Raw genomic sequence first — 72,089 nt, 5'->3', positions numbered from 1 at the left:
GAGTGTGAAGTGGCTAACACCCCCAAACTGGTGGCAAAACTTAAGAAATATCGGCAGTGCTTGCACGTTGCTCATGAGGTGGACATCTTCGCAGATGAAGGTGTCGACCTACTAATGTTCCAGAAGTAAAGGAATAATTTAGAACAAATTTTTTGAATCAGATAGCTTCCTTAAGACTTCCACCGGAGCTCTAACCAGTTGGTTGGCCAAGTGGAGGTCTACTGTTGAGGAAGAATATTTCACTGTAGTCCGTGCTTATTTCTTTAAATGAATAAAAGGTTTATCTAGTTTATCTTTGTCTTTAATCTTCCTGCAAGAGTTAATCTCAAGAGTTGATAAGTAAATCACGAACTGAAAATAATAGCTGACAAATAACAAACTGACAAACTGACATCAGTTAAAAATTAAGAAGTGATAGATGACACAAATTAATTAACCACTGATATATTAGTAGTAAAACTGATGAGGATAAATCAATTTATCCAAGTATATTGCGAAAGTGAGAAAACTTAGTCTCAGGCAATGGTTTGGTGAAGATGTCAGCTGCTTGTTATTTAGTTGAGACATATTCCAGTCTTATGTCCTTCTTCAAAACATGATCTCTGATAAAGTGATGCCTGACATCTATGTCCTTGGTCCTTGAGTGAAGAAATGGGTTGTAGTTAATAGCAATCGTGCTTGTATTGTCACAAAATATGGGTAACTCTTTGGCAATAACTCCATAGTCTTTCAGTTGTTGCTGAATCTAGAGCAGTTGAGCACAGCAACTCCCAGCAGCAAGATATTCTGCTTCAGTTGTGGAAGTAGCAATGGATGTCTGTTACTTGCTGAACCAAGAGATCAGTCTGTCTCCTAGAAACGTACATGATCCACTTGTACTTTTACGATCAAGCTTACATCCTGCATAATCTGCATCTGAATATCCAACTAGATTGACAGAGGAGTCTTTAGAATACCATAACCCAACATTTTGAGTGCCTTTCAGATATTTTAAAATACATTTGACAGTTGAAAAATTTGATTGCTTAGGGTTTTCTTGAAATCTAGCACACATACAGACAACAAATACAATATCAGGACGACTAGCAATTAGGTACAATAATGAACCTATTAAACCTCTGTAAAGTGTCGCCTCAACTGATATTCCCCCTTGATCAGTGTATAGTTTAACTGATGAACTCATGGGAGTACTTGCAGCTGAACACGATTCCATGCCAAATTTCTTCAGCAACTCCTTCGTGTATTTTGTCTAACTAATAAAAATGCCTGTCTCCAGTTGCTTCACTTGTAGTCCAAGAAAAAATGTCAGTTCACCTATCATACTCATTTCAAATTTCTTAGCAAATTTCTCACATAATTTGGGGTTAGTTGACCGAAATATAATTTCATCAACATAAATTTGAACGAGTAAAATGTGATCATTCTTTGAAAATTTGAACAATGTCTTATCAACTGATCCAACAGAAAAATTGTAATCAGTTAGAAATTTTGAAAGAGTTTCATACCAAGCTCTTGGAGCTTGTTTAAGACCATATAAGGCTTTGATCAAATGGTAGACATGATAAGGAGAGTGATGATTGATGAAACCTGGAGGTTGTTCAACATAAACTTCTTCTTGCAACTGACCATTCAGGAATGTACTCTTTACATCCATCTGGTAGACTTTGAAATTCTTGAATGATGCATAGGCAAGGAATATTCTGATAGCTTTCAGTCTTGCAACTGGTGCATATATTTCATCATAGTCAATTCCTTCTTCTTGCATGTATCCTTCTGCTAACAGTCTCGCCTTGTTGCTCACAACTGAACCATCGTCGTTAAATTTATTCATGTACACTCATTTTGTACCTATAACAATGTTTGAAAATGGTCTTGGAACTAGATTCCAGACATTGTTATGGGTAAATTGATTCAGCTCCTCTTGCATTGCATTTGTCCAGTTTGGATCAGCATCAGCTTCATCAGTTTCCTTCGGTTCCAATTGCGATACAAAAGCTTAATGAATAAATAAATTGAGCATTTGATTTCTTGTTCTTACCGGGTCAGATGGATTAACTATCACCAATTCTGGAGGATGTGATTTCTTCCATATGAGTTTAGCGTTTGTTGCTTCTGTATCAGCAACTACTTCTGTAGGCAACTGAATGTTTTCAGTTTCAGTTGGAGCTGTTTCAGTTGGTAACTGAATATCATTTCTTTGCCCTACCAACTGACTTTCAGGAACTACTTCATGTTCAACTGATTGATCCACAATTTCAGGTTCAGGTGTTTGAAGGATGTTTCGATTGATATGATTTTATTCTTCATGATCATCCTCCAAACTGATAGCTGTAAATCGATCAACTAGCTCAACTAGATCAGTTGGCTTATCAGTTAGTACAGTTTCATCAAAAACAACATGTATAGACTCTTCAATATTTAGTGTGCTCTTGTTAAAAACTCTATAAGCTTTGCTGACTGAATAATATCCCAGAAATATTCCCTCTGCAGATTAGCATCAAAGACTTTTAAACGATTTTTGCCATTGTCAAGAATAAAACATCTGCAGCCGAATATTTTGAAGTAAGAAACCACACTTTTTCGTCCATGCCAGATCTCATATGGAGTTTTCAAATGATTTTTATTAATCATCGATCTGTTCTGAGTATAACACGCAGTGTTTACTGCCTCTGCCCAAAAATTTTGAGAAATACCAGAATCAGAAAGCATGGTTCTAGCAGCTTCTTTAAGGGTCCGATTTCTCCTCTCAGCTACACCATTTTACTGAGGAGTTCTAGCTGCTGAGAGCTCATGCTTAATTCCAGAATTTTCAAAAAATTTGAAAGAATTTGATTGATGAATTCAGTTCCTCGATCGGATCTGATTCTATCAATTCCAACTGATTTTTCATTTAATAGTCTTTTGAAAATCTTGATCAGTTGTGCAGCAGTTTGGTCTTTGGATTTGAGAAAAATAACTCAAGTAAATCTTGAAAAATCATCCACAACCACCAAGGTGTATTTCTTTCCTACTATGCTCCTGGCTGGTATTGGAGCAAATAGATCCATATGTAACAGATCTAAGCATCGGGAAGAAGATTTACGGCCCTTGTTTTTAAAAGAAGAATTTACTTGTTTACCAAACTGACATGCTGAACAAACTTTATCTTTAGTAAAATCCATTTTGGGCAAACCAGTGACAAGATCGTGATTACTCAGATATGCAATAGATTTAAAGTTGAGGTGGTTTAATCTCTTATGCCACAACCAGTTTTTAGAAGATTTTGAAGCAATAAAACATACTGATGCATAAGGTTGATCATTCCAACTGACTTTGTAAGTGTTTCCACACTGTTTTCCAGTTAGGATGACCTCATTGGTTGAGTCTCTAACTGAGCAAGAATATTTGTCAAACTGAACTGAGAATCCATTATTGCATAACTGACTAATGCTAATTAAATTATACTTGAGATTCTCAACTAATAAAACATCATTAATGATAAAGTTACCATTGATAAGCTTACTCTTACTCATAGTTTTACCTTTGGAATTATCTCCAAAACTGATGTTTGGTCCAGTGTACTTGATCAGTTGAGATAACAAGTTTTCATCTCCCGTCATGTGTCGTGAGCTTCCACTATCCAAGTACCAGATTGATTCCTTGCTTGTACCTGTTACCTGCAATCACACACAAGATATAATTTTGGCACCCATTTCTATTTGGGTCCAAAACTGATTAGTCCTTTAGGAATCCAAACTTGGATTATTCTGACTGACTGTCTAGTTGCTGTATTCCAGATGGTCTTTCTCGATTTGTGTGTGCTTGGTGTGTAGTGTGCAGAAGAGACAACATGTGATTTAGCTTTGTTCAACTAATTGTTCAGCTGATATCTTTTCTGAACTGGCTTGTTGTTGTAGATATTGGAGTAGCCATTTGAATATTCCTACTAAATCTTTTTTACGACTGATTGTGTGAGTCAGTTAAAACTTTTGGGCTATAACCAATACCATATCTTCTAGCTTTGTTCGTACTTTCAGTGGGCTGTTCAACCAGTTTACTTAGCTCAGTTTGTTCTTGTACCACAACTGATTTGACAAAGTGAATGTATTTCTCTTTATCCGTATTCAGTTTTGGTCGAGTATCATTGGAAGACATTTCATCTTGGTTACTGAACCCTAAACCCATTTTATCAGTAACTGATTTCTGTGAGTTCTGTATTTCAGTTAATGCAGCAGATGATTTGTTCCAAGCCTGAATAAGCTCAGTTTGCTTTGAATTTTCAAGCATCAACTTCTGAATCATTGATTGATTCCTGCTTCTTTCATCATTGAGCTCAGCAATCTCCCTTTTTAGACTCGACACATCAACTGATTCATCAGTTTTAGTTTTATTGTCTATGGGATCAGTTTTCTTTGCTTTGGTCTTTTCAAAAGATAAGGCAAGCTTGTGGTACTCGTTAACCATGTCATGAAGAGTTGAAATGAGTTCTTCTCTAGTGAAATCAGTTGAGCTGAAGTCAAATACCTGTTGACTACTTGACTCCACTTCTGTATTACCAGCCATTAGACACTTCACTTCCTCTTCACCATCACTGGAACTGCATGAGGTTTTTGGCTCTGACTCTTCGCTGTCAGTTTCTGCCCTTTTAGATTTACTTTCTTCAGCTAAGAGCGCCTCATGCTTCTTCCTGAAAGACTTCTTATCATCCTTGGATCTCCTTTTTTGTTCATAAGACTTCTTCCTTCTTTCAGTCGAGCCTTGACTGTCCTTCTTAGGTTTGGGACAGTCAGCAATGAAGTGACCAGGTTTGCCACAGTTGTAGCAAGCATTTGAATCCTCTTTAAAATTGTTTCTCTGATAATGCTTCTGGAAGTTCCCTTGATTTTTCCTCATAAACCTTCCAAATTTTTTGATGAACAATGACATAGCATCATTGCTCAGTTGATCAGCAACCTTCTCGACTGAACCAGTTGGTTTTGTTCTGACAGCAGCTAAGGCAGTTGTGGCTACTAGAGTAGAAGGTTCTCCTTCTCGAGTTTGCAGCTCAAACTCATAGGCCTTCAGATCAGCAAATAGGTCATGAAGCTCAACCTTGTTTAGATCCTTGGACTCCCTTACTGTCATGGTCTTAACGTCCCACTCCCTGGGAAGACCTCTGATCACTTTTAATACAACTTCTTTGTTGGTATACTCTTTTCCAAGTGCATTTAACTCATTGATGATACTGACTCTTTCATCATATTCATGCATTGATTCTCCAGCTCTCATCTTGATGTTGTCAAACTTCTGAACAGCAACAAAAAGTTTATTCTCTTTGGTTTGTCCATTTCCTTCACAAAGCTGGATTAGTTTTTCCCAAATCTCTTTAGCTGTCAAACACATTTTAATTTTGTTGAAAGTTACTTTATCCAGCGTTTTGTACAGTATATCCTTTGCCACATTGTCAAAATTTGCTTTTCTTTTATCCTCAGCAGTCCGTTCATCTCTGGGCTTTTCAATTCTGTGAGGTGCCCCATCAGTGATTGCAACTGCTGTGTTGGCTTTCAATATTTTCATCGGACCTTCAGTAATGACATACCACATGTCATCATCTTGTGCAGCTAAGTCAGCCCGCTTCCTGATTTTCCAATCATCGAAGTCTTCTCTAGAGCACATAGGGATTTTATTGAAAGATGCCATGATAATCAGTTTGAGTAGAAATATTCTGAGACGAGATACAACTGCTCTGATACCACTTGAAAGGATCGGTTAGAAGGTGATAAGTGTTTAGAAGAGGGGGTTGAATAAACAATCACGTATTATATCTATTTTTGAAGATTGGGTTCAGTTTAGTGACAAACTGACACTCGGTATCTCGTCAGTCGATAACAATCAGTTTAACTGAAAAACAGTTGCGGAAGTAAACTGACTGAGAGATAGAATAACTGAAATAAAATGCACACGGTTTGTTTCTGGATGTTCGGAAAATAGAATAACTCTTATGTCACCCTTTCTATCACGAAGATAGGATTTTCACTAAAATACTTTGATCGAATACAAAAGTTGTACTGACCCACTTCAGTTTGGACTTAACACAGTCAAAACTGAAACTCTTAGTTCACAAAAACTTTTACAGTGCGTGACTGAATTTAACACGACTGGATGAATCTAACAATGATTTCAAAGTGCTAACAAGCTCGTAAATATAGCCTTGATTGGCACTGATATATCTGATAAGAGTGAGCTTTTGATATTTGAATACGAGTAGTGATTTTAGCAGCGTAACAGCAAGCTTGAATAGAATAGTTGTTCGTGTTGTCCATTCTCAGCTGCCCTCTTCACCTATTTATAGGATTCCCTCTCAACGGTAAATATTAAATAATATTTGAATTCATATATCTGTTGATTGCCACGTCAATATTCTTTGACATTCGTATAATGTAGATTCTGAAATGCGGCGTTCCACTCCGAGTTGCAGTATGCTTTGAACTATTGTCGGTTGAATTTCCGTTTCAACTTATGACGTGTTGCAATAGCTTGTGTGCTCTCGACTGAATATATCGACTGATTGGTTCACGACTGATCAGTCGGTTGACTTGAAGAACAGATAATGACGATTTATACCGGAACAATAATTCAGTTTCTCTCAACTGATCAGTTTCCAACTGATCAGTCAGTTGTAAATTAGTTTAGCTTGTATCAGTTCCCATCTTCAGTTAGGAAATTGATAGTTGATTTGCGAAGCCTGGTTACTTGATCAGTTAGCCCAATAAATTTGATGCTTAGTTTGTCAAATCACTGAAATTTAGTTTCCAACAATGCAGAAGGAATGAGTCTAACTGAGTCCTTCCAAGTTGCTTGTAATAGCCAAGCCTGGTGAACGGTAAGGTCTAAGATTTCATATGATTATTGACTATTTGGTTAAGTTTAAGTATGATTTAGAGGTTAAGAGTTGCGATATATGGTTTATGGTATCGTTGTTATTAGTTGATGTGTAGTGTCATTGTAGCGTTGTTGCGATTTAATTCTTGGTAATTCGTATGTCGAGCCAATTGGTATGAGTCCAATTGGGGTGGTTAGATAAATTATAGATATGCAACTTTCTTTTTGAGTGTGTGGCCGAAATATGAAGAGAAGCGACGTTACGATTCGATTTTAGTTGCAAAGAATATTGTTGGTTCAGAGGAGAGTGCACCCGCACTCTATTTTTCAGTGCACCCGTGGTCACCAGAGTGCGCCCACACTCCATTTTTCAGTGCACCCGCGGTGATTAGAGTGCACCCGCGCTCCAAAATGCAGTGCACCCGCGGTCGACAGTTTCAAATTTTTGGATGAGGTGTCGAAGGCATAGCGCACCCGCGGTGCAAGGGCTAGCGCTCCTACGGTCCGTGAACAGTAAAGTCGTGTTTTCGGTTTTAAGTGATTAAATACAAGAGATTGCTCACTTTTCTCTCATTCTTTCCTTGGACTTCTCGATTCTTCAGCCTTGGGGGGAGCTAGGGTTCCATTTCCTTTCTCTCATTTCTTTGATTCAAGCATCTTGTTGGGTATTTGAATTGGGATCAATATTATTTTGGGTTCAAAGGAGCTAAGGTAAGCTTATGGGTTTGTTTATTTCTTGGTTTTGGTGTTGGGAGAAGTATTGGGTTTGTGATGGTGTTGATTTTATGGATCTAATGGTATGGGTTTATGATTATTAAGTTATTAATGGTGCAATACATGGTTTATTGATGTAGGAAATCAACCAAGAGTATAGAATCAAGGTTTCTATTGGTTGTAAGTGGAATTTCATTCCTTGTGCTCACATGATATTATATGTATGGTGTTTCAATGGTTTTAATGTGCTATTCCCTTCATTTGATTCATGTTATGTATTGATACACTTTGTTGTATATTATGGAGGCATTTTATGTCTCAATTGTGAAAAAGAGAATACAAGATAAAAGAGTCTTCAAAGTGTTTGATTTAATGCCAAAGAAAGAGTTTAAATGATTTATTGGATTGATAGATACGTAGTCATAGATTGCATGCAATTAGTTGATCAAAAACCATAGGCTTATATCCCTCAGAGTTATCGATGTATATCGATGGGATATAGGTACAGAGACAGAGATACTATATAGATATCAATCCAACGGAGAAAAGAGAAATACCATCTTACTGTTATATTATGCTATGTTATTCATGTTTCAAGAGTTGATGGTATTTAATGATTTCACAGCCATGTTTTATAGATTATGATATATATCCATTGTTATGTAAGAGTTCCACTTGCTGAGTTTTATACTCATTTCAGTTATTTCATGTGATGCAGATAAGAGCGACGAGCAGGGACGTTGATTGTGGGCCAGAGTCATATGCATATAGAGAAGGAAGGAAGGAAGAAGACTATTTTGGTAGCATTTTTAGACATGATCACAAAAATGATATTTTGTATTTTGTTGTATCATTTTATTGATCATGTATATACTTTGGATATATATTGAAATATATTTTGAATCATCCTTCTATTTTGAAGAAAATTTTAAATTCCGCTGTTATTTTATTAAAACCGGTCAGAGGCGTTACATTTAGTGGTATCAGAGCAACATTCTTCGGACCAATGCATATGACTTCGTCTACTTTCAACTGTCTGGGTATGTCTTTTCTACATCTATTCATTGTTATTGGTTGATATGTATTGTGTGAGCACATTGTAGGAGTTATGCCTCCTAAGAGGAAAGCTGCAGAGGGTGAGGATAGTTCTTCATCTAGTGTTGTCGACGAGTTCGGCAAGTTATTGAAAGAGCTAGCCAAGGTCCATAGTGAGAAGATCCAAGAGTTGCTCCGTTTGCAAGGTACGGGTCAAGGTAGAGGTCAAGTGAGAGGCCAAGTGGCACAAGCAGTTGGTACTGATGGGATCTTTACTGCTTTCAAGAGAATGGATCCGCCTGAATTTGCAGGAAGCACCGATCCATTGGCGGCCGTGGAGTGGATCAAAGCTCTTGAGGCGATTTTCGATCATCTCAACTATGAAGACAAGGACAGAATCAGTTGTGCAGTGTTCATGTTAGTCAAAGCTGCACGCATTTGTTGGAATGCTACCAAAGTTAGTGTGGATGTTCCGGCATTGAAGTGGCAAGAGTTCACTGATCTTTTCTATGAGAAGTACTTCCAGATGCACTTCGAGCTCGGAAGGTGACTGAGTTTTTGGAACTTCGTCAAGAAGGTATGAATGTCGATGAGTATATTCTGAAGTTCGAGGAAGGCTGTCTGTTTGCCCCATATATTGCTTCCAATGACAAAGACAAGGGTGCTCATTTCATTAGAGGCCTTAGAGGATAAATCAGAAGGGACATTAATATGTCGAAGGCGGTGGCATATAAAGAGATTGTGGCTAAAGCATTGTTGGCCGAGCAAGATGAGAAAGACATTGCTAGAGAGAGACAGGCGAGGCAGCAGGGCATTGCTCAAAGGTGTCAAGGTTCAAACAAAAGAGGAAAAGGCAATTTCAAGGGGAAAGGCAAGTTAGAGCCGAGTCCTAAACCACCGGCAGTTCCATTTGATCCTGAGAAGCCATTGTGTCCCAAGTGCAGTAGACATCATCGGGGAGAGTGCAGATTTGGTACTCATACTTGTTATCGATGTGGCACTGCAGGCCATATTGCCAAAGACTGTCCAAGAGGAGCGAGTAAAGAGAAGGTGCAGGGTCGCATCTTTACCATGACGAAGGAAGGTATAAACAATTATTCTTCTGTGATCTCTAGCACTATTTTAATTTCAGGTAGAGTAGCTACGACATTAATTGATACAGGTGCTACTCATTCTTTTATGTCTGAACTATTTTTGAGATCTTTGGGTACAGTTCCTTCTGTTCTTCTCCTCCAGTTTAATGTTGTTTTGCCTTCTGGGGATGTGTTGTGCCCGACATCTATTGTGTATGCGTGCTCTGTTCAAATTGATGAGCGAGTGTTTTATGCCGATTTGATTGTTATTCCGATGGTTGCGTTTGATATTATAATTGTCATGGATTGGCTATCAACCTATCGTGCAGTGAATGATTGCATTGCTAAGACGGTGAAATTTGCAGATGGTGGCAATAAGGAAGGTTTGCTCGCCAGTGCAGGTACTTCGCTGGTCCTTCCTTTTATTTCATGTATTGAGGCTAAGAAGTTGTTATTTAGAGGTTGTGATGGGTTTTTGGCTTCGATTGTAGATGTGGATAGAATTGTGAAGTTGAATATTGATGTTGTGAGAGAGTTTCCTGATGTATTTGAGGATGATGTGCCGGTTTACTGCCGGACAGAGATGTAGAGTTTGTGATTGAGCTAGTTCCGGGTACGGTTCCTATTTCTAAGGCTCCGTATAGAATGGCCCCTACAGAGATGAAAGAGTTGAAGACGCAGTTGCAAGATCTTTTGGATAAAGGTTTCATTCGGCCGAGTTCTTCGCCTTGAGGAGCTCCGGTTCTTTTTGTCAAGAAGAAAGATGGGTATTTGCGGCTTTGCATTGATTATAGAGAGATCAACAAAGTGACTATCAAGAATAAATATCCGTTGCCACGGATAGACGATATTTTTGACCAACTGCAGGGGGCTACAGTGTTCTCGAAGATTGATCTGCGGTCTGGCTATTACCAGTTGAAGGTTAGGGAGTCTGATATCCCTAAGACGGCGTTTCGGACCAGGTATGGTCATTAAGAATTTCTTGTGATGTCTTTTGGTCTGACTAATGCTCCTTCAGTCTTCATGGATCTTATGAACCGAGTGTTCAAGCCGTATTTGGATAGCTTTGTCATTGTTTTCATCGACGACATACTGATTTATTCCAAGACTAGAGAGCTTAATTTAGAGCACCTTAGAGTTGTTCTTCAGTTGTTGAGAGAGAAGAGGTTGTATGTTAAATTGAAGAAATGTGATTTCTGGTTGGAGCAGATTTCTTTCTTAGGCCATGTTGACTCGAAGGATGGTTTAGCTGTTGATCCTGTGAAGGTAGAGGCGATTCAGAAATGGCCTATTTCTACCATTGTTTCAGAGGTACGCAGTTTTCTTGGTTTGGCGGGTTATTATCTTCGTTTTATTTCAGATTTTTCCAAGATTGCCCTGCCGTTAACCAACTTGACGAGGAAGGCGGTGAAGTTTGAGTGGTCCAATGATTGCCAAAGTGGATTTCAAGAGTTGAAGGAGAAATTGACGACAGCTCCGGTACTTGCATTGCCCAGTGGTTCAGAGAACTTTGTTGTTTATACCGATGCGTCGAAGAAGGGTCTTGGTGCAGTGCTGATGCAACGTGGAAAGGTCATAGCTTATGCTTCTCGCCAGTTGAAAGACGAGAAAAATTATCCTACGCACGATCTGGAGCTGGCAGCTGTGGTTTTCGCCCTGAAAATATGGAGACATTACTTATATGGCGAAAAGTGTGAAATTTTCACGGACCACAAGAGTTTGAAGTATTTGTTTTCTCAGAAAGAACTCAATATGCGACAGAGACGGTGGTTAGAGCTTGTCAAAGACTAAGATGTGACGATTAGTTACCAACCAGGGAAAGCAAATGTTGTAGCTGATGGTGCAATACATGGTTTATTGTGGTAGGAATTCAACCAAGAGTATAGAATCAAGGTTTCTATTGGTTGTAAGTGGAATTTCATTCCTTGTGCTCACATGATATTATATGTATGGTGTTTCAATGGTTTTAATGTGCTATTCCCTTCATTTGATTCATGTTATGTATTGATACACTTTGTTGTATATTATGGAGGCATTTTATGTCTCAATTGTGAAAAAAGGAATACAAGAGAAAAGAGTCTTCAAAGTGTCTGATTTAATGCCAAAGAAAGAGTTTAAATGATTTATTGGATTGATAGATACATAGTCAGAGATTGCATGCAATTAGTTGATCAACGACCATAGGCTTATATCCCTCAGAGTTATCGATGTATATTGATGGGATATAGGTACAGAGACAGAGATACTATATAGATATCAATCCAACAGAGAAAAGAGAAAAATATCATTTTATTGTTATATTATGCTATGTTATTCATGTTTCAAGAGTTGATGGTATTTAATGATTTCAAAGACATGTTTTACAGATTATGATATATATCCATTGTTATGTAAGAGTTCCACTTGCTGAGTTTTATACTCATTTCAGTTATTTCATGTGATGCAGATAAGAGCGACGAGCCGGGACGTTGATTGTGGGCCGGAGTCATATGCATATAGAGAAGGAAGGAAGGAAGAAGACTATTTTGGTAGAATTTTTGGACATGATCACAAAAATGATATATTGTATTTTGTTGTATCATTTTATTGATCATGTATATACTTTGGATATATATTGAAATGTATTTTGAATCCTCCTTCCATTTTGAAGAAAATTTTAAATTCCGCTGTTATTTTATTAAAACCGATCAGAGGCGTTACATTGCTGCTATGATCGAGAAACTCCTTTCATTGTGGAAGGATTTCAAGAATTATTTGAAGCATAAAAGGAAGGAGATTGGATTGGAGGATCTCATTGTGAGATTAGGATAGAAGAAGACCTCTAGAGCACCGAGGCCAAGGCAAGTAAAATGGCAGCAAGGGTGAACATTGTTGAATCATGTTTTCATGGGAAGAAGAGAAAGTTTGAGAAGCAACCGCAACAAGGCCAACAACCACCAAATAAAAAGAAGTTCATAGGAACTTGTTATAACTGCGGAAAACCAAATCACATGGCCAAGGATTGTAGGAAGCCAAAGAAGGGAAATCCTCAAGCCAATGTAGTTCAAGAAAGATCGGCACCATTTGTTTTTTCTCAACTTGATTTGTCTGCAGTTATTTTGGAAGCAAACTTGGTTGAAAACTCCAATGAGTGGTGGGTTGATATTGGAGCAACTCGACACATATACTCCAACAAGGGGATGTTCTCCACATACACTCCATCGACCGGGAGAAAACTTTACATGGGGAACTCCGCTACATCTGAGGTGGTGGGCACCGGAAATGTGGTACTGAAGATGACATCGGGTTTGAAAGTAACCCTTGTTGATGCACTTCATATACCGGACATAAGAAAGAATTTTGTGTCGGGATCTCTGTTGGTCAAACATGGGATTAGACTAGTATTTGAGTCTAACAAGTTTGTATTGATCAAGAATAGTCATTTTATTGGAAAATGATATCTCGATGAGAACCTTTTCAAGTTGAATGTAATGGCTATACGCCAAAATGTTGTTGAAAGTAATAAAAACAAAAGTTCTATTTACTTGCTTTAGTGTTCTCATTTATGGCATGTTCGTTTAGGACACGTAAATTTTAATGCCTTGCAAAGTTTAATGAAACTTGAATTATTGCCTAAACACAACGTCGATCCAACACAAAAATGCGAGATATGTGTTGAAGCTAAATTGACCAAAGCGCCTTACCACTCGATTGAAAGATGTACAATTCCTCTAGAACTAATACACACCGATCTTGGTGATTTAAAGTTTATACAAACTAGAGGAGGAAAAAGATACTGCGTGACATTCATTGATGATAATACAAGGTATTGTTACGTATATCTTTTGAGGTCAAAAGATGAAGCTCTTGAAGCATTCAAATGTTATAAGACCGAAGTTGAGAATCAACTAGGCAAACAAATAAAGAGGGTTCGAAGCGATAGAGGGGTCGAATACAGAGCACAGTTTGATGAATTCTGCACATCTGTTGTAGAACCCGTAAATTGGACTGCGTATAAGCCATGCATAATTCTAGTTTAAAATTAAAATGATTTTTATTGTATGAGTATTTAAATTCTTTTCTTTAAATTTATTTATTTTACGCAGTAGTTTAATTGTTATCTTTTCGGTTAAATAAGTGAGGCCGGTCTGGAGATGGAGTATTGAGATAAGTTAATAAAGACTTATTTAAGAAGTGGTAATTTGGCATGTTAGTAAATATATTTTAAAAAAAAGTTGACATGCATGCAAGTTATTAAACTTCTTTGGTATTTTATTAAATTGTTTTAAAGCATTAAATGCATGTTTATTTCAATAATTTATGTTTAATTATTTTTATGCATTTTAGGCATAATTCATGCATGTTAGAATTTATTTCATGAAATTTTATAAGTTCATGCATTAGGGTTTCTAGGTGCATTTCACGCTCGAACGAGGAACGGAGACCGAACAATTTTCAAGAAATTATTTTAAGTATACGATTTACTTTATAAATTAAGTTGAGGTGTTTTTAAGGGTTTTTTTTTTAAAAAAATGGGAATTTTTGCGTATTTTTAACCGCAAGATTTTAATTTTTAACGGTACACAAATTTTATCGAATCGATGGACTTTTAAGTGTTCGCCTATTATTTTCAAAATCTTTTTAACACGAAATATTTTTTTCGAGAATGTGATTGCGTTTAATGGGCTTAATTTTAAGTCCGTTGGGCTTAATATCATTTTTACCTTTAATTATTAAATTTAGACCCATTAATTGATTATTAACTATTTAAATATTATATATTACGCCCCTAACCCTAATCATTTCACAACCATCCGACACCCTCTTACAGCACATCTTGCCCTCGGTTTCAGAAAAACAGTAGCTGAAGGCCTCGGCTTCTATTGTTGTGCAAAGGAGAAACTCCATCCGGGTTTTCTCGCATCGTTCTTGATCTTCGAACTCGCAAGGCATGCTTTGTATCATCCTTTCTCGGATCATACACATTTATATGTTGTTGTTTTGTTTCATGTACACAAACTTTCGATCCAGGCTTCCCATGAAATATTTTCGGATCCCATGTGTTTCTCGCATATGCCAACTGTATCCACGTTTTTTTTCTAAAATTTCTGTGCAAGGGGCGTGGTGTTGCTAATGCTAGGGAGTTGTGTCACTGCACGGTTTATGGTCCAGGTGGTAGGGTCGAGCATGAGCGCAAGGGCTGTCTGATTTCAGGGCTAAGCCTCGGCTGCAGCACGTTGGGGAATAGATTGGGTGTTTGGGGAAGCCTCGACTGTGCAAGTGTATCCTGAGACCTGGAACAGATCAGGAGGGGTCTGAAACATGGTCAAGGGGGTTCGAACACAGCTGGGACTAGGCGGAGAGTCGCTTGAGCGTTGGGCAGTGGTTAGAATTCGGGTGCACTGGGTGAGGAGGCTAGGGGCTTGTGCATCGGCTTTACCTCTTGTGTTGGTGGTTTAGAAGGTTAATTAGGGTCACTATATTAAGACTTAAAGGATGGACAGGTGGGGAGTAGAGAGTGGACCGAGATGTTTATGAGTTGGGGGCCATGTGTTAAGTTTTGATTGTAGGAAAAAAGGGTTGGCCGAGAGTAGGTGACCTTCTGAAATTTACAGCCGTGTGGTTATGGGATATTGACACTGTTTTAGGAGCATGTTAGTGTTTATAAGATATGATAAAAAGTTGGGAAAGTTTTGATTGAGTTTCGGTTCAATTCGGGTTAAAACCGGGACCTCGGTCCAAGTTTTAAAACGAATAGGTAAGTTATGAAATGGGCTAGGGTTTACGTCTAAGAATGGTTTTAAATATGTTTTGGAACATTTAAGGAGTTTGGTAAGCTTCGGGTCAATTTTAGAGGTCCAGGGGTAAAACGGTAATTTTTGGATTTCTAGGGGCAAAATGGTCATTTTGCACCCGAGGTGAGATTTTGGTCGTGGCAGCGCCCTGAGCACAAATCATGATATTTTAAATGTTCATGCATCACGTTTACGATTTTTACGCTATTATAATAATTATGGTGCATGCTTGGTTTAAATGGATTAAGAGAGAAAAAGTGAGAACGTGAAGAGCACTCCGTCTCCGCCGCGCCGCATCGTTATTTCGTTTGTTTTCTGTCAAAACAAACCAAGGCATGTTTATATCTTCTTTCACTCTTCAATCAAGCCATATAGGTATTTTTAAATATCGCAAGTACATGATTTTAATGCAAGAAGATCGAAATTGTTCATATTTAATTATGTTGATTAATTATATTACGTGCAAACATTCATTTTGAGATTTATGCGATATTTCTTGTGGCCATCTCACTATCATGGGAGCATTGTATTATCCGGTCGCCAGTTACCGGTCAGTTCAGTTCAGTGCAGGGGCCACTTGTGTAGACCATAATCTCAACAGAAAATTATTGCATGCTATTTCAGTACAGGGCTCCAAGGAGCAAACATTTTCACTATGATTTTTAGTTCAGTTATGCACGTATTATAATTTCTCATGACAAGTTATTTTCACATTATGCTTGATGACATGATATTTTTACCCCATGCAAGTTTTACTATATTATTTACTCGTTATTTACGATATATGCATGCTGAGTCTTTAGGCTCACTAGACTTGATTGTTGTAGGTACTGATGATGTCGGGGCCGAGGGCGGGGACCAGTGAGGTAGCTTGGGTCGGCAGTAGTGGAACCCGAGGACCTCATTTACAGCACTTGCCATTTTTATGCTCAAACATTTTTTATCAGTTGTTGGATATTTTAACTTGTTATTTTGGCGAGTAATAATTTCTTCCGCTGCTATTTTTAAACATTAAACTTGATTTATCAGTTTATTTTTTGAATGAGGCACCTTAATTATTTTAAAAAGAAAATTTTTAATTTTTCCGCAAATTTTCAAACATGAATTTTCGGGCCGTTATAGCTGGTATCAGAGCAATGATTCTGTAAAGGGTTGTACTACTACTTACCACGAGAAGCTCATGAAGTCACGTCTTCGGTCTGTAAGTTTTACTTTTACGCATTTCGTGTACAACATGAAATATTTTGACAGCATGTTTCCATGAAATTTTTTATGTCAAAATTATGATTATGCAGTATTTATTTAAATTTAAAAAAAATTATGGAATTATGCATGTTGGGTACGTTTGTAATTGGACATGTCTAAGAATTCGAATATTGGGCTTTAGGAGAGGTTGAAAATTATTTGACTATATTAATTTTTAGGTTAGTAGTGTTGATGTCCTCCTTATGGGTTATAAGTTAATATTGAAAATTCTGAATGCTTTGAGACTTATAGAATTTCTAAGAAATTAATGATGGTTCGTGGTTGCTAGTTGAATTAAATTTTTGAGGATTACATGCAAAGATTAATGATTCGAAGAATACGACGATATTTAGAAGTATAAAACTTAGAATTTATTTAGGATACATGCTCTACCTAGTTAGATTTAAGGATGGAATTGCATGAATTGAGAATTTTAGGGAACTAATTGTAATAACTAATAATTTGAGGACCTAAGTGCAAAACAAAGATTCTAAGGGACTATTTTTGAATTTACCAAATTTTGGGATTTATTTTTAAGTTCGAGAATTTAAAAGTTTAATGAGGTAAAGATGGAAAATTTTATGGGGACAATGATGCAAATTTCGAAGAGTTGTAGGGCCAAAATGTAAATTTGGAGAACTTTAAGGGCTAGATTGCAAGTTTCAAAATTTTAAGGACGTAATTGCGAACTTTTGAGGAACACTTGGGATTTTAAGTATTTATAGAAATATAAGACGTGCTATGGGAATTAATTTTGGGTTTAATAAACTTAAGACTGTTGAACCTTATGATACGGGAAATGTATAAAATGAAATTGAGAATACTGAGGACTCATGGGTAAATGTGGAACTTTCGAGATTTAGGAAAAAAAATTGGATGATATTCGAGGAAAGTAAGAATTAATTCTACAATTTTAAGAATCCTGAGAACTTATTTAGTAGTAAGTGAGAATTGAACGGTTTAAATTATAGGAATTTTCGGTTATTTAGGCTCGAAGGAAATGTAGAATATTTAGATATTTGGGTTATAATGTTATAATGAATGGTAACCAAGGAAATCGTAGGATGAATCAATCTTAGGCGTGAAAATTTAAGCATTAGTGAAATAATGTTGTGGCAAATTAAGAATTTAAAGTGACGACAATTTAAAGAAAATTTGATCTGTTAGTTAAGTTATAAGGATAAACATTGAGTTAGTAAATTTTTGGGAACATAAGTTTAATGCGTCACAAGTTTTAGTCATGATCTTAACAGTTAAGATTATACCTTGTGAGAATTTAAAATTTTTAGGAAAGTTGGGTACTATGATTGTTAGTTTGATTGGTAGACGCACGTAAGAGGTGAGGCAGACACCTTGTCTTGAGAAATTTTGGAAGTCATTAACAAACTTGGGACTAAACGGATATGTGTATTGGAATTATTTTATTCAAAGCTATTTGGATTAGGTAAGTTTAAATTTCAAATTTATGGGATATTTGTTCATACGGAAATTTTGGGTGAAATAAAAACAACAAGGAATTAATTGTGTTCAATATAAGTTATCAATTGATGGATATTAAGATTTTTTCCAAGTAAGAAATCTAAAAGCTTGATATGGGGATTATAGAATTCTATGGGTTATAAGTGAAATTGATTTAGTAAAGTTAGTCTAATGCTACCATGGGCTAACTTATTAAGTTTATATGCTAGAATTAAGTAAGCATTAAGGACACATAAGAATGCGACACTTGTTCCAATGATGAAGTTCAGAGTCCTAGGCCTCAACTAGATTGTAATTGGGAAGATGATAGTTTGAGCAGGTAATTGATGCTAGAAGTGTTATTATTAAGGTAGAAGGTCAAAGTTGTATAATTGAGTTTTATGGATTAACTTTATTCGAGGTTAAAGATTTGCAACGATTTCAGACCCGGGATGCACTTGTAAATAATAAGTTACGTAAGTTTAGTGTCGTAAGATAAAGATTCGATTCAAGGATTTTAGGCTAATACTACTATGAGGTTAAAATAAGGTGTAAACTTTAAGCGTTCTACTGAGAATAGTAGTCGATCAGTAAATTTTGGTACAAAGGTTTCTTAAGTCGAACTGCATAAATGCTAATATAATAAGTCGATGAATATTACGAGTATAGTATAAGAAAAGTAAGGTGCGATAAGTTTAAACATCTATCTCTAGTATGAGAAACTCCGGGATAAGTCAAAATTCGGGGCTATAGTTGAATAGAACTAAGTCACCATAAGTCGTTTTAAGTTGCGATCCGCAAACGAGAATTTTGGTAGGCAAATTTAATTTGGATTGGGGAGAAGTAAGGACGGGTTAACACTTATTTTATCAGAGTAGCGCAACAGAAGTGTGGATTATTGGCATACTAGAATTAAGAGTATAAACTTTTGTTTATCAAAGATGAGCGAATTTCGGGGACGAAATTCAATTTAAGAGGGGAAGGATTGTAGAAACCGTAAATTGGACTGCGTATAAGCCATGCATAATTCTAGTATTTAAAATTAAAATGATTTTTATTGTATGAGTATTTAAATTCTTTTCTTTATATTTATTTATTTTACGCAGTAGTTTAATTGTTATCTTTTCGGTTAAATAAGTGAGGTCGGTCTGGAAATGGAGTATTGAGATAAGTCAATAAAGACTTATTTAAGAAGTGGTAATTTGGCATGTTTGTAAATATATTTTTCAAAAAGTTGACATGCATGCAAGTTATTAAACTTCTTTGGTATTTTATTAAATTGTTTTAAAGCATTAAATGCATGTTTATTTCATTAATTTATGTTTAATTATTTTTATGCATTTTAGGCATAATTCATGCATGGTAGAATTTATTTCATGAAATTTTATAAGTTCATGCATTAGGGTTTCTAGGTGCATTTCACGCTCGAACGAGGAACGGAGACCTAAAAATTTTCAAGAAATTATTTTAAGTATATGATTTACTTTATAAATTAAGTTGAGGTGTTTTTAAGGGGTTTTTTTTCAAAAATGGGAATTTTTGGGTATTTTTACCCCCAAGATTTTAATTTTTAACGGTACACAAATTTTATCGAATTGATGGACTTTTAAGGGTTCGCCCATTATTTTCAAAACCTTTTTAACACGAAATATTTTTTTCGAGAATGTGATTGCGTTAAATGGGCCTATTTTTAAGCCCGTTGGGCTTAATATCATTTTTACCTTTAATTATCAAATTTATACCCATTAATTAATTATTAACTATTTAAATATTATATATTAAGCCCCTAACCTTAATCATTTCACAACCAGCCGACACACTCTTTCAGCACATCTTGCCCTCGGTTTCAGAAAATCAGTAGCTGAAGGCCTCGGCTTCTATTGTTTTGCAAAGGAGAAACTCCATCCGGGTTTTCTCGCATCGTTCTTGATCTTCGAACTCGCAAGGCATGCTTTGTATTGATAGGTGTTGTTTTTACGTGTTTTATTGCATCAGTTGGCATGTGTTTGCATTGTGCATGCGTACGTTTTGTTTACATTTTGTTCCTTTTGGATAAACATTTGCATGTGATCGTGTCTCACTTGGATGTGATGAATTTGCAGGAAAAATGGCCGGAAAACCAAAAATGGAGCAAAGTGTACAAAATAAAAGGCAATGGACAGAATGAGCGGCACCCGAGCGGTAATTTTCTACCGCCCGGGCGCGAAAGATGAACAGCTGCATAACAGGACAGAAAGGTCGGCGCTCGGGCGGTAATTTTCTACCGCCCGGGCGTGAGAAATGTCTTATGAAGGCCAAGTCACAGAAGAGTTGGCGCTCGAGCGGTAGGTGTCGTTTTTACGTGTTTTATTGCATCAGTTGGCATGTGTTTGCATTGTGCATGCGTACGTTTTGTTTACATTTTGTCCCTTTTGGATAAACATTTGCATGTGATCGTGTCTCACTTGGATGTGATGAATTTGCAGGAAAAATGGCCGGAAAACCAAATATGGAGCAAAGTGTACAAAATAGAAGGCAATGGACAGAATGAGCGGCGCCCGAGCGGTAATTTTCTACCGCCCGGGCGCGAAAGATGAACAGCTGCATAACTGGTCAGAAAGGTCGGCGCTCGGGCAGGAATTTTCTACCGCCCGGACGCGAGAAATGTCTTATGAAGGCCAAGTCACAGAAGAGTTGGCGCTCGAGCGGTACTTTTCTACTGCCCGAGCGCCAGAATCCGCATTTCCCAAGTATTTTCCCGAGAGGTCGGCACTCGAGCGGTACTTTTCTACCCCCCGAGCGCTACCTAATTTTGGCAAGATTTTTTGCAGCCGATCTTTTACCTTATTTTGGAGAAAGGATGATATGGAAAGGGAGGAGGCACGAATTAGGGATTATTCAGACACATTAAGACTGTATTCGAGAGCCGACACAAGCCATTGAGAGCACTTGGCGCTTGGATTGAAGATTTGAAGTTTTTAAGGCGTCATTCTTCGCGTGTTTCGTCACTTCTAGTATTTCTTATTTAGTTTTAGCATTTGAACTTTGTTTTGTTTATTTTCAATCATGAGTTTTAGTAGCTAAACTTTAATATTTGTTGGGATTTAAGGGGAGCCTACCCCAAACTTTGAGTTGGATTAATTTATGTTCGATTGTTGCGTTATTCTTGATTATACTATTGTTTTTCTTCGTGTTGTTAGAGCGTAGCTAACTTTAACGACGTTTTCAATATCACGAGTAAGTCGAGAGAATAACTAGTGATAGGATCGAGTAGTATAATCCGTGGATCTAACATAGATATATGAAATTGGATACATGCCGATAGTCATAGTCCTTAGGGTCAAAAACTAGGGGATTTCACAAATCGAAAAGCGATACACTCTTGATAAATAATTAAAGACATTTAATTACTTAATTGAGTCGAATTAGTTTGGCATAGCTCGAGAGGGTGTGTTCAGTATAATAGGAAATTCTGTCGGAAGCCTATAATCACTATCGCTCGAATTAATTAATTAACGAGGGGTAGGTGAACCGATATTCCCAACAAATCCATTTCTCCTTGAACTTTACTCAACATTTTAGACATTAATTCTCATTCGTATTCATTGAATTGTTTTATTTGCACATTTATTTGAGCATAGTAGTGTTAAACCAATCAAATCCAATTTCGTCGCTAAATGATCAATAATTGAAAATAACAATTGTTAAATACAGTCTTCAGTGGAACGATACCCGTACTCGCGTACACTATACTATTACTTGACATCGTGTACTTGCGATAAATTTTGAGCATACAAAACCATATTTTTATTGGGGATTTCACTGTGCAAGTTTTGCTCGATCAAATTTTTGGCGTCGTTGCCGGGGACTGTTAATCTACAATTTATTTTTAGTTATTTTCTTTAGCATTATTTTATTTATCTTGAGCTAACACTCCATATTTTATTTCAGATATCTTGTCTAGTGCACGCCAAAGTCACTTGACGTGGAGCTTGAGTTTGATCTTGAAATTGAAAGAACTTTCCGAAGGCGAAGACAACAACAAAGACTTAAAGAACTGATGGAGAGACACGAGCAAGAACGTGGAGTGGAACAGCGTGAAAATAGACAAGTTGAGATGCCACGCCGCATATCGATGCTAGAGTATGCTCAGCCGTCCTTGGAGAGTGAGCGCCCTAGTGTTGTGAGGCCTATCGTGCGGGCAAATCAATTTGAAATCAAGCCAGCTATAATCCAGATGATTCAGAACACAGTCCAATTTGGAGGAACTGCAGTAGATGATCCAAACACGCACATTGCAGATTTTCTTGAAATTTGCGACACTTTTAAATTCAATGGAGTTTCTGATGATGCTGTCAGGTTGCGTTTGTTTCCTTTCTCTTTACGTGATAAAGCTAAAGCATGGTTAAATTGTTTTCCTGTAGGGTCGATCACCACATGGGAGGACATGGCGAAAGCGTTTCTCATTAAATATTTTCCTCCATCAAAGACCATGAAGCTGCGGCCAAACATTACAACATTTGCTCAATTCGATCAGGAGTCTTTATATGAGGCATGGGAACGCTTCAAGGATCTACTACGAAGATGCCCACATCACGAATTGCCACTTGGGTTAGTCGTTCAAACATTTTATTATGGTTTGCTTACTCCTAAGCGTACTATGATAGATGCTGCTACGTGTGGGAACTTATTGAGAAAAACTGCGGAATAATGATATGAGTTGTTGGAGGAAATGCCTGCGAGCAGTTATCATCCTCAATCTGAAAGAAATAACCAGCGGAGGAGTGCAGGAGTTCACCAGGTAACTGATTTTTCTGCTATTACTGCACAACTTGATGCTTTAAACAGGAAACTAGACAACTTGAATATGGGTGGCACGGTGATGCGTCTTCAAGAGATATTCTGTGAAAAGTGTGGAGGGGAACACTATGTGAAAGACTGTCAAGATGACAACCCGTTCTATGTGCCAAATGTGGTACCGGTGAATCAAGTGGGAGTCCAAAACCGCCCAAGGAATGACCCTTATTCGAACACATACAATCCTGGGTGGAGGCAACATCCCAACTTCTCATGGGGCGGTCAAAATAGTCAGAATCGACCGGAATGAGGACAACAATATGGGAAACAACCGATGTACAGATCCGATCCTCCTAGAGAAGAAAAGTCCAACTTGGAACAAATGATATCTAAGTTTATCTCATCCACTGAAACTAGACTTCAAAATCGGGATGCATCAATAAAGGGGCTTGAAAATCAGATTGGTCAGTTAGCAAAGATGATAGCAAGTAGAGAGCCAGGCACCTTGCCAAGTAACACCGAGACTAATCCAAAAGAGCAAGTGAAGGCCATTGAGTTGAAGAGTGGGAAAGTTTTAGAGTCAAGAGAGAAAGAGAAAACGCAAACATTGGATGAGCAGACTGCGACATCTAAAGGTAAGTCCTCTAACTCCACACTAGCACCCACTGCACAACCTAAAATTATTATACCTCCTCCTTTTCCTGCAGCATTGAAAAAAGCAAAACTAGATGCACAATTCGGTAAGTTTCTTGAGGTATTTAAAAAATTGCATATCAATATTCCCTTCGCCGAGGCTTTAATGCAAATGCCTAGTTATGCTAAATTCTTGAAGGACATATTGGCTAATAAAAGGAAGTTGGAGGATCACATGACAGTTAACTTAACTGAAAATTGCTCCGCTTTGGTGCAAAACAAAATCCCACCGAAACTAAAAGACCCAGGGAGTTTCTCTATTCCTTGCATGATTGGTGATGTTGTTTTTCACAAAGCTTTGTGTGATCTTGGTGCAAGTATTAATCTTATGCCTTTGTCTGTGTTTAGGAAACTTGGGTTGGGAGAGCCAAAGCCAACGAGGATGTCTTTACAGTTAGCAGACAGCTCTGTCAAGTATCCACGGGGAGTTATTGAGGATGTTCTAGTGAAAGTAGATAAGTTTATTTTTCCTGCTGATTTCGTGGTGCTAGACATGGAGGAGGATATGGATATGCCCTTGATTTTAGGGAGGCCGTTCCTTGCAACTGGCAAGGCACTGATTGATGTGCAAGAAGGGAAATTGAGATTGAGAGTGGGCGAGGAAGATATTACTTTTGATGGTTTTAATGCACTTAAGCACACACTGCATTCTGATAGTTGTTATAGAATTGATGCTTTTGATGCCTTTGTGTCTAACTATGTGCAGGATGCTTTGAGAGATCCTTTGGAGGCTGCTATCACTACTGAATTGGGAGAAGAGGATTTGGACGAAGAAAAAGCTGAAATAGTGGCATACTTTAATGCCAACCATCCATGGAGAAAGCCAATGAAGATGAGGTTGGAAGATTTGGGAGATCGAAAAGACTTGATCCCACAGAAATCAAGCCTGGAGGAGCCACCGACACTCGAGCTGAAGCCACTGCCTCCACACCTAAAGTACGTATACCTAGGTGAGCACAACACTTTATCTGTCATTATTTCTGCTGCTTTGACAGATGTGATGGAGGACAAACTGTTGAAAGTCTTGAAAGCGCACAAGGGTGCATTTGCGTGGAAGGTGGCGGATATCAAAGGGATCAATCCATCAGTCTGCATGCACAAGATCTTGATGGAAGACAAGTACTCACCTCTTGTGCATCCTCAGAGAAGATTGAATCCAAAGATGCAAGGTAGTAAAGGCAGAAACGATTAAGCTTCTCGATGCAGGTATTATCTATCCTATATCTGATAGTGCATGGGTAAGTCCGGTTCAGTGTGTGCCAAAAAAAGGTGGGATTACTGTGATTACAAATGATAATAATGAACTAATACCCACCAGGATTGTTACGGGATGGCGTGTGTGCATTGATTATAGGAAATTGAATGAAGCCACCCGAAAAGACCACTTTCCCCTTCCCTTTACTGATCAAATGCTTGAGAGGTTAGCGGGTCATGAGTTTTATTGTTTTCTAGATGGGTATTCGGGGTATAATCAAATCACCATTGCACCTGATGACCAAGAGAAAACCACTTTCACTTGTCCTTATGGAACTTTCTCCTTTCGCCGCATGTCGTTTGGTCTTTGTAATGCCCCTGCCACATTTCAACGTTGCATGACCGCTATATTCCATGATATGATAGAAACTTTTCTTCAAATTTTTATGGATGACTTCTCTAGTTTCGGCCCTTCTTTTGATGACTGTTTGCAGAACTTGAAGGTGGTGCTGTTGAGATGTGAAGAGACGAACTTGGTGCTAAATTGGGAAAAGTGCCATTTCATGGTACAAGAGGGAATTGTCCTAGGGCATAAGATTTCGGAGCACGGAATAGAGGTGGATAAGGCGAAAGTTGAAGTTATCAAGAACTTACCACCTCCGGCGTCCATAAAGGGAGTTAGAAGTTTTCTAGGCCACGCCGACTTTTATCGGCGTTTTATAAAAGATTTTTCAAAAATTGTCAAACCTCTATCTTCCTTACTTATGAAAGATGTGCCATTTGATTTCAATTCTGACTGTTTACAGGCATACGAGAATTTGAAGGCGCGCTTGGTGACGGCTCCTGTCTTGGTAGCACCGGATTGGGATCTACCTTTCGAGATCATGTGCGATGCCAGTGACACCGTAGTGGGGGCCGTACTTGGCCAACGGCAAAACAAGGTATTTCATACAATTTATTATGCAAGTAAGACCTTAGATGACGCTCAATTGAATTATGCAACAACTGAAAAGGAATTACTTGCAGTAGTGTTTGCACTTCACAAATTTCATTCATACCTTGTTTTGTCCAAAGTAATTGTATTCACAGATCATTCTGCCCTTAAATACTTACTTGCTAAAAAAGATGCAAAGCCAGGCTTACTTCTGTGGATTTTATTATTGCAAGAGTTTGACTTAGAAATCAAAGGCAAGAAAGGTGTTGAGAATGTGATAGCAGATCACTTGTCTAGATTAGAATTTAATTGTGATGACTCTGTCGATCATGCTATCAATGATTGGTTCCCTGATGAGCAACTATTTGAGGTGAGAAATTGTCCTTGATATGCAAATTTCACTAACTTTCTTGTCACAGACACACCTCCACCAAACCTATCGTTTCACCAACGAAAGAAATTCTTTTCTAACGTGAAATAATATTTTTGGGAGAAACCGTTTTTGTTCAAAATTTATGCAGATGCCATGATAAGAAGGTGTGTTGCAGAGGAAGAGTTCGACCAAATTCTCAACCACTGCCATGCCGTGAGGTAGGTGGTCATTTCGGACCAACAAGGACGGCATCCAAGGTACTTGAATGTGGCTTTTATTGGCCAACCCTCTTTAAAGATGCTCGTTCTTATGTGCTACATTGTGATAAATGACAGCGGTCATGTAACATCTCTAACCGTCATGAAATGCCTTTGAATAATATCATTGAGTGTGAGGTTTTTGATGTGTGGGGAATTGAATTCATGGGACCGTTTCCCAGTTCTTTCACGAAAAATACATCTTGGTTGCGGTGGATTATGTGTCTAAGTGGGTAGAGGCGGAAGCGTACGCCACTAATGATGCTCAAGTGGTCCTAAAATTTTTAAAGAAAAACATTTTTAACCGATTTGGAACACCACGAGCAATCATTAGTGATGGTGGCACGCATTTTTGCAACAAACTATTTGAAAAACTTTTGAGCAAATATGATGTCACACATAAGATCTCTACCCCCTATCACCCCCAGACGAGTGGTCAAGTGGAAGTGTTGAACCGAGAGATAAAGCGAATTTTGGAAAAAGTGGTAGGTGTCAGTAGGAAAGATTGGTCGGTGAGGTTAGATGATGCTCTTTGGGCATATAGGACTACTTTTAAAACACCTATAGGCACTACACCGTATAGGCTTTTGTTTGGTAAAGCATGTCATCTACCTGTAGAGTTAGAGCATCGCGCATACTGGGCCACAAAAGCACTGAACTTTAATTGTACTGATGCAGGTGAACAGCGTTTGCTTCAATTGGATCAGTTAGAAGGGTTCCGAAATCTGGCCTATGATCTAGCCATGTCCTACAAAGAAAAGACGAAGAAAGCTCATGATAAGCAGATCATTGAAAGAGAATTCAAAGAAGGACACAATGTTCTGCTCTACAACTCCCGATTGCGACTGTTTCTCGGAAAATTGAAGTCGCGATGGTCCTGTCCATTCGTGATCTCGAAAGTTTATCCATCGAGAGCTGTAGAATTGAAAGATGGGAAGGATGGGACATTTACGATCAATGCCCAACGCCTGAAGCACTACATGGGCGGCACAATTGTGCCACAACTTGGAATCACCCGGTTCCAAGACATGCCGAACTGAGACGGACCGACAGTCAAGCTCTCGACTATAAATTGAGAACTACTTTTCTTTCCCTTCTCTTGCAATTAATTAAATTGTCTTTTCCTTTCTTATCAGTATATTTTATTTTATTTTACTGTTGTGTTCTTTATATATATATATATATATATAAAAAAGGGAGAGGGTGATTTTCCAGAGAGCTCGGCGCTCGAGCGGTAAAAAATACCGCCCGAGCGCGACTAAAAAAAAAATTCAAAAAAATTCAAAATGTCTAGCGGACTCGGCGCTCGGGCGGTATTTTTGCACCGCTCGAGCGCGAATATGTACCCACGAAATTTTTTTCCAGAGAGGCTTGTGCTCGAGCGGTAGTTTTCTACCGCTCCAGCGCGCCTGCCTTATAAATGCGATTTCCCCTTTCCCATCCTTCATTCTGCGAAAATCCTCCCCCAAATCCTTAACTCCTCTCACCTCTTTTTCGATTTTGTGGTGCAGGAACTCCAATCCGGACTCGAATTCTCGGCAAAGTGGAACAATCGGCTTAGGAAAACAAGAATCATCCCCTCTCCGGTCACCCACCATCTCCATCTTCCATCACAATGGCTCCCAAGAAGCAAAGAGGTAATCCCGGTTCCTCCTCTTCATCCTCATTTGATAGAACACGCTTCGTGAGTGTGGAAGCTCGGGCTAGATACGACCATGCTAAAATTCACCGAAACCCCATTGCCGAGAGGGGATTTCGTCGTACCTTTGAGGATTAATATATGCCACCTCTTGTGGACTTGGAAAGAAGAGGATGGGAAAAATTTAGCGAGCCACCTAAGGCGGCTGTGGTGTCCGTGGTGAGGGAATTCTACGCGAATGCTTGTGAGCGCACTGATGGTAGGGCATTTGTTAGAGGCAAGCTTGTGCCGTTCGATTCAACTACGATTAATGCTCTCTTAGAAACGACCGAGATCGATGACTCTAATTTCCAGGCGTTGGTGGTTGATCCAAACTACAACTTGATTATCGAGACTCTTTGCCACCCTGGTGCGGTGTGGAAACCGTTGGGCGGAGCGCCTAGCTGTTTGATGAGAAATACTTAAGAGCTGACGTTGCCATGTGGTATTTGTTTGTGGCCCGACGGATGATGCCAGTCTCGCACAAGAGCGAGGTGCAAAAGGAACGTGCGGTGCTAATTTTCGCCTTGACCCAAGGATACGACATCAATGTGGGCAAACTCATAACTTCTCAGATCGTGTTGAGTGCTCACAACAGCCACATTGGTCTGTTCTTTCCAACGATCATATCTGAACTGTGTGCACGGGCTGGGGTACATTTCCGAGAAGACGAGGAGTGGCTTCAACCGATGAAGCCAATTTGTCAGGAGGATGAACAACGAAAAAGGGCGAAGCGACAGGCAGATTTCCCCACTCGGGCAGAGGAAGCCGATGGATCCAGCACTGCCGTCCCATGTCTGCCATCACAACCCCGAAGGCGACCCCAAAATGAAAAAATCGATGAAACTCTCGCATTCATGATGCATCAAAATCGGATCAACTCGTACCTCATTGACCATGCAGCTCAAATGGAATCCATGATGCGCACGTTGCTCATACACGGGGGCATTGACCCAGGCACCCTCCCACCTACTATGCCACCCCCTCCCCCGTTCCATTTTCAGTACGACTACCAGCAGTAGGGGGACGCTCCCGGAGTGCCACCACCTGAGCACGACGACGATGAGTCTTGACCAGGGGAGTTTACTGCTTCCCCTTCTTTGCACTTTTATTTCTTTACCGCTTTCTGTTTTCTGTCTTATCGTTGTTTCAGTCTAACATGTTTTTACCTTCATGTTTACGAGTCTGCATTTGTGTTTGCATTTCTGTGTTTTGAGTCTTTTGTGCAATGGGGACATTGCACACGTCTAGTATGATGGGGGTCGTTGTCCGTAGTCTTATTTGATTTTGTTCGTATTTGTTTTGCATGGGTGTTAGTTGATGGTGACATTAGTCAATTGGTAGCCAGTGATGATTTTGGGTTAAACGAACTGCATATTACTTAGTCTTATCACTCGTTAGGAATACCCCAGTGAATTGAAAATTTCCATATGCGCACGGTGTTATTAGTAGTGTAAACGACAGTCGAGTTTAAGAATCTGTGGGAGAAACTGGAAAAACATGAGATGCAAGTCGAACTTGAGTGAATTTTTGTTGACAGTCGTGACCGACCAGTGACATGAAATAGAGAAGATCACTCGAGTCCACCGGAATAACTTTTTTCCCAATTGTGCATAATACCTCAAGAGTTATCCCTAAGCCAAATAATCAAACGTTCTCCCTAAGCCAAGAAAACAAACGTTCCATATACTCAAAACCTAGGGAGTACACTTGAGAAAATTATGCACTAAAAAAAAGTGTTGTGAATAAAAAAAGGGGGATGTAAGGTGTGGGGGAGCCGAAAAGGGATGAAATCCTATCCCGAGGCTAAAAAGATGGAGATGTAAGGTGTTGAGGAATGTTAGATAAAAATTCTGACAAATGCATAATGAAAATGATCAGTGTACGTCCCATCTTTTTGAGCCGTTTGAAACCTCATGATATTGATTCCCTAATTCCTGTTATACAACCTTGAAGTTTTGCCGCTTTGTGTTCACTTGTTGGTCACAACTAGAAACAGAACTCAGGATAGGAAAAATTGCATTGAACTGTTGATTTGGTAACTCGCATGATTTGCGACTAAAACTGTCTGAAGCACGAGCTAGTGAGGCCCACAACACACACACGACCACACTTTCTGGTCAAATCAAAATGCTATAAGGTGCTTTAAAAAGGGGTATCGATGAATGTTGTGATTTGACTAATTGGATGTGGTTCACAAACCCGCTGAGGCAGGAGATGTCAGTTTGCTACTTCACCACCAGTTTCGTTATTTTAATTCTTTTATTTTGTGTTTGTTTCGTATTTTGGTTGTGGTTTGTAACCTATTTTGCTTGAGGGCAAGCAAAAGGTTAGTATGAGGGGGTTGATAGGTGTCGTTTTTACGTGTTTTATTGCATCAGTTGGCATGTGTTTGCATTGTGCATGCGTACGTTTTGTTTACATTTTGTTCCTTTTGGATAAACATTTGCATGTGATCGTGTCTCACTTGGATGTGATGAATTTGCAGGAAAAATGGACGGAAAACCAAAAATGGAGCAAAGTGTACAAAATAGAAGGAAATGGACAGAATGAACGGCGCCCGAGCAGTAATTTTCTACCGCCCGGGCGCGAAAGATGAACAGCTGCATAACTGGACAGAAAGGTCGGCACTCGGGCGGTAATTTTCTACCGCCCGGGCGCGAGAAATGTCTTATGAAGGCCAAGTCACAGAAAAGTTGGCGCTCGAGCGGTACTTTTCTACCGCCCGAGCGCTACCTAATTTTGGCAAGATTTTTTGCAGCCGATCTTTTACCTTATTTTGGAGAAAGGAAGATATGGAAAGGGAGGAGGCACGAATTAGGGATTATTCAGACACATTCAGACTGGATTCGAGAGCCGACACAAGCCATTGAGAGCACTTGGCGCTTGGATTGAAGATTTGAAGTTTTCCAGGCGTCATTCTTCGCGTTTTTCGTCACTTCTAGTATTTCTTATTTAGTTTTAGCATTTGAACTTTGTTTTGTTTATTTTCAATCATGAATTTTAGTAGCTAAACTTTAATATTTGTTGGGATTTAAGGGGACCCTACCCCAAACTTTGAGTTGGATTAATTTATGTTCGATTGTTGCGTTATTCTTGATTATACTATTGTTTTTCTTCGCGTTGTTAGAGCGTAGCTAACTTTAACGACGTTTTCAATATCACGAGTAAGTCGAGAGAATAACTAGTGTTAGAATCGAGTAGTATAATCCGTGGATCTACAATTTACATAGATATATGAAATTGGATACACGCCGATAGTCATAGTCCTTAGGGTCGAAAACTAGGAGATTTCACAAATCGAAAAGCGATTCACTCTTGATAAATAATTAAATACATTTAATTACTTCATTGAGTCGAATTAGTTTAGCATAGCTCGAGAGAGTGTGTTCAGTAGAATAGGAAATTCTGTCGGAAGCCTATAATCACTATCGAACGAATTAATTAATTAACGAGGGGTAGGTGAACCGATATTCCCAACAAATCCATTTCTCCTTGAATTTTACTCAACATTTTAGACAGTAATTCTCATTCGTATTCATTGAATTGTTTTATTTTCACATTTATTTGAGCATAGTAGTGTTAAACCAATCAAATCCATTTTCGTTGCTAAATGATCAATAATTGAAAATAACAATTGTTAAATACAGTCTTAAGTGGAACGATACTCGTACTCGCGTACACTATACTATTACTTGACATCGTGCACTTGCGATAAATTTTGAGCATACAAAACCATATTTTTATTGGGGTTTTGACTGTGCAAGTTTTGCTCGATCATCCTTTCTCGCATCATACACGTTTATATGTTTTTGTTTGGTTTCAAGTACACAAACTTTCAAGTGCTTCCCATGAAATATTTTCGGATCCCATGTGTTTCTTGCATATACCAACTGTATTCACGTTTTTTTTCTAAAATTTCTGTGAAAGGGGCGTGGTGTTGCTGATGCTAGGGAGTTGTATCACAGCACGGTTTATGGTCTAGGTGGTAGGGTCGAGCATGAGCGCAAGGGCTTTCTGATTTCAGGGCTAAGCCTCGGCTGCAGCACGTTGGGGAATAAATCGGGTGTTTGGGGAAGCCTCGACTGTGCAAGTGTATCCTGAGACCTGGAACAGATCAGGAGGGGTCTGAAACATTGTCAAGGGGGTTCGAACACAGCTGGGACTAGGCGGAGAGTCGCTTGAGCGTTGGGGCAGTGGTTAGAATTCGGGTGCACTGCGTGAGGAGGCTAGGGGCTTGTGCAGCGGCTTTACCTCTTGTGTTTGCTGGTTTAGAAGGTTAATTAGGGTCCATATATTAAGCCTTAAAGGATGGACATGTGGGGAGTAGAGAGTGGACCGAGATGTTTATAAGTTGGGGGCCATGTGTTAAGTTGTGATTGTAGGAAAAAGGGGTTGGCCGAGAGTAGGTGACCTTCTGAAATTTTCAGCCGTGTGGTTATGGGCTATTGACACTGTTTTAGGAGCATGTTAGTGTTTATAAGATATGATAAAAAGTTGGGAAAGTTTTGATTGATTTTCGGTTCAATTCTTGTTAAAACCGGGACCTCGGTCCAAGTTTTAAAACGAATAGGTTAAGTTATGAAATGGGCTCGAGTTTACGTCTAAGAATGGTTTTAAATATGTTTTGGAACATTTTAAGGAGTTTGGTAAGCTTCGGGTCAATTTTAGAGGTCCAGGGGTAAAACGGTAATTTTTGGATTTCTAGGGGCAAAATGGTCATTTTGCACCCGAGGTGAGATTTTGGTCGTGGCAGCGCCATGAGCACAAATCATGATATTTTTAAATGTTCATGCATCACGTTTACGATTTTACGCTATTATAATAATTATGGTGCATGCTTGGTTTAAAGGGATTAAGAGAGAAAAAGTGAGAAAGTGAAGAGCACTCCGTCTCCGCTGCGCCGCGTCGTTATTTCGTTTGTTTTCTGTCAAAACACACCAAGGCATATTTATATCTTCTTTCACTCTTCAATCAAGCCATATGGTAATTTTAAATATCGCAAGTACATGATTTTAATGCAAGAAGATCTAAATTGTTCATATTTAATTATGTTGGTTAATTATATTACGTGCAAACATTCATTTTGAGATTTATGCGATATTGCTTGTGGCCATCTCACTATCATGGCAGCATTGTATTATCCGGTCGCCAGTTACCGGTCAGTTCAGTTCAGTGCAGGGGCCACTTGCGTAGACCATAATCTCAACAGAAAATTATTGCATGCTATTTCAGTACAGGGCTCCAAGGAGCAAACATTTTCACTATGATTTTCAGTTCAGATATGCACGTATTATAATTGTTCATGACAAGTTATTTTCACATTATGCCTCATGACATGATATTTTTACCCCATGCAAATTTTACTATATTAGTTACTCGTTATTTACGATATATGCATGCTGAGTCTTTAGGCTCACTAGACTTGATTGTTGTAGGTACTGATGATGTCGGGGCCGAGGGCGGGGACCAGTGAGGTAGCTTGGGTCGGCAGTAATGGAACCCGAGGACCTCATTTACAGCACTTGTCATTTTTATGCTCAAACATTTTTTATCAGTTGTTGGATACTTTAACTTGTTATTTTGGCGAGTAATAATTTCTTCCGCTGCTATTTTTAAACATTAAACTTGATTTATCAGTTTATTTTGTAAATGAGGCACCTTAATTATTTTAAAAAGAAAATTTTTAATTTTTCTACAAATTTTCAAACATGAATTTTCGGGCCGTTATATCTGTGGGTATAATTCATGAAACGACTGCTCCTTATTCACCACAATCGAATGGCATTGCCGAAAGAAAGAATCGAACTCTGAAAGATATGATGAATGCTATGTTAATAAATTTATGACTACCCCAAAACTTGTGGGGGGAAGTAATAATATCGGCTAATCATATCCTGAACAAGATATCCCACAAGAAAAATGACAAGTCACCTTGCGAATTGTGGAAAGATCATAAACCTTCCTACAAGTACCTCAATGTGTGGGGATGTTTAGCTAAGGTTGAAATATCAAAGCCTAAACAAGAGCGAATTGGACCAAAGACGGTCGATTGCATATTCATCGGATATGCACATAATATTAGTGCCTATAGGTTTATAGTGCACAAATCTGAAAATGCAGAAATGAATACGGACATGACAATTGAGTCAAGAAATGCAGTATTTTTTGAAAATATATTTCCTTCTAAAGAGAGGAAAGACAATGGTTCTAGCAAGAAAAAACTTGAGACGGAGCATGAAGGTCAAGTACCTACACATGATCCAACTTTAAATGAAAATGCTATACCAATGGAAAGCTCTTTAAATGAGCAAGAACCAAGAAGAAGCAAAAGGGATAGAATCTCAGTCCTTTGGTCCAAACTTTCATACTTTTATGTTGGACAATGAACCAAAGAACATACAAGATGTTCTGGCTAGCCCTGAAGCACCCCATTGGAAAGAAGCCATCAGCTCTGAAATGGATTCCATTTTGCAAAACCATACTTGGGAATTAGTGGATCTTTCACCAGGAACCAAGCCATTGGGATGCAAATGGATATTGAAAAAGAAAATGAGATTTGATGGAAGTATTGAAAAATACAAAGTCAGGCTTGTGGCCAAAGGCTATAGACAAAGAGAAAGCCATGATTTCTTCGACACATATTCACCAGTTTCAAGAATAACATCAATTCGTGTGCTCATTGCTATTGCAGCTTTGCATAACCTTGAGATACATCAAATGGATGTCAAAACGACATTCTTAAATGGTGAACTTGAAAAAGAAATATATATGGAGCAACCTGAAGGCTTCATAGTTAAAGGACAAGAAAGAAAGGTTTGTCGTTTAATTAAGTCACTATAAAGACTTAAACAAGCGCCCAAGCAATGTCACGAAAAATTTGACAAAGTAGTATTGTCAAATGAATTTAAGATTAATGAGTGTGACAAATTTTTTTACATTAAAGACACTCGAGAATTTTATGTGATGGTATGTCTATATGTGGATGACATGCTAATAATGTGGAATAGCCAAGAGTTGATTAAGGGTACAAAGAAAAGGTTATGAAATATATGGGTATTGCTGATGTAATTCTAGGGACTAAAATATTAAAAACTCCAGAAGAAATTGTCCTATCTCAGTCTCATTATGTAGAAACAGTGTTAAAGAAGTTTAACGCTTATGACTCTACCCCAGTAAAAACTCCTTTAGATGTGAATGTTCATTTGTAGAAGAACCGTGGAGAAACAGTTTCCCAACTGGAATACTCCAGAATTATTTGAAGCCTTAGGTACATCACTAATTGTACTAGACCTGACATCGTTTGGGCGGTTAACAAGTTAAGTCGGTTTACAAGTAATCCTAGTGATACACACTGGAAGGCGTTGACAAGGGTGCTTAGATATTTAAAGCACACCTCGGAATATGGATTAAATTACACAAGGTATCCTGCAGTACTTGAAGGATACTGTGATGCAAATTGGAATTCTGACACAAATGACTCCAAATCCACCAGCGGCTATGTATTTAGCATTGGTGGAGGAGCAGTCTCTTGGAGGTCATCGAAACAAACTTGCATTGCTAGATCTACCATGGAATCGGAGTTCATAGCGCTAGATAAAGCTGCAGAAGAGGCTGAATGGCTTCGCAACTTTTTAGAGGACATTCCATGTTGGACAAGTCCAGTACCAGCAATCTTGATACATTGCAACAGTCAGTCGACAATTGCAAGGGCACAAAACAGTATGTACAATGGCAAGTCTCGACACATTCATCGAAGACATAATAATGTGAGACAGTTGATCTCTAACGGAGTTATATCTGTTGATTATGTTAAATCAAAGGATAACTTAGTAGATCCGCTTACAAAAGCATTAAATAGAGATCAAATGTACTGTCTGTCAAGAGGAATGGGTTTAAACCCTACCAAATAAAGTTTTCATAGTGGCAACCTAACCTTGTAGATTGGAGATCCCAAGATCTTGGTTCAATGGGACAACTAAGTTATGAGAACTTGAGGAATCACTCATCATTCCTAAGACGATGAGTGAAGTTGCCTACAAAGGTAGTGAGGTTAAGTATTGTACTTTTAATGATTTCGTAGCTTGCAAAAGTGGGGTAAGTAGGATACCTTTTAACAAGGAGATCACCTATGTACATGTGAGGACGGCTTCCTCGATGAAACACGTATGAAATCAAGATGTGTTCCATGGCCAAAACGGACACAACCGATAAAACAAATGGAAATGGAAGAAAGGTTGTCTTGTGGGTACAGTTATCTGGTTTTACATGAACCGCCAAGAAGTTCAAGACATCATGTTCACTTCGTGGCCTAGTAAATCCGATTGTATTTCACTAGAGAAGGTTCAAAGCCAAAATCCACCTCTCCTGATGAGATAATTTTTCGTATATACTCTCTCTTATGCATCACGAGCATTCATGTGGGGGATTGTTGGAAATTTGATGCTTAATGAATGAAAATTAAGCAAATAAATCAATGTGTTTGATTGGAAAAATTCGAAACGAAGAACGAAGATTAATGAACGAATATTAAGTTCGGTGGTTCTGAATTAAACTCGAAACAAGTTCATCGAATGTTGAACGAACTTAAAACGAGTAGTCGAAACATGTAAGGGAAGAAAAAAAATCCGCGTGAACAGTAGCAGGCGCGCACCTGCGCGCAGGTGCGACCGCCTGCCAGTGGCTGGTGCGCGGAGCGGCGCGCATGTGCACGCGCCTGCCGCCGAGCGCTCTCTGCAGCGCCACGCGTGCGCACAGACGCGTCCCTTCAGATTTTTCAGATTTTTTCTGATATTTTTTCATTTCCTTGACATTGTTTGATGATTGTGGTCAGTTACAATGGCTAAGGGACACCACTATAAATGAAAGATCATGTTTTTTCACATGAAAAACCATTAATTGTTGATTTTTGAAAATCAAAAATACATTACACATATTATATCATTTTGCATATTGTCTTCTTCCTTCTTCAACAAGAGAGAGCTCCATTCATTTCCTTGTGATAGAACTTGAATATTTGAGTGCTCATTATTCAAGAGTTGTAGTTGTATCTTGGGAGAAGATTGCCACAAACTTTAAGCACATTGTGAGGGCAAATTCTTCTTAAGGAGAAAGTGTTCAACACTTGCCACTACAAGCCATATTCTTTGTTTTCTTCTTACTTCTACTCTCATATTTGAATACCACAAACAACATCATTTACATTGATGTTTTTCCATCATTTAGGTATTCACCACCATTAACGTGTAATCTATGATGCCATAAACCTTATGAACAATGTGAGCATCGAGGGAAGGATTTATCTTACAATCCCAACTGAAGAACGATGTGTGAAATGATTCCCTAGATTCGAAGCTGTGAAAACCATAATAATTAGATCAATATCCTAACTTGTACGCATGAATGTCTAAATTCATCCTAACTTTCTATTTAATCATCAAGAGTTCATGATTAATCCAACGAAAATTTTCATATCGGTGGTGGATTTTCTATATAGATCTGCAATTTCTTTATGATTGGAATGATTTGTAGCATCTTTGTGAAAGAAAACAAGGAACCCTCAATTATCTCTCAGATTTTTGTTTATGAAATGAAAGAAATGGTGAATATATTTGGAACCCTCGATTTTAAATTCCTCAAGTCATGTTTTCAATCTAACAGGGCTCCAACGCCTAGTCCGAGGTGCTGAAGCGCATGTCATATGCCTCTTGTGTTTGTTGATAAGTGCATAGGCGCATGGACGGACGTTGAGGAGCCTCATTAGAATCGATAGATCTTCAAATTGTTCATTTCAGTTGCTTAGGCACACAAAGCTCAGTATTTCAACTTCTTGCATGATTTTTAGCTCTGAGCTCCCCATGTTCGAATTTTCATCAACTCTAAGTTCAATACCCGTTCATTTCCAATCTTTTGTTACATGTTCCCCTTCCATTCCATTTTAATGTCATCTACATATTTATTCCCCTCAAATTTTATCACATCTCCACCTCAATCATCAATGTACCTCAACATTAGGGGTGTCAATTCGGGTGGGTTGATTGGGTTAGGTCGGATTGAATAATAGCACTATTCAAAAATTGTCCAACCCGAACCCGAGCCAACCCGAAAACTCTCAACCCGAACCTGAACCCGAAGCAACCCGATCAACCCGTATAACCTGATTTTGAAATTTTTTAAAAATAAAATTCAAAAAAAATAATACCAATATTTTAATTTAGACACATAATAATAAGATCTCCCTCATATATATGATTTAAATTTGAAAATCTAATTGTAGAAAAATAAAGTATATTCAATTGTTTAAAAAAATACAAAATATTCAAAATAAATATTAAATTATGAAAATTTATTATATAAATTTAAAATAAATATTTTTTCAGACATGCAATATATAAAAATATAGGTCATATTTATTAATTATACATTTTTTTAAAAAAATTAAAATTTTTCAGGTCAACCCGGGTTGACCTGAACCCAACTCAACCCGATCTTACCAAAACCCGAAAACCCCAAACTCAAACCTGATTTTTTCGGGTTGAACCGTGTCATGTCGATAGGTCATGTCGGATTTGACACCCTTAACTCAACATCATCATTTCATTTCACGACTAAATTATCATGCTTCACTTATCATTCTTGCATATCACTTCTTTAAATTAATGTCGAGTTCATTTTAAATACAACACAATAGCCAATTCAATATATTTAAAACTCATGGTGATCATCATCGTTACATTCAATATCATAAGAAAACGATTCATAAAGGCGAAATGAAATCAATTTTCATCGATAGCCTATTATAATTCTTAAATGATATAAATACCGTATATCGTATATAGAGATGATTGGGCATTACATAAATTTTCTATTAACTTTGTTCCCGAATATGTCATTGACGCTTAAGTCATAATCACGAATGAGAATGGCACATGCATGAAATTTTTTGCATTAATCATGGTGTATTTTATATGAAAGTTAGCTAATCCTTTACAAGTTATGTTTGGATCGATTAATTTCAAATATTTTGACTTTTTTATATAAACAAAATTCAAGTGAATTCCAAATTCACTCAATATCAATTTAGCAATTTAGTAATTTCAATTATAGTTGTGGTGAACTTCGAACTATTGGCACTAAAAATAAAATTTGGGCCCGATGTGACAATAATTATTAAATGATCTAAATTTATTATGACTCAAATAATGTGTACAATTCATATACCAAGTAAATTGATGGATATAAAAATGGAATGACAGTAGTTCACATTAGAGGGAAAAGTGGGAGTTGAGCAACCATTCGCTCAAATGTACAATCACCGGATAGAAAGAGGAAACAACTCAACAATCAAAACACATGCAAACTCTTTGGAAATTTTAGCCAATCTAGTTCATACATTTTTCATATTTCTAATATAGTTTCTAGCATTTTGTCATCATCTTTGTTATATTTTATGTTTTTCAATTTCTACATTTTATTGTATAAATATAAAAATTTAGGAGTAAATTTTTTAGATTACGTCATTTTTATTGTACTAGTTTGTTTTTAGTACATATTAGCTTAAGAAATTAAAACTTATAACAATCAAATTAGAAATACATTATCGTTTTGTTATTAGAAGCCATATTTTTTTTGTTATTTAAATAAATTTGGTGTACTTGCACTTGGCATGCCTGCGTCTATAAAATTTGTACAAACACGAATACACTGAAAAGAAGTATTATTTGAAATCCAACATATCATCTAAATGTCTACAACTTATTGATAGAACAATGATTATGAAGACAAAACTCCCTGTTTCCATATAGGGACTTGCAATTTTACATGTTACGGCATTAATTCGTATCAGACCAAGTGCATATCATAAATACTCTTCATTGCAGCTTGCCTTTGGTAAAGAACCAGACATTTTTCATCTGAGAATTTTTGAATGTATGGTATATATGCCTATTGCAGCGCCTCAACCAACAAAAATGGGACCTCAAAGAAAGATCTGAATTTATGTTGGTTATGATAGTCCATCAATCATTCGATATCTTGAGCCTCATACAGGCGACGTGTTTACAACATGTTTTGTTGATTGTCATTTTGATGAGAAAATCTTCCCAATGTTAGAGAGAGAAAAGAAACATATCGAAAAGAAAATTACATGGTATACATCATCATAGTTACATCTGGATCCAAGAACTAAACAATGTGAAAAAGACGTATAGCAAATCGTGCACTTGCAAAGAATAGCAAATCAAATGTCAAGTGTATTTGCAGATACAAAAGTTTTCACTAAAGTATATACACATGCTTTCAATGCCCCTGCTCGAATTTAAATTCCAAAAAAACAAATTGAACACACTCATGATGTCATTAAACGCTTGAATTATGGAAGATCAGTCGGTTCCAAGGATAAAAATCCTTGAAAAGAAAAAGCATAAAGAAACACGATGATCGCAAAATAGAGAATGATATTCTAGCAGAAATAAATGATGATGAAAATGTTCTGTCAGAACCAAAAGTTGATGAGAATCTTGAAATCTCTATCAATTATACTAATACTGGAAAAATATGGAACCGAAAAGATATAAAAGAAATTGATGAGATATTTTCTTACAATGTGGCATTTGACATCATAATGACAATGAAGATCATGAACCAAAATCTTTTGGTGAATGTAAAAATCGAAATTACTGGATAAAATGAAAAGATGTCATCCAGGTTGAATTGGATTCGCTAAATAAACGTAACGTTTTTTGGCCTATAGTCTTTACACCTGAAGGTGTAAAACCTGTTGGGTGAAAATGGGTCTTTATTCGAAAGAGAAATGAAAAAAAATGAAATAGTAAGATATAAAACTCGACTTGTGGCACAAGGTTTTTTTCAAAGGATTGAAATTAATTATGAAGAAATGTATTCTCCTGTTATGGATGCAATTACGTTTCGGTATTTGATTAGTTTGGCAGTATCTGAAAATTTAGAAATGCATCGATCTTATGGATGTTGTCACAGCTTACTTATACGGATCACTCGATAGTAATATATACTATATATATATATATATATATATATATATATATACATACAACATAGTTTACTTATACAGAACACTCGATAGAAATATATATATATATATATATATATATATACATACAACATAGTTTACTTATACAGAACACTCGATAGAAATATATATATATATATATATATATTTCTATCGAGTATATATATATATATATATATATATATATATATATATATATATATATATATACTCGATAGAAATATATATATATATATATATCTGTGTGTGTGTGTGTGTGTGAAAATCCTTGAAGAATTTAAGACGCTTGAAGCACAAAGTTTAAATCCAGATAATGTTATTGTAGTGACCCGTTCCAGAATCACCTACTAATGAAGAACTAAGCATGCAATTAACTTAATTAATAATAATCAGAGATAACAGCGGAAAACTGACACCAAACGATAGTTATACAACCCAATAGAAAATCCAGAACAACTCAACTTAAACTGAAATATGCGGTACAACCAAATCGAATCAAAGAGATACCGAAGAACTAACTCAACCAGCTACTCAACGTCCTCCTCCTGAGCTGTCCAACCTGAGGCCTGCCCCGTGGGAATGGGGTGTCCAAGATAAACAAAACCGAGGACGTGAGCGATAAGAACGCCCAGTACAAAAGCATGAGTATACAAGCCTATATGAAATGCACATGCTATGATATGATACCAGGGTAGTCAAGAAATAGGAGTCACAAAGGATCTCAAAATGCTCATTCTAGAGGCGCCAAGTGGATAGTGCCGCGCGGTACTCCTCTGGGTCACTGCATCCACTACAAGAACAGACGTGGACCTAAAATGTCCCGGATCACCGAAGCCCTCCCGACCCGTCGGCCACTGTGTACTCTCGGTGTCCATGCGTCCACAAGATAAGACAGGGCTGAGCGGCCCCACAAGATATAGCTTATCTCGAAAGAGATACAGCTCAACAGTAAAGGCTATCTCGAAGGAGATACGGCTCAACATGAAATGCAACATGCAGTAATAAACGTGACATAATAGCATGCATCATATGACATATATCAATGCACCACATAATCATGCAACACATATAAGAATGTATACTCGACCAGGATATCTCGGATAGTACTTTCGCACCTCTATCACAGCAAGCCTAGCCTTACGCAACACCGCTAATCAGGTCTAGAACAAGCCTACGCATCAAAAGCATACCCAATGAACAATACTACCATGCTCAACTAGCAAAACCAGTACTACCAAAGGTTTAGGGTTTACCTTCGTCCGTCGACAGCCCTTTGATGTCGATTGCCTCGTAACTCAGGCGTCGCTACACTACCAATCCTGGTAGCTCTTGGCTATCGCTCGACCGACAACTAACCCTAGAAACCTTCCAAACCTCTCAAAATGAGACACAACTTCAAGAACTTGCCATCCAAAATGAGGAATTCCGAGCACTATTTATAGGCTATGTTCGGATCCACCGAACCCACTTCGGAACGTCCGAACTCCTACGTGTCCATCAGCTCTTGACACCTCACGATCGGATCCACCGAACCTACACTTCGGAACGTCCGAACTCCCACGTGTCCATCGGCTCTTGACACCTCATGATCGGATCCACCGAACCTACACTTCGGAACGTCCGAACTCCCACGTGTCCATCGGCTCTTGACACCTCATGATCGGATCCACCGAACTCACTTCGGAACGTCCGAACTCCCACGTGTCCATCGGCTCTTGACACCTCATGATCGGATCCACCGAACTCACTTCGGATCGTCCGAACTCTTCGGTGCTACCGAACCATCTTCGGTCCGTCCGATCATGACCACGGTCAAAATTACACATTAAACCTTCTTAATCACCATTAATCCGTTAATTACCCAATTTGGAATTCGGGCTACTACAGTTATTCTGTGAAATTGCAAAGATTATTATAAAGGTTAAAGAAATCCGGCCGAATGTGGTATAATCGGCTAATTGAACACTTAATGAAAAAGAAATATGTAAACAATTCAATATGTCTTTGCGTTTTCATTAAGAAAACAACATCCAGATGCGTAATTATTGTTGTATATGTTGATGATTTAAACATCATTGGAACGAATAAGGAAATTCAAGAAGTTGTGTCGTATTTGAAGGAAGAATTTGAAATGAAAGACCTTGGAAAAATAAAGTATTTTCTGGGTTTGCAAATTGAAAAAAAAAAGAATGTGGAATATTTGTTCACCAGTCAAATTATACAGAGAATGTCCTTAAAAGTTTTAATATGGATAAATCAAATCCTTTAAGTACTCCAATGATTGTTAGATAATTAAATATAGAAAATGAACCATTCCGTCCATGTGAAGATGATGAAGTTATTCTAGGTCTAGAAGTACCATATCTAAGTTTTATTGATGCCCTTATGTATCTTGCAAATTGTACAAGACCTGATATATCTCTTGCTGTAAATTTATTGGCAATATTTAGCTCATATCCAAGAAATAGACACTGTAACAGAATTAAACATATATTCTGTTATCTACGAGGAACGACAGATTTGGGATTTTTGTATTCAAAAGACACCAATAAAAAATGGTTATGCTGATACAAGGTATTTATCTGATCTACACAAGACACGTTCCCAAACCGGATATGTATTTACTCGTGGAGGCACTGGAATTTCTTGGCGTTCACAGAAACAAACACTTGTAACAACTTCACCGAACGATGCCGAGATTATTGCACTACATCAAGCAAGCCGTGAATGTGTGGCTAAAATCAATGATCGAACATATCCAAATCTCATGCAGATTATCATTCGACAAAAATCCTGTATACTATATGAAGATAATGCGGCATGTGTTGCTCAAATGAAAGAAGGATACATAAAAAGCGACAGAACTAACATAACCCCCCTAAGCTCTTCGCATTCACCCAAGAGTTTGAGAAGAATAAAGATATTTATATTCGTTACATTCAATCAAGTGAAAACTCATCAGATCTCTTCACAAAGGCACTTCCTACGACAATATTCAAAAACATAGATATAATATTGGGATGCGAAATCTACGAAATTTGTGAATAATTGCTCGTGTTAATATGAGGGGGAGTTTACATGACTACACTCTTTTTCTCTTACTATAGTTTTTATCCCAATGGGTTTTTCCTAGTAAGGTTTTTAACGAGGCAATATAAAACACGTAATGAAGACAATCATTGTACCATGATCATCATCACAAGGGGGAGTATTGAAAAATAAGAGTTGAAATATTTGAATGTTGAAAATAAAAGTTGTAAATATTGACAATTAGTGTGTGATGATTGTTGGAAAATTTCATTTTCGCAATCTTAATTTTGATGTTAACAAAACTTGTTATTGTGTTTCTAACATATTTTCTTAAGTGTAAAGTTATTAACACAAGAAGCAAACTGAAACTGAATTCTGCACAAACTGAATTTCTGGCAAGCTTCGGTATTTTGATGATATCTCTCAACTGGATGACTCAGATGACAATCTGCCATGTTGTCTAATCCGAAAACTCAATTTGGAACAAGGGTATTTCACGTCAGTTTGGAAAATTCGGATATTATCAAGGTCTAACTGATCGCTGAATTACCTAACCGATTGCAATAAAACAATAATCAGTTGGGTATGAGCAGTTGTGGTATATTTGTCATATCTCTCAGCTCCATTATTGGAATGAATTAATTCAGTATGCATTGGAAAGATAAGACTATGATCTACAAATCCTCTTCAGAAGTTAAAGTCTGAATCGAAGTTTAGAATGCTGATGAATGACGATGAAGCTACTGGTTCTGTACAAATTGGAATCAGGTAGGCTGATTTCAGCACACCAGCTGAACTGAATTGAACCAGCTGTTGCTGACTAACTGAAATGAACTAAACAGCAGCTGATCAACTGAACTGAACCGAACCAGCAGCTGACCAATTGAACTGAACCAGCGACCGACCAACTGAACTGAACCAGCTGCTGAACAACTGAAACTGAACCAGTTGAACTGAACCAGATCACCTTAAACTGAAACGAACCAGTTGAACTGAACCAGCTGAAACTGAACCAGACAAGTTGAACTGAACCAGTTGACCATTTGACCAGAGTTGACCACTCGGGAAAATGTCAAGCAAGGCGATTTGACCATTGCAATTTCAAAAACAGTACAGAAACTTTCCAAACGGTCATATTCTTGTATCAAACGTATATATAATTGTTGGAGCCTATAAATACAACATATTGAAGATAAAAAAAAAAGCTTTTGAAGATGATTCAAAGTATGGGAAGTTAGCATGAAGAAATCAGCAAGTTGAGAGCACAAGCCCTTGTGTTAGTATACATTTGAGATGTACACTGTAATTGATAAATTTCTCACACACAATCACTCACACATATACAAGAGAGTTGAACTTCAAATATTAGTTGAATAAGCCTTCACACAAAGACGTAAAAACAATGTGTTTGTTGAAACAACCCACTCCCATGGCAATTAAATTAACTAATTAACATATGCGGAAGCCTTAGCATTTACGAGGGAAAGTACAATATATCATTTACATCATAAACATTATCCATACTAATATACATGTTCGTTCGCAAAATAACATCCAACACCTAACCATAAGTCAACATATTCCATTATTCATATAAAAAACTACAAAATACTTAAAAACATCACATGTTCATTCCACCCAAAATAAAATGACATGATAAAAAGTTTTCCCCCATTGCTTTCTATATGACTTCTCCTTCCTCGGACAATCCATTTCAGTCCTTTTTATCACCTGCATCACATGATATTAACTGGAATGAGAATAAACTCAGTAAGTAAGAAGCTGTACATAGCAATTACATATACATAACTTTGGCTTAGAACATGGCTATGGCAATGGCGATAAAGAATGAATCATAAATCTCAAATCAATGTAAAGGGTATCATAACATGAATTAAAGGAAGGAAATGACAGTTCTATGACCTGTGACCTGTGACCTGTGGCAAGTATCTCTTTGATATAAATATCAAAGCTGTGAGAGATACTTCATAATCATGTGATTGGCCAATGACATGCATGAATTACTATCATTTCTTGACTTTAATCATAGGGACTTTCATTGAGGCATTACATCAAACACTTGATGAACACAAAGGTTTATTAGCTCCTTGATCAATGAATTCAATAAAAATACTTGAACAATAAGTATATATAACAATATACATATCAATTATATGCCAATGGAAGGAGCTAATGAACAATAATATGGCTTGATACATATATCAATCATGTGAGCACAAAGGAAAAGCTTTCACTTACAACCAACAAGTAAATGATGGCTATGAGACCTTGATTGAATTCCTACAAGCATCAACACAATGATAATCAACAATTAACACCACTAATCCAATGAATCATAAACCTCAACTTCACCCTTCATCCATTCAAACTCTTCCAATCCCAAGAAATAATCAAACCCTTACCTTGTAGCTTGAAGTTGAGGTAGAATAAGCTAAGAATTCTATTAGGCTTCCTTAACTTGAAGTATAATTTGGAGGAAAGAAAATCTTTGAAGGGAGGGAGAAAGCTTGAGCGATAGAGAGAAGGGAATGAATGAAGAGAAATCCCTAGAATCACATTAAAAAGCCCCAAAATCCATCAAAAACGTGTTTTCTGCCATAGACACGGACCCCGTGCCCCCCTCCGTGTATAGGTCCGTGTACAAACTGTAAATCACTTATTTTTCGTGGCAAGACCCGGACCCCGTGTAGGGGTCCGTGTAGGGGTCCGTGTACCCACTGCCAGGGGCCAAAACTGCAATTTTTCTTCCGAATTAGCCAAAGTGGTAAACATGAACGTTGTAGCCCTATGTGTTTTCTTTAACCCCTCCAAATTTCAGGTCATTCGGAGGTCTGAGCAAAGAGTTATGCCCATTCTACCAACATGTGTCAGTGCAGGAACAACGAAACACACGACACACTTCGGGCCGCTTTTGGCTCGTCTTCCCTAAGGATTTGAACAAAACTCAAAATAAGAAAGTTATAGCCTTATATCTTATCTTTCTAATGGAGGTGGCCTCATATCAATTGGATCAATATACAAAACATTATACTAAAAACCACAACTACCGCCACATTTGTCATACCCTTTATGCACTTCCATTTTCTATTTGGCTCAAGATCAACTTTCTATTCTACCCATTCATTTCCATAACTATCACCAACTATGAACATAATGTCAAAACAATAACCGTTTCAATAAAGATATCCATGAACAATGACCATTCAACATAATCTCAACCAGTAAAGCATAAAACATGATCATAACAATAATAAACCACAAGGGTTAACATGATAAAAGGTTGGGCTATTACAATCTCCCCTCCTTATAAAAATTTCGTCCCCGAAATTTACTTACCTTTGAATAAATTGGGATAGTGATGTTTCATTTCTTCTTCCGGTTCCCAAGTCGCCTCCTCAATCACTTGATTTCTCCAAAGGACTTTGACAATACCAATATTTTTGTTTCTTAACACCTTAACCTTACGATCAAGTATTTGAACCGGCACTTCTTCGTAGCTTAAATTAGGCAAAAGATCTAATGATTCATGTCGAAGAACATGAGATGGATTGGGAAAATATTTGCGTAGCATAGACACATGAAAGACATTTTGCATTCGATCCAAGTCTGGTGGCAATGCAAGACGATAGGCTCGGTCTCCAATCTTGTCGAGAATTTCAAACGGCCCAATGTATCGAGGACTTAGTTTGCCTTTCTTGCCAAATCGCATAACTCCCTTGAGAGGAGCTATTTTAATAAACACATGATCACCAACCTCGAATGCCAATGGCCGTCGTCGTACATCAGCATAACTTTTCTGTCTAGACTGAGCGGTCTTCATTCTTTCTTGGATCAATGCCACAACATCTGCTGTTTGTTGAACCAACTCCGGGCCCAACATCTTCCTTTCACCTACTTCTTCCCAGTATAATGGAGATCGACACCTTCTTCCATATAAAGCTTCATAGGGTGCCATGCCGATTGAAGATTGGTAGCTGTTGTTATACGTAAATTCGACCAAAGGCAACTTAGAATCCCAACTTCCTGTGAAATCAATCGTGCATGCTCGTAACATATCTTCAAGAATTTGAATCACCCTCTCTGATTGCCCATCACTCTGAGGATGATATGCTGTGCTAAAAGCCAACTTGGTGCCCAAGGCTATATGTAAACTTTTCCAGAATTCAGAAGTAAACCTCGGGTCACGATCAGATACAATTGATACAGAGATTCCATGAAGTCTTACAATCTCAGCTACATAGACTTCAGCATACTGGTTCATTGTAAATGTCGTTTTGACCGGAAGAAAATGTGCCGACTTAGTTAACCTGTCAACAATCACCCAGATGGAGTTGTAACCCTTTGGTGTTCTTGGAAGTCCTGTTACAAAGTCCATGGTGATATGCTCCCATTTCCACTGAGGTATTGGGAGAGATTGCAAAGTTTCAGCAGGCCTTTGATGTTCAATCTTAACCTGCTGACAGGTTAGACATTCAGAAATAAATAACATGATATCTTTCTTCATACCTGGCCACCAATAAAGACGTCGAAGATCATGATACATTTTGGTACTGCCAGGATGAACTGAATATGGCGCTGTATGAGCTTCAATAAGTATATCTTTCCGAATGTCATCACCCCTAGGAATACAAATTCTACCTCGAAAGGTCAATAAACTATCACGATTCAAACCAAATTCAGAAACTCCTGTTAAATCATGTTTATTCTTCAACTCTAGTAACTGAATATCCAATTGCTGCTCCTTAAGAATTCGATCAATCAAAGTAGAGCGAAGAACTAGTGCAGATAACTGATCTACTGTACCTGGAGATACTAGAGTTATTTCGTTCCTTTGCAAATCGAGTAATAACGGTTTCTGAATCATGGAACTCAATAAATAACTGGATTTACGGCTTAAAGCATCTGCAACAACATTAGCTTTTCCAGGATGATAGCTAATGGTGCAATCATAGTCTTTTACCAATTCCAACCACCTCCACTGCCTCATATTTAATTCTTTCTGTGAAAACAAATAACTCAAACTTTTGTGATCAGTAAAAATTTCACACTTCTCACCATATAAATAGTGCCGCCAAATCTTCAAGGCGAACACTACAGCGGCCAACTCCAAATCATGCGTGGGATAATTCTTCTCGTAGTCTTTTAGCTGACGTGAAGCATATGCAATCACTTTCCCACGTTGCATCAATACAGCACCTAACCCCTGCTTTGAAGAATCTGTATACACAACAAAATCTTCAGTACCACAGGGAAGTACTAATACAGGGGCAGAGGTTAACTTATCTTTCAATGTTTGGAATGCTTGTTGACACTCAATAGTCCATTCGAACTTGATAGCTTTCCGTGTCAAGCTTGTCAATGGCAATGCTATTTTCGAGAAGTCTGCTATGAAGCGTCTGTAATACCCTGCCAAGCCAAGAAAACTTCGTACCTCTGAAACTGTCTTTGGAATGGACCATTGCTTAATAGATTCAATCTTGGATGGATCAACCGCTATTCCTTCTTTTGACACGATGTGGCCCAAAAATGCCACTTGCTCTAACCAGAACTCACATTTCTTTAACTTCGCATACAATTGCTTCTTCCTCAATGTCTGTAATACGATCCTCAAATGCTCCCTATGAAGTTCTCGTGTCTTTGAGTAGATCAGAATGTCATCAATAAAAACAATGACAAAAGTATCCAAATACGGCTTAAAGACACGATTCATCAAATCCATAAACACTGAAGGAGCATTAGTTAGCCCGAACAACATCACCAAAAATTCATAATGGCCATACCTCGTTCTAAAAGCAGTCTTCGGTATGTCCTCCGTTCTCACTTTCAATTGATGATATCCGGATCGAAGATCGATTTTTGAAAATACAGTGGCCCCTTGCAATTGATCAAAAAGATCATCGATTCGAGGTAAAGGATATTTATTTTTAATAGTTACCTTGTTGAGTTCACGATAATCAATGCATAACCTCAACGATCCATCCTTCTTTTTCACGAACAAAACCGGAGCTCCCCATGGCGAGGAACTAGGACGGATAAACCCTTTATCTAATAGCTCCTGCAATTGATTCTTCAATTCTTTCATTTCAGTTGGAGACATTCTGTATGGAGCTTTAGAAATTGGGGCTGTACCTGGACTCAATTCAATAACAAACTCTACCTCTCGATCAGGAGGTAAGCCAGGCACATCATCAGCAAATACGTCAGGATATTCCTGAACCACATCAATATTCTGAATTTTCACATCACTGCCCCTATTCACATCTGATACTAAGGCCAGAAAACCAGTACAACCCTTATTCAATAATTTAGTAGCTTGAAGACAAGAAATAATGGGAACACTTAGTGATGAACCTAAACCAACAAATTCATCACTCTCATGATTATCAGTTAAAAACCTCACAGTCTTTTCCACACAGTCAATCACGGCACGATAAGTGTATAACCAATCCATACCCAAGATAACATCGAAAGCAACCATCGGAATTACAATAAAATCAGCATACAACAATCTCGAAGCTATCTGTACCGGACATGCCTTAAGAATATTTGTAGGACAAATCTCATCACCAGAAGGCAACATAATATTGAATTGTAAAGGCATGATAGTAGGCTCGCGAGATAAGGAGTGCATAAATACTTCAGACATAAAGGAATGTGTTGCACCGGTATCAATCAATGTAAGTGCTTCCTTTCCAGATATTAGAATATTACCTGATATGACTGAAGAATCAGGATTGGCTCCTTCTTTTGTCATCGTAAAGATTCTTCCTTGAACTTTTCCTTTATCAGAGGAGAGAGGACATTTTTGTGCGGTATGCCCCATTTCTTTGCACCTGTAACATCGGCCACTTCCAACCAGACACTCACCTTTGTGTGGCTTGCCACACTTAGGGCATAACGATCTCTCCACATCTGAAGAAGGCACAGAAGGTTTATTGCGTTGCTCCATTTTGCCCTTTCCTTTGAAGCCGCCTCGACTAGAAGGACTTGCACCTTGACTCCTGGCTTGAAAGGTTTGTCTTCTCAACTGCCTTTCTTTTTCAATCTCTTGCTCATCAAGTTCAGCTAGCAGTGCCCTTTCAACAATATCTTGATAAGAAACCACTTTAGCCATGTGAACATCTCGTCGAATCTCGGGTCTCAAGCCGCGAATAAAGTGCTCTCCTTTATCTTTATCATTCTCGGCGATGAAAGGCACAAAGACACAACCTTCTTCAAATTTAAGAGTATACTCATTGACAGTCATGGCAGCTTGTCGCAACTCGAGAAATTCTTTCATCTTCTTCGCTTTAACTTCTCGAGAAAAATATTTGGTGTAGAAAAGCTCTTTGAATGCATCCCATTTCAATTCACGAACATTCACTGTAACCTTGGTGGCTTCCCCCCAAATACGTGCTGCTTTGACCAACATAAAAACTGCACAACTAACCTTGTCTTGATCATTGAACTTCAAATAGTCGAAGATGGCTTCCAAAGACTTGATCCATTCTAGAGCCACCAATGGATCAGAACCACCAACAAAATCAGGAGGGTACATTCTTCTAAAACGATCATAGGCACCGTCTTCAGAACCTTCTGTTGTGCCTAGAACTCTACCACGACCACGAACCTGAGTCGAGGTGTGCATGCTCAACAACTGTTGAATTTGCTCACCGTGAACCTTCGCATGTTCTTGTATTAATTTGCTGAATTCATCTACAACGTTGGTAGTCCTTTCAGTAGTAGGGGTCCTATCATCCCCTTCAGTAACCTTTCGCTTAGGAGGCATTTCCTACACATAGGCTCACTTTAACATAGATAGAAAGAAAATACATCAATAAAAATGGAATATGATCAACTCTCAATGTTAAAATCAATAGATGCAGGATCGAAAACATACCGGATTGTCCTAGGTAGAAGAAGTCATATACGGTCCAAGAACTTTCGCTCTGATACCAATTGAAACAACCCACTCCCATGGCAATTAAATTAACTAATTAACATATGCGGAAGCCTTAGCATTTACGAGGGAAAGTACAATATATCATTTACATCATAAACATTATCCATACTAATATACATGTTCGTTCGCAAAATAACATCCAACACCTAACCATAAGTCAACATATTCCATTATTCATATAACAAACTACAAAATACTTAAAAACATCACATGTTCATTCCACCCAAAATAAAATGACATGATAAAAAGTTTTCCCCCATTGCTTTCTATATGACTTCTCCTTCCTCGGACAATCCATTTCAGTCCTTTTTATCACCTGCATCACATGATATTAACTGGAATGAGAATAAACTCAGTAAGTAAGAAGCTGTACATAGCAATTACATATACATAACTTTGGCTTAGAACATGGCTATGGCAATGGCGATAAAGAATGAATCATAAATCTCAAATCAATGTAAAGGGTATCATAACATGAATTAAAGGAAGGAAATGACAGTTCTATGACCTGTGACATGTGACCTGTGGCAAGTATCTCTTTGATATAAATATCAAAGCTGTGAGAGATACTTCATAATCATGTGATTGGCCAATGACATGCATGAATTACTATCATTCCTTGACTTTAATCATAGGGACTTTCATTGAGGCATTACATCAAACACTTGATGAACACAAAGGTTTATTAGCTCCTTGATCAATGAATTCAATAAAAATACTTGAACAATAAGTATATATAACAATATACATATCAATTATATGCCAATAGAAGGAGCTAATGAACAATAATATGGCTTGATACATATATCAATCATGTGAGCACAAAGGAAAAGCTTTCACTTACAACCAACAAGTAAATGATGGCTATGAGACCTTGATTGAATTCCTACAAGCATCAACACAATGATAATCAACAATTAACACCACTAATCCAATGAATCATAAACCTCAACTTCACCCTTCATCCATTCAAACTCTTCCAATCCCAAGAAATAATCAAACCCTTACCTTGTAGCTTGAAGTTGAGGTAGAATAAGCTAAGAATTCTATTAGGCTTCCTTAACTTGAAGTATAATTTGGAGGAAAGAAAATCTTTGAAGGGAGGGAGAAAGCTTGAGCGATAGAGAGAAGGGAATGAATGAAGAGAAATCTCTAGAATCACATTAAAAAGCCCCAAAATCCATCAAAAACGTGTTTTCTGCCATAGACACGGACCCCGTGCCCCCCTCCGTGTATAGGTCCGTGTACAAACTGTAAATCACTTATTTTTCGTGGAAAGACCCGGACCCCGTGTAGGGGTCCGTGTACCCACTGCCAGGGGCCAAAACTGCAATTTTTCTTCCGAATTAGCCAAAGTGGTAAACATGAAAGTTGTAGCCCTATGTGTTTTCTTTAACCCCTCCAAATTTCAGGTCATTCGGAGGTCTGAACAAAGAGTTATGCCCATTCTACCAAAGTAGCTCAATTAGTACCAGGATTGTGCCAAGTATCTATATATCCATGTGATCTTGGGTTCGATCCTGGGGAGGCACAAACTTAAGTTCATGGGCTTAAGAGTTCTATGAGTAACCCATACGACGCCTTTGGAAAGCCCGTGAGTGACACCACAGGGTGGGCAAGCCCACTGGGCCTACGGGCCAAGTCACAAGATCGGGATAGCCTTGGGTCGATTGGGGCAGTGGGCCGTATGGGCGGTCCACTGGGCCTGTAATGGGTCGTTACATTTGTAGTCTTTGCATATGAGACATTAAACAATATATTGATTGTGAGGTTGCTACCTACAATCTTGAGTGCTAGGAGTTCTAGTTGGGTGCTGCCCTTCCGGAGTAGGTTTTACAAAGAGTTGTATAAATCAAAGTCTTCTAATGAATCCTTTCTAAGGTGGAAGAAGGGGATGGCATATGACTATTTGAAGTCTCCGAACATCCATATACAAATTTGTGTCTATTTGTTTATCGCATTTGTTTATCATTTTCATTAGTTTTAAAGAGTGTTGTTGAAACGTTTTACGTGTTATTCAAATACAAAAATATTGCATACAAAGTGTTTGATAAAATGCTTCAACTAAAATATTTTTACTCATTCAACTTGCATATATTTTAAATGCTTTACAAAATGTTTAATCTGTTTCTACGAATGATTATTTCGAGTGTCTTGTTTTGAAAACCAAACTCGATTTAATTAATCAATGTTTGATATTTCAATAACCGAGTAGCTCAACGATTTACCCTCTAACCGATCCTAACAATGATGTATTTATTTTTGAATTGTTTCCAAAGAAATTTTATAAATAGGTCTCTTAATTTGTGAAGAAGAACACAATTAAATAGAGTATAAATTTTATAAGTGTATAATTTAATGTATATTGTGAGTTTGATATTTTTTTTAACTTTTTACCGTAAATTTTTACTTTTAACGAATGAAACTCTTATAATCTTCATGAATTAAAGACGATAGATTTGTATTTCATGTTTCACGTTGTATTACTATCATTTATGCGTGTTAATTAAATATTAATTATATAATATAATTTCATAATTATAATTAATTAATATAATAATTTTTTGAACATTAAATTAGAAATAACTTGAATTATTTCAATTTCGTTCGAATAATAAATATAAAATATAAATATCGATTTTTTTAAAAAAATTTATTATCTCTAATCCAATTATAAATATATTTACTACACAATTAATAAAAATAGAAGATGGATCATTAAAAGAAAAAAAAATCATTTAAAATAATGGCATAGCTACAGTGAGTGATGCAGGGTTGGAGAAGCCTTCAGAGCATCTTTTTAGCGTTGATGTGTACCTAAAACACCTATCTTCCTACTAGTCATTTTTTAAAATGAAAAGTTGGCCATAACTGAATGCCTTGAACAATGTGGTTTCAACATGCAAAAGGAAAAATGAGAGTTGGGATCATAATTTCATTGAAACAAGAAACACAATTTTTACAGTGTATTAGCAGCAATCTATGGAATACAATGATCAATTGATATATACATTTGAGAGAACAATTGCTACTGAAGAAAATTGCAAACGCCCTCTCATCAATAGGCCAGACACTACATTCACCCTCGTTCTCGACACGAATCACCACGTGAATCTTCAGATAACAATTTCCTCAAAAGATTTTCCAACCTATCGGCACCAGGGCCAGGCCTAAACACGGAGTCATCACCTCGCAACAAGCAAGGATCAGACCCATTGTTCGAGTTTCCTATACACCATGCTCCTCGAGCGAAGCGATGGGTTCGACCCAACAACTCTCGATCAATCTTGTCTAGTACCGGATCGTCTTTAGGAAACTTGCGTGCGAATGGGGCGCTACTATTCACCATGTGGCTGAAATCTTTGATAGTCAACAATCTTGGATGCTGCTTAGGAGGAGTGTCCCAAGCAATGTAGTGGAGATCGTGACTTACTGCAGTGTTTCGAAACTCTTCGGTGTTGCAAATAACAGTGTGGAAATACCCTTCGGGGGAGGAAATGAAGTTTGTGTAGTACATTAGGATTGTTCGGGGAAGATTATCCCATCCCCATATGCAGTATTCCACAAAAGAGCGCGTTAGAAACACCCATGCCGACCCTGTAAAATAAGGGAAGTGGGAGCATTAAATCATCAAGAAATCAATATTTCAATGGATATAAAACAAAGTATAATAGTAAGTGTCCTGGAGTCGGATGCTAAAATCATGATGCATCTTTGATATTATTTAATTGTGATCTGGTTTACGAAAAAACCAGTTCTCTCTAAACTTGTAGATCATATTTTTCATCAAAGGTGCTATCCGATAAAGTTAACAGCCTCTTGGCTGACCAGAGCTCATTGTCACGACTAGATTAACCGTCTTCTCCAAAAGCATTCTTACTAAAATAATATTGAACAACATCGAAATTTGATTGTCAAATTCCACATAACTTTACTGTTATTGAATAACAGAATTTTACCAAACTTGCAGTTTATTCGAAGATTACATATCTACCTCGATGTAAGAAGTCATTTGGAGTTAGTTAATAAAAAAAGTAATTTGAATTGCAAGCATAAAGTTTTCAATAGCATTGATATGATAGAATCGTGATCCTGATAATGCTACAGCAGAGAGAATTTTCAGGATAGTACTACTGATATAAACTTGCCATCATCGTAGAAGATCACAGAGGACCAGGTCATGTATTTATTGACTCTGCCGTGGTAAATTAGATGAGATAATAAACCTAAGAAAATTTTGACCAAAATCTCACGAGGCTGGGAAGAGAAATTCACCAGTAAACAACTTAAAAGATGTTGGTAGCGAACGACGCTGCAAGGTCAAAGCAAGATCAGATTTTTTGGATAGGTAGAGGCCAGGATCAATTATGATCGGCTTTGCTCTCTGGTTCCTGAAACAATAGGTAACATTATTGATTATCTGATGAAACCTATGCTTTGAATCAAAATACTCATGGTCCAGTATTTTGACACAGAGATTAAGGTTACTTACAGTTTCCACCCATTAATTTCCGTATGCTCAACAAAATTAAGATTTCGTGATAGATTTGAGAAGACGTGCAGCAGATCTGCACAATAAAACACAAGCTTATTCTATCCTGCCATAAATGCTAAAATTTCTTGAAACCAATCACAACCTAACCACCAAAGGATATATACGCAGAATAGCACAATGGGTCATCAGCACAACCATTTACATCATGATAAATGTAGAATGTAAACAAAGATATTCCATTTTCCAGCTTCAACAACCCACCGCTGTCAGTCTTTACAAGCCCATAACTGCTTAGGTTGTAGAAACCATACAGAATCTAGCCAAGTTTTATTTAAAAATTAAAATAACTGAATTGTTTAAAAGGAGGGCGAGTCTTTTTGTCAAGGATGATAGAAATTCAGTCGTGGAGATTTTTGAAGGATGATAGAAATCAACAGTCATAGAGATTCTCTGTCGAATGAAATACTTCAAAAGAAGAATATTTTTCTACTAAGAATATAATCCTCTATAAAGAGAATTACTAAATCAGAGCAGATTTATAAAAGATTAATACTAGCTCATTTTTATTGACATGATTTTCAAGAATTTCAAGACAAAATATATATGACTATACTTTAAATATCGTCATCTTGTGGAAAGAAAAGTAGAACACAGCCTTAAAGCTAGTATGGGGCCTTACTTGCAAAAATGTGATTATTTTACTTCCCAGCCCAAGGTCTGCCATTATTCTCCAAACACTAAGACTCTACATACAGCAATTTGCGTTAGAAGAACTTCTTCTCATGGGCAAAGACAGTACTATCAAGGCACCTTTAAGGTAGTTCGAAAATTCAATCTGATACCCTATCCCCTAATCTTACTGTTAATGTTGATCACAACATTGAAGCCCCGTGAAGAATACTATAAGACACATTAATCCCAACGGTTTATCATGTAAGTTGATCGCTATGACCTCAAGCAGCCAGTCTTTCAAGAAATGAGAATACTGACTACAATAGCGAAAAATGATATTGAATAAAGTTCAAATACTTAAAAAGATAAGAAACAGAGAGCTGACCATCTTGAGTGATGAGAGGATAATCAGAAGCACTCAGATTTATAAACCAATCCCAATTCAAGCTCTCCTTCCACAATATTGCTATACCTTGAAGGGTACAAGCTATCATAGTTGGCCCCTTGTATGTAACCAAATTTGATGGAGCCATGACGCGCACGTTTTCTACTTCACTAAATGTCGGATCATTCTTCACCGACATTGTTAAATTCAACCTCTCCTTTGGAGGAGCTTCAAGATCCATGTGAAGAATATACTGATTCCTAGGGTGATACACGGCTTGCAACGTCCTCAACATCCTCTGGCTATCACCTTTTGTTCCCGAAATCAGATAAGCAAACCTTGGAGGCTCTATCTCTGATTCATCATTAGACGCAAACGACTTCCTTAAATCAAATTCTACAAAATGCCCTTCCGAGTCCTTAATTTCCGAAAATGACTGAGTATCAAGTTGAATTTGATCCTGACCATGTGGTGATAAGTATATTCCAAACATGGAGGAAGTGAATATAGTGACAGACACTAGCAAACTCAAAAAGAAGGGAATTTTCCATCTTCTATCGTTGAATATTCTTCCGGAACGAAGATGAACATTCTTTCCCATGCCAATATGTTGAACTCCTCAAAAATTTTAAAAATAAGACAGATTTACTGGAAGCTAACATGTAAACAATCTCCACCGACAAAACGCTACTAACTTTCCTTTTTTACTTTGGGCCATTTTCTCCTAATGAAAATCTCACAAAGACTATATAAAGCATAGATTTTGAAAATCAAGAAGCGCAAATAACTGAAGATGTGTTCAAACTTCAAAGGAAATCAATAAAATTATAAAAGAACGCAATTTGGCAATGAAATCCAATTCAAACGTACGCTATTCAACCATCAGCTTCCACTTCCTTCAGATCCAATCACCAATACACGTCAATTCAAACAAACTACCATACATACGAAAAATGGGTTTTCCCCAAATGAATATGAACAGAAATCTCCCCAACAAAAAATCAGCTTAAATTTTTTTTAAAAAAAAATTGAGTGAAAATGGCAACAAGAAATAATCTTTCTTTCCTCCCTTTTCTTCTAAGTAACAACAAAGTCCTACAAGTCAAAAATTATCCATCTGAAGGCGGATTAAAGCCCGCATATTAAAGAACTAGTAATTGTATACTGCGGGCATGAAAGAGTAAAGTAGGTGATGAGAATTGGAGAAGACCATACAGATCACATAAGATGAGGTTTGGCAATATTAATACCCATCAATATATAATATAATTGTGCAAATGGTACAAATTTGGAGTAAAATCAGGCGAGCGGATTACGGGCCTTGACTCTTGAGATGGGTTCATTACAACAATAACCATTTGAATGAAATTCTGTCGAATGTTTATTTATAATAGATTCTGATTTAATTATCGAGAAAATCATATTATATTTAAATTGAAATGAAACTAGGTATATTAATAATTATGATAACACAAAAGCTTCTGCGAAACGGTCTCACATATCATTTTTGTGAGACATGTATTCTATTTAGGTCATCCATTAAAATATAGTACTTTTTATTGTAAATATGAGTATGATTGATCCGTCTCACAAATAAAGATCCTGAGATCTACTCTTGTAATAAATACTAGGGATGTCAATGGGTCCGGGTTTTACCCAGACCCACAATGGACCCGCGTGTATGGGGTTGGTTTGGGCATACTAAATGGGTTATGGGGTGGGTCTCGGGTCAAATTTTTAAAACTCATCCAGATATGGGACGGGTCATGGGTCATATAATACATGCCCCATATATGTGGATATAAATATTTTACGGTTTTAGTTTTTTTAATTTTCATTTTTTAGTAGCTCACCTCAACCATAACGATCTTAGCTATTCATATGTCAACTGTTGCATTTGAATATGCTTTTAACAATAGTGGAAGAATAGTTGGTCATCATCTTAGTAGACTTAAATATTGCATACTCGCTGATTATTGATCTGTTTAAATTATGTTATGACTTCTTTTTGGGGATGTCAAGATTTTTTTGGAGAGCTAGTAACTCTTTTTTTTATGTAATTCTTTATGTCGTAAAAATACTTTGCTTGTTATTATTAAGTGTGGTCGAAGACATGAATTAACTTTCCACAATATTGTATTTAGAGGCTTGACTGTTTCATAATTCAGTCATGTGAGAAGAAATATTATTTTTTTATTTTAAAAAAATTCAGGTCCCACGGGTCTACCCGGCCCCGTTTCGTATTCGAGGTGAGGTGGGTCCGAAGAATATTTAACCGGGGTGGGACGGGTAATGGGTCAAAGTTTTTTTCATGGGAGGGTCTTGGGTTTAGCCAAACCCGCCCCATATCCACCTCATTGACATTCTAATAAATACTATATATCTTGAAAATAGTGATAAGATTCGGGATAGTTATTTTGGGGGAAAAAAAAGAAAAAAAAAGCGCAATAAATTGGTTAGGATCAAGATTTGCATACTAGGGACAAGTAGCATTAAGCATCCTCAGTAAAAATCCAAAAAAGTGCACAACTCTTTATACAAAATTAATGATCTTTTAAAATAGCTTGTTTTTAAAAATAAACATAAAACAAACCCATGCAGATGAGAAAATATTTATGAATTTTAAAAACACGTGATTATCTTTATATTGTTGGTCTCAGGTGTTACATATTGAGATATATATACATATATATATATATATATATATATGAAAATAAAGAATAAGATTAGATATCGAGATTCACATGAAAAAAACCCTAAAAATTATTATGGTAAAAACCACAGACAAGAAGAAAAAAATAATATTATAATATTTTATGGTGTATAATTACTCATTATGTTTCCAAATAGAACACTCTCTTAATATAATAGAATAAACAACTCTCAAATATTATAGAACAACACACTCAAATTATATGAATACTCTGATATGAGAGAAGAGAGCTAAGAACGAGATGATTGAATTGATGAAGGAATGCATCTATTTTTATATGCAATTCATTATCTGAACCCAAGCACTTTTGCACAATTTCATCGTCTTAACACAACTGTAGTTTCAAAGATGCTACCAAACATTAATCAATTTCACCTACCGCTAATAAATGTTGACATAAACCCTTACTTTATTCACATTCTCCCACTTGGAGATTTGTTTGAAAATTAAACACATCTCCACATATCTTTTCAATCTTGTTATTTCATGTTGCTTGCATTTTTTCTAGGACACTTGAATATTTACACTACTCAAACTTATCAGTGTTCACTATCTTGATTAGAACATCAACTATGTTATCTTTTGTATAGATCTTTTGTATTTATACGCTTCCTTCTTCTATTACTTCTCGAACAAAGTGAAATTGAGCTCCAATGTTTTTAGTCTTTGTAATGCCCGAGATTCTATTACTGTAATCAGATATTGATTAATTAACAGAATTGAGATTTCAGGAGCTAAAATAAAACGTGAAAGGAGAAGCCGAGCACCAATGCATCACAAGATTAAAATTTGGACAGAAAGTCTGGCGCCCGAGCGGTAGTTTTTGACCGCCCCAGCACCAATGTTGAACAAGCTGAACACTTGGACAGAAGGTTCGGCGCCCGAGCGGTGCCCGAGCGGTAGTTTGTGACCGCCCGAGCGCCAGTGTGCAATAAGAAACATACTCGGACAGAACGTTCCGCGCCCGAGTGGTAATTTATTTCCGCCCGAGCACCGACTGAGATTCTTGAAGAATAAGACACGTATCATGGCCATGCAACTTGATATATATCAGTTTCTTTTAATTCAATCGGAAAGAAGAGAAACGGGAAGAGCTCCAGGAAACATACGAAAAATCCTTACGCCTCTTCATAGTTTAGATTTGTGATTGCGAACGATCCGTCCGTCAGAATTTCAATCCGACTTCAGTACTGTATTCTTATCGACAAGAGCTACAACTGGACGTAAGTTTTACTACGTTTTGATATGATTTGAAATTATGGTGTTGAAGGAATCAAATATGATTCATATATGGTGTTCTCGATATGTTAGACATCGTATAATCGAAACCGGATTGAAAAACGGATACCGTATAGAATTGTTATGATTTTCAGAGTTGATTTTATTGGGATTATACCTATTTGATATCAGAATTGTGTTGTTATTGATTATGAGATATTGAGATTAACATCTGATTGATACTGTATTGTTGGGCATATTGAGATTGTGCAGTTATGTCGTTGAAACAGAATTAGATTGAATTATGATTATATCCAGTATTTATTTGAATGGTTTATTGATACGAGACCCTCGATATTGTCATTGCCAGATTGATATTGACAGACTTTGAATCCGAGACTTCGACAGAGTCAGATTTACAGAAAGAAAGGTATAAATCAATGTTGATTCGAGATTGCACAACTCGAGTTGGATTTGACTTGAGTTTACCTAAATCACATATCTTATTTTATTGCATTGATATCTGCAATTTATGAGATTGATATGCTTGGTCTATTGATATATAGGCAAAGTATGTATTGAGTCATGGGCGGATGTGCCTAGTCTTTGTCTGATGTGCCAAGTCTTCGGCTGAGTCTCCAAGACACTGGACGTTTGGTTTATATCGATATGGCTTAGGAGTTGATTCATTCCTATCGCTGAGATTCGATATATGAGAAAATGTCCAGGAACCGAGATCCCTAGATTAGAGATGAGTTGAGTCTGAGATGACGAGTCACTAGTTGATTTACAGTTTTATATCGATTCATGTTTTCAGATTTGATTCATGTTATTGATGACTGTTTATGCTTTTATATATGTTTTATATGATTGCATTTATTCATTGTTTATACTGGGATTATATTCTCACCGGAGTTATCCGGCTGTTGTCTTGTTTGTATGTGTGCATGGAAACAGGTGGGACAAGATCAAGTTCGAAAAGAGGATGAGAGATTCAAGTTTAGCGTGGAGATCCGGACTTAGAAGTAGATCTGTTTCATCACCTGACATGTAGTGAATAAACAGTAGTTATGATGAATCACTTTTGTACTAGACGTGTACCTTAGATCTGGATATTGATCTTGTAAATGAAATAAGATTTATTTCATTTGTTGCACACTCGTGTAATTTATAAAAAAAAATTTATGTCCCACATTACTTAATTGTTATATTAAATCATAATAATGATTAAGAAAATGAATTAGGTTTGGGTCCCCACAGTCTTGGAATGAAAAATTGGATTATTTGCGATGTGCAAGGCAACATGACTGTCACAAACAAATGAACTTTCTCTTGTTTGTGTATGATATCTTCCAATAACCTTTTAATTCATATCGCTGCCTTGCAAGCTTGAGCATCTGTCATATAATCTGCCTCCGTTTTAGATAATGCCACAACCATTTGCAGTTTTGAAACTCATCTTCCTGCAAGTGTAGACACATAATCAATAATAGATTTCAGGATCACCTTCATATTCTGAATTGATATAGATCATGAGTGTAAATTCCGATCCTCCATAACATAATGCAGCATTTGAGGTACCATTAATGTACATAAGGATCCTCTTAACAATACTACGATGCTCTCTTCCAGGCTTCACCATATACCGACTAACTGCTCCCACTGCTTGAGCAATGTCCGACCTTGTACAGATCATGAAGAATATCAAACTTCCCACTGCTGATGCATATGGTACTCGAGACATCTCCATACTCTCTTCTTCAATTCTAAGACAAATATCAGATGATAACGTGAAGTTAACAGGAAGAGAGGTCGAGATTGAGTTACACATATCAGATGATAACTTGAAGTTAACATAGTCTTTACTGGGGCCTGCAACCAACATATCGTCTACATACAACAACAAAATGATATAATCATCAGCAGATCTCTTGAAATATGTACAATGGTTTCACTAAGTTTGTTGTATCTTCTTTTTTCATCAACTGAAAAGTATTTTCTTAATTTTGTTTATCTCTCTTAAAAGGTTTTCAATTTAGTTTTGGAGGGGGAGTTTTTTTTTTTTTTTTCAAAACTTCTTTAAATTCAGTTATAAAGGAGGAGCTTTTAACGATGTTTGAATGTACTAACCCTTGAACTGAATATATTGCGCTTAACTGCTCAAGTTTTTATAATCATAAAAAAGAGGGAGATTGTTGGAACTTTCAATTTCGCAATCTTGATTTTGATGTTAACAAAACTTGTTAGTTTGTATTACTAATAATCTACCTTAGTGTGCAGAATCTAGGATCATTCACGAGCTGTTTACATCGCAAGTTGAAGACCTAACTGATCGCACAAACTGAATCATTCTAACTGTTACGTCAATTGAGCAGTCCAACTGATTGTCCAGTTGATAGGTGGTTCAGCAGGAGAACCTCAGAAGCCTGGCCAGCTGAAGGAGTGCTGATGAAGAAACCCAGCTGATCAGTTTAACTGAACGAGAGTGAAATCAGTTCCACTGACGAGTCAACTGATTTCACCAGTCCAACTGAAGATCAGTTCAGCTGACCAATTCGGAGCATCAGTAAGAATCTTTCAGTTGTAGATGAAGACAAACTCTTTCAGTGGATTCCAACTGTGCGTGAATTTGAAAGTGAATTCAAGATGGATGTTGCATGAGAGCATTAAAGACAAAACATTTCAGAAGGGCAGTCGGAAAGTCGAGACAAAAAGTCCAATAAACGAATTCAAGATGCAACGGATACAATAAATGAGTCTCACTGTACGTTCAGTTTTACTGCCTATATAAAGAGAATATCAGTGAAGACTTGATAGGAAGAACTATATACAAAAACAAAAAGCTTCAACGCAAACAAGAGAGAAAAGAAGGGCACGCACATTGCACATCTGCTTTCCGAAGCAATCAGCTCAGAGGGACACTTTAACGTGTTATATGCTTACTTTAGAAGCTTATTTCCCTCAGAATGTGAGAACATCCTTGTTCAGTTCTCACACACAAACACTCTCAACCACTCAATAAAGTCTTGTACAAAGACGTTAAACTTGTGTGTGTAGTCTTTGACACATAGACGTTAAAGAAGTGTTGGCTAGAAGGTGGTGCCTTCAGTCGTAGCTAGGAGTTCAGTTTAGGCAGTAGTGTAAGTCCTAGCTGAGTGAGCTTGTACAAAGTGTTGTATAAATCAAAGTCTTCTACTGGATCCTACCGAGGTGGTAGGTGACATATGAATAGTTGAAGTCTCCGAACATCCATAAACATATCTTGTATATTTAACTGATTAACTGATGTTATCAAATTGTTTGGATCAGTTAGAGTATCCATCAGTTCAGTTGTCACCATAACTGAACTTATGAATGCAAAAACTAATCTACCCTTTTTCGGTTATTCAGTTTACATGAATTAAAATGTTTTCTAATATAACAGTCTTCTTCACGATGAATTACTTCAAGTTTTTTCCGCTTGGTTTTAAATCAAACTCGATTTAATTCATCATTGTTAGCATTCTTAGAACATGAGCTATTGTAGCTCATTGGAGAATATAGTGTTTGAAATACCTTCAAAGGCACTAGCACACTCGATCCTTCACCTTGTACAAACCCACTCAACTTATGACTTACGCTACTGCCTAACTGAACTCCTAGTCTAGACTGAAGGCAGCACATTTCCATCCAACACTTGTTTAACGTCTATGTTTCAATGACTACATACACAAGTTTATTGTTTTTGTTCAAGACTCGCCCAGCTTTTCAATACACTCTTATTCTCTGTGTAAGTGTGAGTGATGGTGTGTGTGCGTGTGTGAGAACTGATATATGAATACAACACGAAAGTGTTATCACACATTGAGGGAATTGTACTTCTAATATTAAGCTGATAACACGTTGAAGTGTTCCCTCTAATTTGGGTTGGTTGTTTCTTGTAAGCTGATATGCACAATTGTTTTTTCACACCCTTTTATTTCCACACAGTTCCTTATGTTCTTCACACACTTTTGTTGATGGTCTTGATCTTGTATTTATAGAGACAATGTGATCGTACATCAAGACTCATCAAATATGTTCGTTGCAGTTTGAATATGTTCCCCGAAATTTGTGTCTTGTCTTTTCTGACAGTCATTCTGGAACGTTTCGACTTTAAGATCTGCTGCAACATTAATTATTGTCCTTTGATCGCACAATTGCTTTTATACAATTGTGCACAGCTGGATTCCACTTAGGTAAGCTTGTCGTGTTCTGCATACTGGTCGGCTCCCAACTGATACTCTGAACTGGTGTGGTGAAATCAGTTGGCTCGTAAGCTGAACTGCTTTCACTGATTCAGTTGAACTGGTCTGCTGGGCTCTTCATGAGTTGGCCGGGCTTCTGAAAGTCTTCTGCTGAACCACCTATCAGCTGAACTGATCTTTGATATATCAGTTGGACTGGTTTAGTTTGGGCAATCAGTTGGTATTTTCAGTTTGCGTCTCGATAGCGGATCAGTTCAAAGCCTGATCGGTTTCAGCTTTATGCGTACTTAGATAAATATGTTAGAAACAAAACAACAAGTTTTGTTAACATCAAAATCAAGATTGCGAACATAAAATATTCCCACACATATCCTAAATTATATCACAATTTTGTGGTAATTATATCTAATATAGGCTTGAAACAATGAAAAATAGGGAAATTGCATTTTAGGTCTCAAATGTTTGCTTTTTTAGGAATTTTGTGATTTATGTTATCAAATATTATTGTCAGTCATGTATCTTTCGATTTTTTTCAATTTTATTTATTTTTTATCAGGGATTCTGATATGTCATATACACGTCAGCTCCACACCAACGTCGCATTGGCGTCACATCTGCGCTATGTAGGGAAAAAAAAGTTTCCAAAATAAAAAAATACCGAAGTAAGACTAGAATTTTACAATATAGATAACCAAAATTGCAAATAGACAAATATAAATGACAAAAAATGTAATTTGCCCTTACACAATTGTAACACAGATGGTCATCATGGCCTGGATTATCGTTAATTCCATTGTAGGACCGAACAATTTTCATTTTACAAAAAATTATAGTTGATAATAATGATGCAACTCAAATATTCTAAAATATACAATTTTCCCAAATGACACAGTTTGATCTTCCCAACATGAGCAATTATTGCATCACAATAATCCATCTTTCAATAATTTTACTCATTACAATCCATGATAATCAAACTTATAACATTGACTCTAATATTAATTATAAGAACGAACATTTTTTGTTTTACCAAAAATTGTGTAATTCAAATATTTAAATCGTACAATTGTTGAAATGTCATGGTACAATCTCTCTCAACATGAGCAATTAATGTAGTCCAACCTCCATAATTTAATCGCATGAAAAAAATCCATACATGAGGTTTCAAAGTAGGACTTTGATTAATTTCCTCAGTTTTTTCCAATATAATCGGAATAAGTTTTAAATTTTATTGTTATTTATTCTTAATATTCTTCTATTTAAATTATTTAAGATACATTAATTAGAATTATGAAGTGGATGTCTTCTCTATATTTTTATTCACAAACTATCTATCCTAAATTATTGCACTTATTTCTGTTATTAAGTTCCTTCGATTAATTTTATTAGATGTAACACACTTTTTATAATATCTATATTACAGGATTTCATCCCTTATCATTATTATTATTATTATTATTATTATTATTATTATTATTATTATTATTATTATTATTATCACGCAATTATTTAATGAACTTAATTTTGTTTGTTCTGTTTTTGTTCGAATTTCTTAATCAGTCTTTTTTCCGCCATGTGCTTTGACTGTCTATTTTGACCTTATTCTCACAAAGTTACGAATATCAATCATATAATAATTACAATTATTATTTAAAATGTGTTTTATTTAAAAATGATATAAAAAGGAGATCATAAATCTAAAATATCAAGTGTGAAAACACGATTAAATCATATTTGTTTCAAGAAATAAGATCATACTAATATGTCTCAGCCCCGTGCAATAACTTCCACCACCCCCCCCCCCCCCCCCCCCCCCCCCCCCCCTCTATTTAATTTGCTTGTTGGTTCTACAAATTCCAACTTGTGCCCCACGAGTGTGATATCGCGGTTAGGATTGTATCTTATATTTTGTAGGCTTATGAAACTTATTAATTTTTAACGTTAAAATCCTACTATTTTTTTGAAGCATAAAATTCAAACTTCACATTTAAATTATTTCAACATTTTCATAACCAAAAACTTAATTTAACATTTAAAATATCAAGTGCATAAAATCCCTAAATCGTCAATTAACAAAATCCAACTTCAATATTTTAACATGATCAAAACTAACTTCAAAATAAAGCATAAAAATATATGATAAATCATTATCAAAATATTTATTTCAAAACATCGATTATCAATCTAATGCGGAAAATAAGTGTCTATCGGGAGTGTACTGTCGGCTTCGATCCACTCAAACGTCAGCGCTTCCCTCATCCTCATCTGCAACATTCAAATCTTGTGAGTCTGATGACTCAGCACATTCTAAACATGAGTAACAAATAATACATATACAAGCACATGCATTAAAATCATACTTTTATTCAAAATAAGCTCGCATAAATTTGTAAGAAAAATTTAATCATAAATCGTCAAATCTTAAAGGATTCAATCATTTATCATTTTGGGTGAATTTTGATCCTTGAAAGTGACTAGCTGTATCTTTTGGTCGACTGATCAGTTTTAACTCACCATTGCGCATGGAGACGGGCACTAGGCACTGACGTAAAATGGAAATACGATCATTGGTCTCGCTCTGGAGCCTTCACCCGTAAACGAGTTCCCTCTAGGACATTCTCCCTCGCGATATTTCCAAAAATCATATATCATATCCTTTTTATCACAGTCAATTCACATCTTTCAAAAATATTTTTCTTTTCTTTTTAATCATAAAATGTCGTGTCATTTCCAAATTTGTAAAATAGCATTTTTAACAGTAAAATTGCACAGGTTTACCATAAAATAATAAAATCTCATATTTCCATCACAAAGGTTTTAAAGTATCATTTGGCATGCACTATGATTCTTCGGGACACTGCCAACAATCTTTGTACTACCCATGTGTAAAATGACTGTTTTGCCCCTGAACCCTAAATTTATCTACTTGAGGTTTTAACTTTTATTGACTCAAAAATATCTCAAATAATTATTTAAGCTTAAATTTGACTTTTAATATTTGTATTTAATGTAAACTCAAGCTTTTTGATTTAATTTCTTAATTACTAAACTGTGAAACGTTTAAATTATGAATTAATTCAAAATTTAATATTTTCTTTCCCAACTTTAAACATGAACTTTTCCTTCCTAAAACACTTCCGTGACCCATGAGCCAACCCTGTGGACCACGGTTCGAGCCCATACCAATATAAACCCCAAACATTTGAACCCTAAGTTCTACACCAAGCCACGACCCAATTCCCTCGAGCCATGACCGAGCCACCCTTGACCAGACCTAAGCCTAAACCTCTTGGACTCCACCTGGACCACGCATCAGCCTAGCCCACGCGAGAAGTCCCTGCACACGACCCCAAGCCCTATATCCTTATTCCTTAGAGTCGCGACCCTTTATCTATCGAGCCACCATGAACCCTGGCTGCACCAGGCCTTGTCCCAACCCTTTGCCATCTGCCCTAGACCCAACTACTGGACTTGCCTAACCAGCCCCAACCAAGATGCAAGCCATACCTTCAGCAACCGCACCTATGCGTGCATGGGAAGGGTACTTGCACTTGAGTACTCTTCCCTCTAGGACTCTTCCTAACTCTAAACCATATCCAGCACCGGCCCCTGACGAAGCCCGGCCGAGCCGCATGGAGACAAGCCCCCTAGCTATAACCTTCCTCCCATGATAAGCCCTATAAAACCCTAGGCCGGTTGCCTCCCTTGCCAAGCTCGGTTCCAACAAGTATTTTTCGTAATTTTATTTGGCGTAAATGTTAGACTTTTTCATTTATCTTTAATTAATTGTTTTAACGGTGTTTTAATCCCGAAAAATACCAAACTTTAATATAAAATTCCTAAATTCTAAATTTAGTCTTTTTATATTATTTTAGCCCTTATGGACCACGACTCGACCCCCGTGAGCCGTTTTCCGATTTTCTCTTCTTTTTAAAACCCTAAATGACACCTAAACTTCGACCCCGAGCCATCTCTTAATTTTCACGAGTTACTCCCGAGCCATGTCGAACCAAAACTTGCCAACCATGCCACAGTACCCTACTGGACTCTAAGTTTGTCAAGATAACATCCCAAACCATGAAACAAGCTACCCCAAATCCCACCATGTACTGGCCGAGAGCTTCACGTGAATGTCCCTCTCGTTATTTGGTGTCTAGACTCTAACCCATGGCTTGGCTCTCTAACCAGCCTCTCCAGCACTCTCCTAGGACCCTAGGACGCACCACGACCCAGCCATGGAACCCCAGGCCTAGCCCCGCCCATCCCTGCCAGCGCTGGACCTGCGCGCGATTGCAAAGGGCTCTCGGGTAGGAGTCCTTCTTCATAAGGATTCCTCCCAGCCCTCAAGGCTCGAGTCCTAGCATGGCTAGGACTCCACTCTGACCCCTTACAGACCCTGGCTAAGCCTTGACTCAAGACCTGATCGAACCCAGCCTTCCTGCACAAAACCCACAGCCATGAATCTGTGCCAGCACTTGCGTGCAGCATGCGTTCCTGAATACGGTGGTGTTTAGGGGATTATCTAGGACTCTAATATGTGGAAATCACTACCGGATTGACTCCTAATCATGGCAGCCCTTTACACAGTACAAAAACATGATTTAGGAATCAAAAACTTTGCTTAACAATTCATATTATGATAAAAAACGAAAATACATAAAGTGACACTTGTTTTTCATGTTTTTCATGCATAAAAGATACTATGATGTAACGGATGTGAAAAGGAGATTAAAGCGTGCCTTTGCGTTATATACGCACGAAAGTTCGTTGACGACGAAGAACGGAGGGACACCTTGGCTCAAACTTGTGCTTGAACCTTCAAAAATCCTCCAAAAGTTGTGTGTGTGTAGTGCCGTGTGTGATGGTGTGTGGTTGGAAGAGTTTTCACAAATTAATCTAGGGTGGCTGATTGTTTGAGTAGCAAGTGTAGGGTTTTGTGATTTTTTTTGCACTTTAAATACTAATCTATCCACTAAGTAGGCTTTAGGCCTATTAAGCCCCAAAATTCAATCCCATTAGTTAAATTAGGATTTAAATAAAATATTAACCAAAGTATTGATTAATTAAACATGTGAATTTATTAGCCGGATTGGCAAAACGTTCGTATTTTAGTTGAAAAACCATCACCTATAAAATTTAAGTCCCGGCGTATAAAATCACCTCAAAACCCCTTATTTTCAAAAATATTTAAAAAGCATCGGCCATATTTTAAATAATTAAAAATAATCAGTTAAAAACATTTTACATTTTTCAGCACTCGGTCCCCGTTCCTCGATCGCAACTCGAATAACCTTTTAAAATTAATTTTAATGCAACAATGTAGAAAAATATATTTTAAACATGTAAATATGCACAACATATTTAATTAATACAATTAAAAATTTAATCAAATTACAAGAGAATTAAATAATTGCATGCATGTGGTTCGCGTGGACCTTTAAATTTTCAGGGCGTTACAATCTTCACCCCTTAAATTGAATTTCGTCCTCGAAATTTGCTTATCCTTAATAACCCAAAGTTTAGACTTAGTTCTAATATCCCAAAAATCCACTCTTCCGCTGCGCTACTCTAATAAAACTTAAGTTCTAGAATGTCATTACGTTTCCTTCATCCCAATTAAATTTTCCTTCTAAATCTTTATTTTCAACTCGCAACTTAAAAGACCCAAATGACTTAGTGTTATTACTATTATAACCTCGAATTTCAATTTTGCTTACAATTCCCAATATTAAAAGATGAATAATCACGCTTATCGTATATTACTTTCCTTATTTTATACTCAAAATGTTCATCAACTTATCAAATTTCGATCTGAAAATCCCAAATGCATCTACTAATGGTTAAATTTTCAAGCTTAATATTTATTCAATCTTAAAAATCCTTGACCAACATTCCTTATAACACTATAACCATGATATCCCAAGGTTTCATATATTCTTAAAAAGTCTAAATCCTCAAAATTTTTACTATTTAACTCATTCAAATTATCGCTTATACATTTTCTTACTCCCAAAGTTGTTGCAAATCCTTAAATCATTATTGCTTACATCTAATTCCCAAAAATTAATTCGACTAGTAACCATGAATCATAAAAATTTTCTTAGAAAATCTACGTGTCCCAAAGAACTAATAAAATTCACGATTAACTTATAGCGCAAAAAGTATAACATCAATGCTAAAACCCAAAAATCAACATCGTTCATTTCCACCACAAACCAACATGCGTTAAAATAAAATAATTTTTCATTTTATATCGTATCACGTATAAAAATTCCAAGCATATAAATCATAACTT

The 72,089-nt window shown here is 37.2% G+C and overlaps 2 protein-coding genes and 1 non-coding gene across 3 annotated transcripts; all 3 read right to left on the bottom strand.

Annotated features, from left to right (window-relative positions):
- Nucleotides 1-22,614: 22,614 nt before the first annotated feature.
- LOC140815757 (small nucleolar RNA R71) lies at nucleotides 22,615-22,720 on the bottom strand. Its single transcript, XR_012114404.1, has one exon. It is a non-coding gene; the product is annotated as a small nucleolar RNA R71 (small nucleolar RNA).
- Nucleotides 22,721-46,373: 23,653 nt separating this feature from the next.
- On the bottom strand, nucleotides 46,374-51,911 carry LOC140815472 (uncharacterized). Its single transcript, XM_073174571.1, has 7 exons — nucleotides 50,301-51,911; nucleotides 49,239-49,778; nucleotides 48,239-48,596; nucleotides 47,834-48,166; nucleotides 47,480-47,659; nucleotides 46,546-46,689; nucleotides 46,374-46,423 (listed from the first exon to the last, which is right to left on the bottom strand). The coding sequence occupies exons 1-7, from the start codon at nucleotides 51,909-51,911 to the stop codon at nucleotides 46,374-46,376; spliced, it is 3,216 nt and encodes a 1,071-aa protein (XP_073030672.1).
- A 3,078-nt stretch (nucleotides 51,912-54,989) lies between these two features.
- LOC140814212 (beta-glucuronosyltransferase GlcAT14A-like) lies at nucleotides 54,990-58,966 on the bottom strand. Its single transcript, XM_073173129.1, has 4 exons — nucleotides 57,638-58,966; nucleotides 56,578-56,653; nucleotides 56,361-56,476; nucleotides 54,990-55,682 (listed from the first exon to the last, which is right to left on the bottom strand). The coding sequence occupies exons 1-4, from the start codon at nucleotides 58,236-58,238 to the stop codon at nucleotides 55,165-55,167; spliced, it is 1,311 nt and encodes a 436-aa protein (XP_073029230.1). The 5' UTR covers nucleotides 58,239-58,966; the 3' UTR covers nucleotides 54,990-55,164.
- Nucleotides 58,967-72,089: the final 13,123 nt, after the last annotated feature.

The sequence above is a fragment of the Primulina eburnea genome, chromosome 15 (genome assembly GCF_022965805.1).
Source record: "Primulina eburnea isolate SZY01 chromosome 15, ASM2296580v1, whole genome shotgun sequence".
NCBI lineage: Eukaryota > Viridiplantae > Streptophyta > Magnoliopsida > Lamiales > Gesneriaceae > Primulina > Primulina eburnea.
This window is presented reverse-complemented; position numbering and strand designations above follow the sequence as displayed.

Bases quoted from the DNA above. Each gene is read 5' to 3' on its own strand.
- LOC140815472 (XM_073174571.1), bottom strand. From the start codon at position 51,911: ATGCCTCCTAAGCGAAAGGTTACTGAAGGGGATGATAGGACCCCTACT. The intron at 48,597-49,238 runs GTAGTGTTCGCC...ACCTGTCAGCAG, and splicing joins ATGATTTGGAGTTGGCCGCT to GTTAAGATTGAACATCAAAG. The intron at 46,690-47,479 runs GTAAGTAAATTT...ATGTGATTCTAG, and splicing joins CTATCCCAATTTATTCAAAG to GGATTTCTCTTCATTCATTC.
- LOC140814212 (XM_073173129.1), bottom strand. From the start codon at position 58,238: ATGGGAAAGAATGTTCATCTTCGTTCCGGAAGAATATTCAACGATAGA. The intron at 56,654-57,637 runs GTCAGCTCTCTG...TTTATTGTGCAG, and splicing joins TCCTCTCATCACTCAAGATG to ATCTGCTGCACGTCTTCTCA. The intron at 55,683-56,360 runs GTGAATTTCTCT...CTTATTTTACAG, and splicing joins ATCTTTTAAGTTGTTTACTG to GGTCGGCATGGGTGTTTCTA.